The sequence below is a fragment of the Rhodamnia argentea genome, chromosome 10 (genome assembly GCF_020921035.1).
Source record: "Rhodamnia argentea isolate NSW1041297 chromosome 10, ASM2092103v1, whole genome shotgun sequence".
Classification (NCBI taxonomy): domain Eukaryota; kingdom Viridiplantae; phylum Streptophyta; class Magnoliopsida; order Myrtales; family Myrtaceae; genus Rhodamnia; species Rhodamnia argentea.
In genome coordinates this window covers 24,778,479-24,850,567 of record NC_063159.1, presented here as the reverse complement: position 1 = coordinate 24,850,567, position 72,089 = coordinate 24,778,479, and the positions used below count along the sequence as shown (strand labels likewise).

The window sequence follows — 72,089 nt, the reverse complement described above, 5'->3', positions numbered from 1 at the left end:
ATCAATCAACATCAACTAAAGATTACTTTTATTTAATTATCTTGTTAACCCCGGTAAAATACATATACACAAACCCTACCTCCGGGCCACTTTCTACAGTTCTCACAAAAATATCAATTCAGGATTGGGGTTAACACTACTTCATTCTACTCAAACAGAAGCCACGCTCACTTCTAGCTTTCTACAACTAAGGCCCGAAAAATGGTTAATAACAATATGGTGAAATATAAAATCTTCTTGAGTCAACGCCTAAGTCCGAGTATGAGACTGACTCGCTCAAAGCATCCTAAACATGCAGAATAATATCGATGATAGATCTATAGCGTGCGACTCTCGCCACGCTTTAGCTATCACATAACCAAGTACAATATCACAATGAATCATCAATTACATGCAAATTTACCCCGCCTTGGGCCACACGACGAACAATTCATATCATAACAGCCGACAATATATAAATCAAGACACTCAACCGGAACACTCATCATAGTCTCATACACAATGTATCACATATGTTTCGATTATTAGAGGCTATTAGGCCCAGCGCATATGACTGGTGTGCCTTAACACTAGGACTGGCAGTGTCTAATACTATGATCGATAGTATCTACTGGCATAACCAGGCTTCGTCCCTTACTTCCGGCGACGGCGTCTAATAGTCCATAAGATTCATATGATCGGCACGACACAGAACTACCAAGAATCCCCGTAGGGGCTTCGGTCCTTCACAAGCTGCGATCGGCGTCTAATAAGTCATGTTATTCCGTACGACCGGCACGACATGAACTTTACTAGAAAATTGTACGACCGGCACGGTATAATCTCATCATATGACTATACAAGCACACCATACAATCAAGCCAGTTCTTGTCTTTCCATTTAGTCAAATGCACTCACAAACAATCGTGTTCAAAACTTGGCTCCGGGCCATTTGTATGCTTAAATTTCAATTCACACACGGTCACATATACACAGTTTATCCACCAAACTCTGTATCTATATACGTAATGATCAATCACATTAATCCGGACAAGCAACAATCATTATACAATCACCCAACAATAATGCAGTAATTATCCAATAATAATAATCGTACAGTAATAATTAATTAACAAATAATTATTTAACCAAGCCATATTTAACTAATCCGACTCAATTAATTTATCCAGATTTCCATTAATAATACCAAAATATCAGCTAGCTCGTTTCGGATAAATAATTTGATCACAAGTAATTAAATTATCTAGCCCCAACTAAATATTCTAATTAGTGAATAACGATAATAAAACTAATCCTTAAACGTAGTTAACGCCCTATTCATAGTTTAGGGTTAACTCATCACTTCCACGTTCGATGTTGGGTTAGGTTACGGCGAGGGTCCTCAATCTGGTTCGTGAGCTTGGGTTCAAGTCCGTGGTGACCGACGAAATCATGGGTTGAGTTCTCGGGTCGACGCACCATTATGGATTCGATCATCGGATTGACATGTCCTCGGGCCGAGTAACAAGCTCTCAGATTGAGTCGAGTTCACGTGCGGCTTCGGGTTGGTACAACGTCGAGTCGGGATCGCAGAGGTGATGGGGCAAGCCGTACGATAGCCGGACAGAAATGAGGGCTCGGGTTTGGTGGTGATCTTGCGACGAACGGCAAATGAACAGCTCGGTTTTGGGGTTACGGAGGCTGTGGTTTAGCGTCAAGGATATGGAGGGTCTCGAGATAGCTATATAGGAGGTGGTGGTGGCTATGGGTGGTCGGGCTAAGAACGTGGGGTTGCTGGACGGCGTCGAAATCGCTCGGCTTGTGATGAGAAGGCGTGGCGACGAACTGTGGCATAGCCGAGCGAGAGCAACGCCACGGGATGAAGGCGTTGGGGCTAGGCATGGCACGACAAAGCAGTGACGGCTAGTTGGGGGTCATGTTCGGCAGCAGTGATGAAGGTCGGGTGAGGGCTGGTCGTGCGAAGAAAAACAAAGAAGAAAAGAACAAAGAAGAAGGAAGATGAGGGAAGTAGTATAAGACAAAGAAGAAAGAAGAAAATGAAGGCTTGACGGGTTTTATCCGGTCGTACACGTGGGTTTGCAGAGAAGAAAGAAAGAATAGAAAAATGGAGGGGGATTTCGGTTAAAAATAAAAAGAGTGGGGCCCACAAAAGAATCAAAACTAATTAATCATTTTGTCTTATGCAAATAAACTAAGGACATTTTCGTAAATTGGCAAAATCGGTACCGATGGTCATTTGGCTCAATCGACCGATGCAAAAATGGTATTCTCCATTTACGATTCAAACAAGGCTAAATTTGTGTATGAAAAGTCTTGGCACTTCGAGTCAAAATTTGACGATTCAAACTCGAATTTTTTTTACAAACGTCCCGAAGCAATCAATCATCATCTTTTAAATCCTCAAAGTCCAAATTTATTTTCCACGTGGAATTTATAATTTTCTTACAGAGGTCGAAATTTCAAGACGTCACATCGGCTTAATCCCGTTGATTAATCATTTTTTAGATGAGCAAGTCAACAAGGAAAAACATCATGGAAAGTGAAGTTCATGGATGAGGGATGACGTTAGTGGATGAGGAGTAGATTACCTTCCTTTGTAAATCCTCCCATAGCCATTTGAACTTTTGTAAAGAACTGATTTAAAGATATATAAATGAATTCAGTATTTGGTAACCTCGTTGTTTGAAATATGTGTTATCCGGTTAGTGAAATCATGTAAGGCCGTACCCTTTGTATAGACGTGCCTGCCATTGGATGTTTTGTATTCCATGCATGTGTGCTCGTATGGTCACCTTGTCTGATTTTCTAATTTTTAAAGCTTTCGCATGCGCCGCTTACTCTAATTAAGGAAAGATTAATTAAAGAAAGAACGCGCAGATTTTGGAAAGCCTTCCCATCAAGATATGGTTGTATGAGACGCTACATTCTACTGTGGTATTAGAGGTCGTTTACTATTAATTTGAGCCTGCCGAGTACTAATTTGCTTATAAATTAAGCTGGTGGAAAACCAGGGTTATCACACCATGGCACCACCACCGTAGCATGTTCGCCACTCTTTACTGCCATTCTCGCCGGCAAGGTAATCTAAAAAGGGTTTATTCAATGAGAGTGAGCTTAAGCTCTGCAATTAAAGGTCTAACACGCCCATCCATCGGAATCATCAATCACGAGATAATCATGCCACATAATCAAGTTATAAGTCACAATAATCGCAACACTGAAGGTACTCAACTATTCATAATGAGCAAATCCAGGAGATGCTTAGATCAAACCATAAAAATACTTGGTGTTTCCATGCATGGCTACTCAAATCCATAAAACTTCACTACTAAAACCTTTGCAAACTAACCGTATTCGCCCCGAGGGCTCTCAGCCTCCATGCCAACTTTGCCAAACTTCATAATCATCGCTTGTCTTATAAGCTTAATCATAGAACTACTCACTTCAGAATCACCAGGAAACCATTCAAGCCGTAAATATCTACAAACAAGATACACAATTGCTCCATCCTCCCTATAGGGTTCATGGCCACTCTTCCATCTACACAGCCATCTTCATTCTTCACTAAATCAATGACACATTTGATAATCCGTTCCCAAATTGATTAATTCTCTCCTCAAAGACATCAACTGCGCCAATAGAAGTAACATGTAAGCCACTTCGACATACCGCATGTCCAAAATCGAACCTCATGTTTCTCGGCCATTTCTAGTCGTCAATCATTTTTGATGATTTGCCCATCATTCTCACTTACCCGATATTCAAGGATGTCAATTAGATCCGTAGGAACAACATGCAAAGCAATTAAAGTCCATAGGCAATAAAATCGAAGCATGCCCTTCCCACAAGGCAACCTCATTTCACAACACAATCTCGACGATCTGTCCATCTATACTCACAAACGTCTATTAAGCTATTAAAAGCAACATGCAAACCGAAACTAACAGTCCGAGAGTTAAATGGGTTAGAAATCTACTCACCTCAAATCCTTGCACGAGAACGATCCCAAGACCGCCAGCGCCCGCTCGAGTTCACGTTGCCTCATACGAGAGAGAGAGAGAGAGAGAGAGAGAGAGAGAGAGAGAGAGAGAGAGAGAGAGAGAGAGAGAAGCTTGAGTCGATAGGTGAGCAGGTGAGAATGAGGGCTCACGACCTAATGAGAGGAAAGAGAGGAGAGAGTTCTTGGGTCTCTTGAAAAAATGATAGAGTAGAGAGAAAATAGGCTTATGTAGTGCTAGGTGGGTGTGGCACATGGACACCATTTGTCCATCATGCAAGAAAAGGAGTGTACACTTGTCCAATTGCACTTGACACTTGTCCCACATGCATAATTCCACTTGTCCTTTGGTCCATTAGTATAATTCTCACTAGTTGTTCTAATTTTCCACATAATTAATTCTATGGGACTGAAAATAAATACTATACGCGCCTTGTCTTTTCATCAAATTATTTCACGTCATCAACCGAAGTCCCTTAATTTGCTATTCCGCTTATAATTCTAATTTGGCAAAACTCGGTCACTACAGATCTTCCTTTCTTAGGAAATTTCGTCCTCAAAATTTCAATCCTTATTCTTCTCTCACTAAACTCAAGTTGATATCTCATCAACTACAGGTAGCTTCATTACGCCTATGTGGCCCTAACTAGACAAATCGCTTTTGTCTCACCTTCACAACAATTCAAGTCTGCTCTAACAATTTGTCAATCCTCATGGCATCTCTCGGGATTCACAATGTCCAATCATTCAGCGTATCTCTCAATCATGTTATTTACAATGCCAATTTTACATGCCATGCTCATGGTTTTATTGGTTATGGCCTCAAAATTTCTACACCCAACTCACAACTTTGATGATTTGCTAACCGGCTAGCTCATGTGGATCACTTCGGGTGCACTCCTTGGATCTTTGGGATCACCATGTCCTCGTGCATTCTGTGATAGTCTCCGGACTTCTATAGATCACCACGTCCGCATGCATACATACATTCCTTGCACACAACCAGGATCATCTTCGAATAAATAGAGTGGAGGCATTCAATTGCTTTCACCAAATCCCACAAAGCATCCAAGAACGACCCCAGGACCGATATCCCGGTCGCTATTTATCCCGCTTATTTTCCTTCTATATTTTCAAAAAAAAATTTATTCATTTTCCTTATTTCTAATTTTCGAAAACTATGTCCGTATATCCGACCCTTATTTTTTTTTTCAAGTACTGTTAGTACATAATGCCTAAGACATCCTATAGCTGCAAATTTCCTTTAGGGTCCTTAATCGACTAACTTAAGAGCTACCCAACTTTAAGACACCTTGGTCTTCAAACTTTCTTCCTTATTTTTTGCTAACCTTTATTGTTAAACGTAGGGAATTGCCTATACTATTTAATTAGCAAACATAGCAGCTTCCAAGACAATTATAAAATACTATATTTTATATAAGCGGGTGTTCATCCCCAAGCCTTGATTACATGCTCCGAGCTTCCTTAATCTACCTTACATCTCAAAATATGGGAAAGCTGTTACACACCACATCAAATCTTGGACTTACAAATCATTACCTCCCAACCTATCTCATAAACAAAATTTGTTGGAGGCTATCCTACCACTTTTTGTATCTACTAATTTCGTCAATTCGTGTACTAGTATGGGAAGAAATCACCCTAGCTCTTAGTAGCTCAGCTTAAGGTGCGGCAGGGCAATTGCCTGGGTATCCAGGCTGGCCATGGAAGTCACGCAGAGGGCCTCTCCTCATCCCATACTCCAGTTGCTCTTGCCAGGAAACAAACACAATATTGATCTGTTCAGCCAAGCCTACATCGATCCACATAGTTGAGGTAATGTGGTCATAGGTAACTTCAGTGTCGACACAAATTACATTGTGGCAGCCGTGGGTCATGTGAGTTGGGAATCCAAATAGTCACTCTTGCAACAGGCTCATTTTCTTTTTACCTGAAAAATAGAATAGAATGAGCAAACATCCTAGTAAATTATTATTTCTAGGCCTAAAACAAGAATATTAAAATAATATTCAACTTAACGGTAAAAAATTCATTTTGACACAAAGCTATCTTGTGATCCATTTCATAAATACCATGCATCAACTATCATAAAACCTTCTCATAAAACACCATATAGAACGATGCATTTGCTTTTCTTTTCACTTTTGGGCATCCTCCCCTAAACCTCTAATCAAAACTTTCGGTACCGGCCAACGCCGCCATCGCACGTGAACGATGGCACGTCAAATTCGTGTCATCATTTAAGTAATGACGTCTACGCCACCATCTCAAGTAAAAAATTTTTGCGAATGATGGCAAATCCATCCGTTGCCGCGAACAACGGTCATTAGAGGTTTATACATTACGTCGTTACCCCCAAGCCCCTACACCATTTCTTTTCTTGCTAATGGCGGTACATTGAGTCTTTTAGCGACATCCACAACCTTGCAAGTGCATGATCCATTTATTATCTTTGGTATTATCCATCGTGCAAGAGTAAATTAATAAAACCAAGATCGAACGAGGAATAAATCGATGTCATTTGAGTTGACAAGTCAATGCGACGAAAACTCGAAGCCGATTCACCCATTCGGCCCGGTCAAACCTGTCCCCAAGCATGGGGTTCCTGCCCGACGTGAGTAGAATCGTGATCGCCGCCTCCGGAACTAGTTCGGAACAACCTAGTTCATACTCGGTTGAGCAGAATTGGTGCTGGTGGGTCGGACTAGTCGATTCCAAACCCAACTAGTACTGAGTTGGGCATGTCTCGGGGTTCGTTTGGCTCGACGACTTCCTTTTTTTTTTCCTTTGGTTGACTCCCACTCAATGTCTTTGACTAACCCCTCACAAAATAGGTCACAAAATGTGTAGTTAACGCCATGATACTCATGCAAAGCACACAAACCATACGAAATGCACACCAAATCAAGTAATATATGGATATTACCGTGTTAGATCTAGAAATATCATTTACCTTACACGGTTTTTTCTTTATCATTTATCTAATATAAAATGATGTCAGATGAAACTATTGGTTGAAATGGTGACAATGACGTGGCGTGCGGCGGACAGTGGACGGCGGACCGGCATGACAAGACTTGTTTTGTGATGTCGTAAGTTTTCAAGAACCCCTGGTGGCCCTTTATAATAGAATTTCTAGTTAAAGCTTGCACTTTACTTTTCCCCTCGTCAATACTTGGCAATTACTCTGGGTAGATCCTCTCTCTCTCTCTCTCGTGAGCTTTAAGAAGGGATCCTCCCTTCTTGAAAGTTCTCAAGACCTTTTTGTGAATTCGCATTTATTATACTTCTTAAATGTTTTAACTTTTACCATTTCCTTCTTGTATAAGACTTGTTATTAGCTACACATTTTTACTAGATTTTGGTTGAGCCACATCCCTCTAGAACTCTCCCTTAGTTTAGTTAAATGTAATCTAATCTTAATTAATTTAATCATTTGCTTAGTATCTTTTTATGTATTTATATAATCTTATCTTATTTTATTATACTTAGAAATTAATAACGGAGCTTGTCGACGAATGACGTTATGGGACAAGTGGCGGAATCATCCGCTATGGCTGAGCGATCAACTCCTTGAGTGGAGGTGATGGTGGGCACAACGGTTCACTGAGCACCGATGGGTAGACGATCGTTCGGCCCCCTTCTTGCCGTGCATTCCCCCATTCCAACAATTATTGACTCCAATGACAAAAAGGAAAGATAGAGGAATACTCTCATGACTCTTTGAAAAATGGAATAGTCACTTGTGTATGTAACTTAGCTCACGTGGAATCCTCCTTTTTCTCTAGACCTTATTATGGCTTGTGAGAAAGATGGGATGGTTTCAAGAGCTTCTTCAGAAGCTATCCTATCATGACAACCTTCCCTTGTCTTCACTTGCCATCTCTTTTCTTGAGAACATTCACGTGCAATTCCAAGGCCCTCATTCTCTTTGTGTCATCTCTTTTTCTTTATGTATTATGGTTACTTTTCCGGTGTTTAATTTTATTTTGATAACCTCTTTGGAAGCCTTTTTATAGAAGAGGAAGACGTGAGAATCCTCATTCATGTGAAACATCAAGAGCTCTGGTGACATCCTCTTTTGTCTTTATCTATTATGACTACTTTTTAATTTTCAAGGACATTGTAATGCTTTTTCTTTTGAAAGACCAAGTTTCCTATTATTTCTAATTTGTCTTATGGTTCCTTATTAGTTCTGATTAAATTTGCAAAAGCTAACTTCATAATGTTTCTTTTAGTTCATGGTTTTAAGATGAGATATTTAATCATAATCTTATAAATTTGTTTACAATACAACTTGTGCTAACAATCCTTTAGATTAGTTTTTAATTATATGAATATAAAACAATACAAAAATCGAACGTCCTCCATCGAGAACCGGCAGCCGCCTGTGGACGTTGCCAATCCGTGCCATTTCTTGGGAGCACAGCTATTGGCACCTCAAGTCGGCAGTTCAAGCGACACGCTCGGATCGACCGTTGACACCCGATTTTTAATATGTGGTTTTTAGTAAATTTTTCAAAAATCCCTAAAAATTCATAAAACATCAAAAAAATTGCAAAATCAATTTTGGGGACCTTGACCAAGCCTAGGGAACCATTTTTGAACAAAAAATAATTTTTAATATTTTTGCAATTTTTAATATTTTTTGAAAATAGAAAAATAATTTAAAATTAAAAAAATATCATTTGAGGTTAGAAAAATATGCAAAAAATACACAATATTTTTATTTTAATTCCCTTTTCATTTTAACCTCTTGAAATTTCAAAAAATTGATTCAGGACCCTGTGTCCCTTCATTGAACAAAGTTCTAAATCAAGCCGAAAATTACAATTTGAGTCATTTTATTTGTAATTTTTACATTTATAGAGTTTTGACATTCAACTTAATTACCTTGTATTGCAACTGAGTCCTTGAATGTTAAGAAATTGAGCAATTGCATGAATTGGACTTAATTGCATAAAAATCTTTCAATTTAGTCATTGGACCTTAATAAAAATGAAATTAATTAAAATCTAGGGACCGACATGCCAAGGTAAGACCTCTACCCTATATTTTTCAACTTGTCGAATCGATTAGTTGGCTAGATCGGCTTGAATTGGCCATTTAGGGATTGAATTACGTGTTTTTAATTGTCGGGTCAGGGGAGAAATTTGGAATTTTTATGCAATTCCTTGCAAACTTCAGGGGAACATTATTTTTTTAGATAATATCCGTGCCCCCGAGTTCGATTTTTTGGTTTAATTTGAAAAATTCTAAGGCTTAGACGGTCAATTTGGGAATTTTAATCCAGTTGGGCCTGTCGGGTCGAACAAGATCCGACCTAGTGACCCAACGACCCTTCTTCCCCAATTCCTCTTTCGCACGCATGTTCAAATGCACAGTTCACTGGCCAAATTTTCACGATGAAATTGACCATCTCCTAGCCATGATTGATGAAGTTTGAAGCTCTCATTGTCCCGTGTCAATCAAGCTTGATGCTAGGGCTAATGGTCGCTAGAGCTGTTTTGACAAGGTTGGTCAATACCACGGAAGTGTCAAAGTCAACATTATAGCACTCGAGTACCAAATTGAGCTTAATTCGTCCCAAATTGGGTTTGCCGGAGTACTAAACAAAGCCTCCCGTGCTTCCCATCTCCATCTGACCTTAAGCAACACAAGAATGTGTGGCTAGCACGTGTGAAGCCTCGCCGACTCAAGTCCTCTCGCGCGAAATTTTTTCGAATCTTGGGTATATAAGCCTCACGAGTTCTGGAAGTGAAGAGAGAGCCTCATTCCGTTCGCACACACTTAACAAACTAGAGAGAGTGAGAAAGCTAGAGAGAGGCTCTCGACGATCGCCATTGTCGAGAGTTTGAGCTTCGATCGTGAGGTCTTCGCTAGAGCAATTCAGACCAAATCAAGCCATGCAATCACTCTAGGAAGCTCACTAAAGTATCGGGGAAGCGATCGGACTAGCTCAATCAGCCCGACATCCTCCGAAAAGGTAGTTCTCTACTTCGAGCTTCTCACTATTTGTCACGCTCCGATCCCCGGGCTCGTAACAACCCTACAAAAATGCCTCAGGTCATAAAAGGATGATGTCCCAGGCACGTCATCGACTCATTATGTTTATCTTATTAATAAGTGCATACGAAACGTGTAACTCCCAAACAATTATAAAATACACAGGGATAGAAAAGTAGGAAATCACTCAAGACAATTCTTTTTATTTATTTACTGTTAACCCTAGGAAGAACGTATATATACAAGCTCTACCTCAGTACCACTTCCTACAACCCTAAAAAAAACCGGATTAGGGTTATGGGTTAACACTACTCCGTGCTACTCAAAAAGAATCTGCGAACACTTCCGGCTTCCAGCTAATGACCTGAAAAATTGTTAACAACAACGGGGTGAGATATAAAATCTCGGTGAGTCAATGCTTAAGTCCAAGTAGGACATTGACTCGCTCAAGGCATCCTAAGAATGTAATACAATAACAATGGTAGACTAAAAGAGTGCGATCCTTGCAACGCTTTACCAATCACGGAGTCAAATCCAAAATCAACAGTCCATCATCGGGCACATGCGAGCTTACCCCGCCTTGGGCCACACATTAAACAGTTCATATTTAACATGCAATCAAATGCATACAACCAAGGCACGTAACCGTAACACTCATCATAAATTGCATGCACAATGCACCGCACGTGTTCTAGTTATTAACGACCATTCTCGGTCTAGCAAAACCATGCTCTTCTGGCAGAACCAGGCACCGTTCCATTCCTTCGACAAGGGCAACCGACAAACCATGTGGTTCCAAGTACTCTCGGCATGGATTAACAATCAAGCATTCCTGTAGGGAGCGTCGGTCCATCACAAGCCGTGACCGGCATCAATAAGTCATGTGGTTCCAAGTACCCTCGGCACGAACTTACCGGGCTCGAACCCTCATACCCGGGGGTCGGCTTCGTCCTCACGTACCCGAGAAGACGGTATCCATTATGTGACCACACACGCACGACAGGCAACCGACCAATTTATATCTTTGCATTTAACCCAATGCACACTCACAAACAATCGTGCTCAAAACTTGGTTCCATGCCATTTTCATGCTTAAAATGTCAGTCCACACATGATCACATAAATACACATATTGTCCACCGGACTTTGCATATATATATATAGGATAATCAGTCATCAAATTCACATCAGCCATGATACTCAACAATCATCAGACAATCACCCAATAATAATAATTGAATAATTAATTAACAATTAAATAATTATCGCAGTCCTAATTAATTGATTTCATTACGATTAAACTAGCAATTAATAAATCTCGAATATAAATAATTAAATCTATCTTAGTTAATTAACCTAACTTTCGTTAATTAATCCATCTCAATCAATTAATTCATGCTTCGATTAATTGCCACCTTAATAATAAACTGACTCAACTTCGGACAAATAATGCAATTATAATTTAAATAAATATATCTAGCACTCGCTAATTATTCTAATTGCAGTCAACATCAATTATTCTAATTCTCGAACGCAGTTAACGCTCTAATCAAAGTTTAGGGGTTGACTCACTACTCCGATGTTCGATGTAGAGTCGGGCGCGAGGCGACAAAAACGACGACGCCGGTCGGGATTGGGGCTCGGGTTACTGTTTGGGCCGGGCCTCGAGTTTTGGGTCGGGTCACCGATTTTTGGGTCGGGTTTAGTTACTGTTTCGGGTCGGTTCAAATCGGGTGTGGTTCGGGTCAAGTCTCGCGAGCTACTGTTCACGGCGGGGGCTCGGGTGGCTGGCGTTGGGGGTTCCGGCGGCCGAGCGGCTTGGTTGGAGCTCGGGTTCGAGTCGCCGGTTGGGGTTTTGGAGACAATGGGATCGGTGGTAAAGCGCGGGTCGGCGGCCGACGGGCGGTGCAGAGGAGAGGGCAAATCTAGAGGTGAGGTGGTCGCGGGTTTGTCGAGGCTTGGGTGAGACGCGGCTAGTGGGATCATGGAGCGAGATGGCGGCGGCCTCGGCGACGGATCGGGACTAGCAGCGGCCGGATCCGGGTCGGATGGCGTCGAGCGCGGCTACGCAAGCCGCGTTGGCCCTCGATTTCGTCCGGTGCCGAGCCCGGCTGCGAGTGATGGGAACGAACGACCGGGCGAGGTGACGGCACGAAGGACGACCGGCCGGAGTGGTGCAACGGCGGACGAAGGTGGAGGCCGGGTGGTGGTGGTGGTATGGTTGGGCGTCGCTCGGTTGCAGGAAAAAAAAGAAAGAAAAAAGAGAAGTGAAGAAGAAAGAAGAAGATGAATGAAGAAGAAGCATAGTAGGGGGAGGGGGTTGTCGCAATCAACAAGAGGAGAGAGAGAGAGAGAGAGAGAGAGAGAGAGAGAGAGAGAGAGAGAGAGAGAGAGAGGATGGGATGGAGATGGGTGTTCACGTGGGGGGGGGAGCTGAAGATTGAAGAGTTGGGGGAGGGGGGGTTTCGGTCAAAGAAAGAAAAGAAAGGGGCCCACAAAAAAAAAATCAAACTCACATAAATAATCTTGTCTTATACTACTAAAAATCCGAGGGCAGATTGGTAATTTGGTAAAATGGGTATCGGTAGTCATTTGGCTCAATCGACCGAGGGCAAAATTAGAATTTTGGTATTTAGGGTTCGGACAAGACTTAATTTGCGCGTGAAGGGTTTTGACACTACGAGTCAATGTTTGACTAATCAAACTTGACTTTCTCTGACGGATGTCCCGAAACAACCAATTATCATCTCTTAAATCCTCAAAATCCAAATTTTATTTTCCACGTTGGAATTCATAATTTTTCTTACCGACACCAAATTTCTAGGACGTCACACTATTCATCAATGGCGAAGCTCGTCTCGGACCTTCATTCTTACAATTAGTCACGGCGTTTTACTCCTTGAACTACTCTAAGTACAATCCTGTTCTATTTTTACATTGATTTTACATAATATCTCACGTTTGAGCCTCGCAAACCTCTCCACCATTGACGAACTTGTCGAAGCTTGTCTAGCTTAAACTAGACCAAACCAGGTCAATCAGAACTATAGGTAAGTCTTCTAAACTTCATTTGAGTGTGATTTGTGAAGGAATTGCTCTAATTTGCCCTATTTCACATATTTGAGTCAGCCATGGCGAGCTTGATTTGAGCTAGTTTCGTGTCAATTCCTTTGATTATTTTGGCTGATTTTCATATATGTTGTTCGGGAAGTTTAGGCAAGTAGAATGGTAATGGTTTAATGTCATTTGGCCGAGGTTTCGCCATCGATCGATGCTGGAGAAACCTCGGCCATACATTTCATGGTCGGTCACTCGGAGAAGACGAAGGCGACGTGGCGGTGTTGGCCGGTCAGCATCCTAGGTGTCACCGTCATGGTGCCACGTGGCTTGATACGTGGCGCATGCGTCGGATTGGCCGTTGTAATTGAAAAGAATTAAAAAAAAAATGATTGGATGGCTAGAATAGAATTGGTGTTTCAATAGGAGCCGTCAGATTTGTAATTAGTTTTTTTTTAAATTTTGTTAAATGGTTGAAAAATTAGAAAAAATCGAAAAAAATAAAATGGAAACGACGTCGTTTTGCTTCCAACGGATTGTAGTGGGTCTAGGTTGGGTGCCCAATTTCTGTGGACCGGGTTGACCCAGTCCTAATAAGATTAAAAAATTAATAAAAAAATAATAAAAATTTGAAAAATCAATAAAAAAATAGAAAAAATAATAAAAAATTCTAAAAAAATTAGAAAAAAAAGGAAAATTTCCAAAAAAATCTAAAAGTCACAAAAAATGGGAAATGACCACATTCAACTAACTTGACCCCAATTTGTGATTTTTGGGTTCCTAAACCTCCAAAATGACCGTTTTACCCTTCTTGGCATTTAACCATCACATTTTCCGAACTTATCTCCTAAGTTTTAATTGGTCATTCTCTAAGCCCATAGGGCTATACTAGGCTTGCCATGTTGATCCGATTGATTGATTTGATGCGATTTATCCTCACATGTCATTGATTCCTTGATCTATGCACTTTAATTTTTTTTATTGTGATTGATAAGATAAAAAATCCCGTCTGCATGATATCCATAGATCGTTAGAACTTACCTCACCTTCTAAAGCATTTGCATGAATTCTTAGATTAGAAAAATACTTGACTTCGGTATCGAAAGGGAATTGATGACATTCTCGACGTAACCAAATCCCAAAACCTACTTCTCTGATTTTCTCAAAATCGATTGGTATCTCCCGACCAATCGATAGGGTTGCCCATCAAGTTTAGATAGTAGGAACACATTTATAGTTTTGTGACTTTACTAACAAAAGTGACATTGATTTTTATCTTAACATTTAATATTTGAGAATGACCTTTCTTTTTCTCATTTTCTTCTTGACTTTGCATTGACTTAGGAATATCAATTACTATATATTGACTTATTGAAAAATGACCTTATTTTAAATCTTTTCAGAAAACTAAATTGACTTACTATCGACTTTATTCTTATCTTTTAGAAAATTGACTTAGCATTGACTGAATTCAAGAGCAACTTCTTCTCATCCTATTTCTCTAATGAAAATTTCGAATAGCCCTTATAATTTAAAAACATGAATTTCCTTGATAAATTTTGAAATTGAATATCTAAAATTACAGGATAAATTTTCTAAAATTCCTTAAAGAATTTATCTGTAAACATTTATTTTACTCTCCAATTATTTATAATATAGGAAAATTCCGGATATCACGCATCCTGGGAATTTCTCATCCATGGCATCTTTTTCATTCATCCATTTGTTCACTATTCCAATGTAATACAATGTCAAAACTACTTTGGTTCAAACTCAAGAAAACATTTTGGATATCGAAAATAGCTTATCTTGAAAACATTTCACATTTTGAGAACTATTTCAATTTTGAAAAATTCAAGTTTCGAAAACATCTCAAACTTAGCCCAGCATCTACAACTACTTTTTCAAAGCATTACTTGGTTTCATTCCCGCCCCTGCCACCATTGTAAAAGTCTGTCAAAAGTCGCTCCTTGCTCGAGTAACTATGTCCGGGCGTTAGTTCCCGCCCTCATCAAATCGAGTCAATACAGGCCCACCAGCCTTAGTATGGTTCATCCCCACGATCAATATATTCACGAAGTAAGTCCCATTCGACAGGTCCCATACCGAGTCTTTCGATTTGTAAGTATCCCGTGCAGCTTGTTCCATATCAAGCTTTTCAATTTATCAAGTCCGATATAAAATATAGAAATGTTATGCTCATGCATGCACGTTTCTTAAAACTTGACAGCTTTAATTCAATAATCCCGTGCAATGCATATCTATCTTCATAACCATATTACAAACTACTCACTTTCCATAGCATCAGTTCTTATCTTAAATCGAGCATTTTAATATCACAAGCAACCATTACATCAAAGATCAATTGCCTATGATTTACACTAACATCTCTTTCTTGGCTACTGTCAACACCAAGTTAGGATCATTCATATCATAAAATTAAATTAGCCCGTCATCTAAAGTTAATAACTAAACCTCAAAACACAATCGCAAGGCCATGCCTAAACTCTACGATTCCCATTCATTTCCTTGTAAATGTCACATCATCAATCGGGGCCTTCCAATACAAGTTGATACCTAAAACTATCGTTGAATTCAATCCTATAGTTCTCACATGTCAATCACCTCATCGAAAGTCCATAGTCAACAATCCTCAATTAGATATATCAAATGAATCACCAAACTCAGCAATTCAAGCTTATAAAAAAGCTATCACCATTTCAACTTCTCATGCCTTGATGCTTGGGTACGCAATATCCCTACCAAAACGCCTCGGGTCATTAAGGATGATGTCCCAGGCACGTCATCGACCCATATATTTTATCTTTTTAATAAGCAAATGCGGAACATGCAACTCCCAAATGACAATTTAAACAATAGGGATAGGAAAGTAGGACAGCCAACAACAACAATCAACTCAACAAAAGACTATTTCATTTCCATTAGCAAATAATCTTTAACCCTATAGAGCTCTATATATACAACCCCATACTTCGGGGCGGCCCCCTAGGACTAGCAAAAAGATAGGTGGGTCGGGCAGGGGTTAAAGACATATCTACCACAAAAGACGGGTCACGTTATCCTCATCCACACATCTCTCAAAAAGGTCTCCACAACCATAGCAGCTCATAAAAAATACTTGGGTGTGGGCGCGTAGTTTAGGTCATCAAAGATCGGGTTGTACTCGGGGTCCACTACCTCTCCGTCGGGTGTATCGATGTCCATTGCGTCCTAGGTTTTAATCCTAGGGGTCGTGGTAGGTGGCCCCTCGAATCCACGAATCGGCCCATAGAGAACATCACTATGGTGAACGAACCAGGCTTTGAAGCGGTGGGGCACTAAGTGTTCCAACTTCTCCTCTACCTATATGATCGTTATACGATGTTCCCGGACTCGATCCGTCTCCAGGACTAGATGGTACTCGATATCACATGACCGGTCAAAGGAGACTCCGAATCAAACCGGACAAGTTTCTATTACCTTAATCCTAAAAGGTTCAACAATAACGGGATGAGAAATAAATCTCGGTAAGTCAACACCTAAAGCCTGGTTAGAGCGTTAATTCGCTCAGGGCGACCTAAAAGTGCAGCATAAGTCGATAACATATCAATAGCAAATAATCTACGCCACGCTCTAACTAATCACAAAAATAAGCATAACCCAGCAATATATCCACAATTACATGCAAGCTTACCACAACTTGATTCATGCATAATGCAATGCTCGACACGACTCAATATTCCAACTAAGACATATAACCAAAATACCCAAATAGCTTGCATGCATGGAAATCCACACGTATTTCGCTTATTAATGGCCATACGGCCTAGCACACTAGGCAATTGGTGCTCTACTGGTATAACTAGGCATTGTTCTATTACTTCGGCATTTAAGCGGTGTGATTCCGATTAAGATGGCACGGCATAATAGGCATTCTTGTAAGGAGCGTCGGTCCAAGGCAAGCTGCAAATGGTATCCGACCAACCTAGCGTCACAAATTGACAAGTTGTGTGATTCCGATTGACACGGCACAAACTTGTCAAGAAACCATCATATGACCACACGAGCATACCGGACAACCAGTCAATTCTTATCTTTTGTTTTTAGTCAAATGCTCATATGGTCGTGCTCAAAGACTTGGTCCAAAGCCATTTTCATGCTCGGATATATAATTTGATCTATACATGATCACATGAATGCATAACTTATCCACTAGACTTTGTATCCAATATAAGGTGATTAATTCTTGAATATATATAATATATATACACAACCAATGAATATAGCAGCCAACCAACAATCACCCATAAATTATTAGATATTAATAATTGATTAATAATAATTAATTATTCCGATTACGATTAATTAACTTGACCACAATTAATTAGTCCAATTACAATTAATTAAGTTTATCTCAATATTTACCCAACAATGACTAGTCTACTCGGCTTTAGCTAACTAACCCGCTTGCGATCAATCAACCACGCTTAGTTCATCAAATACGGTTTAACAACAACTAGCCACCGTCCACCTAACTAACTAATGCTAACTTAATTAATCGTGGTCATTTAACCTAACTAAAGTCATTAACTTAGTCGACTACGAGTTAGCTATCTAATCCGTAATTAATACTAATCAACTATCCCTAAACTTAATTAACGGCCTAACCAAGGGTTAGGGGTTAACTCACAACAACGATCCGAGACGACGACGGTGACGATGACGGCCCGATGACAATGGTTGGACCAAGGCTTGCGATATGGGAGCGACAACGACAATATGCGTTCGGGCTCGCACGGCTCGGATCTTGGTCGGGGGCTCGCGGTGGCGATTAGTCGAGGGTTAGTAACCAATGGTGGCGAGCTAGGGTTCTCGGTGCTAAGGGTGGTTGAAGGAGGCGGAGCATGGCGGTAACAAGCCGCGTTGGCTCGTAGGTCTCTCGGTCTCGACGGGTTGGTGGCACGACGGTGTGGCAATACCGAGCTCGATGGGCGGTGGCGCGATGAGGTGGTGGTGCAGGTAGTAGTCGGCTAAAGTGGGGGGTCGAGAGAGAGGGAGGTGGTCTTGGAGCTTGGGGGCTCGGGTCACGGCCACCGAGGGTTAGTGAGGGCACGGTGATGGGCGATCGGCGGCCGGCAGGCAAGATGATGGTCGGGTGACGAGCCGCTAGTAGTGGCGGCACAATGACGAAGTGCCGCGAGGCTTGCGACAAGGCTCTCGGCTGCTTGGGTTGGCTGGATGATGAGGAACTGCGAAGGTGGTGGTTGTCATGGCTAAGGTCGACCGGCGGGTGGGCGGCCGCCGTAGGTGGTGGCGGCGATAGACGGAGGTAGCGATGGGGTGGGCGGCCGGGGCAAAACAGCAAGGGGGAGGGGGGTTAGGGAGTGGTCGCCGGTTGGGGGGAGTGAGTGTGAGAGAGAAGAAAGTGAGTAGGAGAGAGAGAGAGAGAGAAAGTGAAAATAAGAGAAAAAGGATGATGGGAAGTGAGGTAATTGGTGGGTGGGGCATTTGACCGAGGGGCCCACCAATGATCAAGTCAAAGTTTGAATATTTTTATCCTATGGTGCATAAATTTAAGGGTATTTTAGTCATTTGGTATTTTAGGACTAGTTGGTCATTGGGCACAAACGATCGAGGGTATTTTATTAATTTCATGGCTAGGGTTCGGTCAAGACTAAGATTAGGCACGAAGAGTCTCGATGCTACTATGCGACTACTAAACTACCGAAGCTTAAACTATTCCGATCGATGTTCTAAGAATATCCAATTATTGTGTCTTAAATCCTCAAAAATTCAAATTTTTTTTCATGGTTGGAGTTCACGATTTAACTTTCATTGAATCCAGTTATCTTATAGGCGTCAAAATTCCGGGACATAACAACTCACCCCTCTTTAGGAAATTTCATCCCCGAAATTGCACTGCTGTAATAACCTTTCAAAAAGAAACGGATAACTACTCTTCATAACGTCTTCACTTTCCTAAATCGCTCCTAAATCATTTTACCCATGGTGTTACTAGACTACTTTGACCAAAAAATCGTTTTACTCCAGAGCACTTGCTTTTTCCTCTCGACAATCTTCACCGGGTGCTCTACGTACAATGCTCGGTCATCCAACTCAATCTCTTCAAACCTCAACACATGAGCGGGGTCAAGCTCATATTTCCTCAGCATCGACACGTGGAAAACGTTATGCACCTAAGCAAGTCTCGGTGGCAACACAAGGTGATGCGCTAGATTTCCAATCCATTCCAAAACCTCAAACAGCCCAACATACCTCGGGCTCAACTTTCCTTCTTACCAAAACGGGATGTCCCTTTCATGAGCGATACCTTCAAAAACAGTTGATTTGCCACTTGAAACTCCAAAGGCTTACGCCTTCCGTCGGTGTAACTTTTCTGGCGAGTATGAGCTGTTCTAAGCCTTTCTCTAATAACCTTAACAGCTTTTAACGACTGCTGTACCAACTCGAAACCATTGATCTTTCCTTTTCCCACTTGATCCCAACACACTAGTGTCCTACAAGGTCTACCATATAACATTTCGAAAGGTGCATCTTGATGCTTTGTTGATAACTGTTGTTGTAGGCAAACTCAACCAGATGCAGCTATTCTTCCCAACTGCCCTTGAAATCCAAAACAAAAGCTCGCAACATGTCTTCGAGCATCCGAATCGTCCTTTTAGATCGGCCATCTGTCTACGGATGATAGGCTATACTGAATCGCAGTTTCATTCCCAACACATTCTGCAGGTTTTTTCAAAATGTGGTAGTAAACTTGGGATCATGATTTGAAGTGATCGTCACTAGCACTCCATGAAGTAGTACTATGTGTCGCACATACAGTTCCGTATATATGTCTAAAGCAAAATCCTTCCTTACTGTAATAAAATGCGCTGACTTCTCGACAAACCCATCACAAAGTCCATCGTGATATGCTTCTACTTCCACTCCGGAATTTCTAACGGCAGTAGCAATCCCCCCGACTTACAGTGTTGCACCTTTACCCGACATTTCCTACGTGCTTGGCTATGTCCGTCTTTATACCACTTCACTAGTAGTGTTGCTTCAAATTCTGATACATGTTCGTACTACCTGGAGGAACACTATAACCTCTACGATGCGCTTCCAACAAAATTTCCTCTCATAGACCTTCGTCGATGGATACACATAAATGTCCTTGAAACTTTAGTATTCCATCCTCATCTACTTGAAAGTCAACCCTCCTCTTAGTTGAGCCCTCGTGAAGGATCATTTGAATGGCAAGGCCCGTCGATTGCAAACCTTAACCTTAACTTGCACTTATAGCTCTATCCTCGATGTAGCTATGAAACTCGACAGACAGCTTACCTATAACTTGAAATTCGAATCTCTCACTTATTCAAGAAGAAGCCATGCCTGGACTTGTAATTCAGCAATCACCGATTTTCTACTTAGCACATCTACAACGTTGTTGGCCATACTTGGATGGTACAGGATCTCACAATCATAATCCTTAAGTAGCTCCATCCAACGAAGCTGCCTCATGTTCAACTCCTTCCGAGAGAACAAATACTTCAAACTCGGCTTAAGTACACTACAAGTGCCAAAACTTGTGTACGGCACTCACTTCAGTGCTAAAACTTTCAAAACGATCACTTAAGTGCTAAAATTTTTGAAAAACGGTCACTTCGAAGCCAAAACTTTAAAAACGATCACTTCAAGTGCCAACTTTTTTTTAAAAATGATCATTTAAGTGCCAATTTTTTAAAAATGAAGATCACTTTAGTGTCAACTCTACCGAGCCACGTTAGCTCAAATATTAATAAAAAAAGCACGTGTCGGATTTTCGGTAAGCCACGTCAGCTGAAATTGAAGTTGGCACCGAAGTAATCGTTTTTTTAAAAAAGTTGGCACTTAAATGATCGTTTTGAAAGTTTTGGCACTAAAGTGAGCGCCGTACACAAGTTTTGGCACTTCTAGTGTTCTTTAGCCCTTCAAACTCTAATGATTGGTATACACCGAAACCTTTCTCCAACCGAGATAGTGCCTCCATATCATAAGGGTGAAAACCACCGCGGCTAGTTCCAAATCATGCATCGGGTAATTCAACTCATGGGGCCTTAATTGATGAGACGCATAAGCCACTACTCTTCCATGTTGCATCAGAACATAGCCCAAACTTCTCAGCAAAGCATCACTATAGATCTTGAAACCTCTAGGATCGGACGGTATTGTCAAAATAGGAGCCGTAGTTAGCTTGTACTTAAGCTCTTGAAAATTACGCTCACATTTGTCTGTCCACTCAAACCTCGTGTCCTTCTTCAACGGACGCATCAAAAGCGAGGCTATAGTAGAAAACCTTTCCACAAAACGTTTATAATAATCTATTAAGCCCGAGAAACTCCAGACTTACATCACTGTTGTCGGCGTTGGCCAATCTATGATTGCTTCAATCTTAGACGAGTTTCTAGCAATTGCTTCACCGTAAATTACATGGCCTAAGAATGGCACACGAGTTACCCAAAACTCAAACTTACCGAACTTTGCAAACAACCGATGCTTCCTAAGGGTTCTCAAAACAATCCTTAAATGCTGTTCATGATCTTCCAGACTCCTCCAATACACTAGAATATCATTTATGAACAAGATAGCAAACCGATCTAAGTACTCCTTAAACACCTTGTTCATCAAATTTATGAAAGCAAAAGGGGCATTTGTTAGACCAAACGGCATCACAGTAAACTTGCAATGTCCATAGTGTGTCCCAAATGCCGTTTTCGATATATTCTCCTTCTTAATCCTCAACCGATGATATCTCGTCCATAGATCGATCTTGGAAAATACCAAAGCTCCTTGTAGCTGGTCAAACAAACCGCCTATCCTCAGCAACGAGTACTTGTTCTTGATTGTCACTTGGTTAAGCTGCCTATAATCGATGCGCAACCGCAGTGATCTGTCTTTTTTCTTTACAAACAACATAGGTGCTTCCCATGGCAACGCACTGGGGCGGACAAATCCTTTATCCAAGAACTCTTGCATCTTCACTTTAAACTCCTTCAATTCTGACAGCGCTATCCTATATGACGCCTTAGAGATAGCCTCCGTCCCGGGGGCTAACTCAATCGCAAACTCTAATTCCCTTTAAGGCGGCGATCCTAGCAACTCATGTGGAAAGATATTGGGAAACTCACACACTACATAATATCATCCATCCTTAGTTCCTCAATTGACGTGTTAACTACGATCACCAAGTAGCCTTGACAGCTACTCACCAACAAACGAGTTGCTTCCGGAGACGAAAACAACAAAGTCGAGGTTCCTCCTCGACCTCCAACAAATTCAAAGCTAACTCCATCCAACGGGTTAAACTGGATCGCCTTACGGTAACAATTCATTATGGCCTCCAACCTAACAATCAGATTAAAATCAAACATCTCTAACACAATCAGATCTATTCTATCCTCACGACCACATATCACCAACTAACAGTTAGGACAACCTATCGTAGCCTCTACACTGTTCTTTAAAGGTGTAGAAATCCTAAAAACAGTTCCCAACGGTTTTGAACTCAACCCAATTACCTTAACAAATTGCTCAAGAACAAAAGAATGTATAGCTCCAGGGTCAAACAAAGCATAAGCAATATGATCATGCAAGAGGACCGTACCTATAACGGTCGGTGAATCCTTTGCCTCTTCATGGGTAACAACAAACACCCTTCATTGCGCTTGGAGCCGGTTCTAGTTATTCCGGTGCGTAACTCCTCTCGGCAGACCTCTCTGATGCGACAAAGGCTGCCCCAACATCCGCCTTTACGGACAATCCCTCACTTGGTGGCCATGCTGGCCACACCTAAAGCAGGCTCCACTACGAAACGGGTACGGGGCAAACCTATGCCTCCGACAATACAAACATCACATTTCTCTTCGGTTGAGCACCGGCTTACTAATAGCTCTTCTCCAGTTAGGTGGAATGGTGTACTTCCCTTCTAACATCGGCCTCTTCCCAAACCAACCGTCATTCCCGCTTGAGGGTGTGAACCGCGATTCAGATGTGGCAACCCTCTCCACCAAGTTTCGTTCTACCAACTAAGCTCTGACGTATAGTTCATTGTAGTCCTTCGATTCAACAAGCACCGGTGAGTCCTTAATCTCGGGCGTCAACCCATCCCTAAACCTTCTTACCCTATCAACAGGGCTTCCACCATTCTTGGGGCATACTTTGATAGCTCGGCAAAGTTGGCCTCGTACTAATCCACAATCAAATGATTCCGGTGCAAACATAGGAACTCTGCCGCCTTCTGTTTCCTTGTACAATCCGAGAAGTACTTGTTGTTAAAGGTTTCCACAAAAGTATCATACACCTAGACCATGCCCTCAAGAAAGATCCTACCTCGGGAGGCTTCCCACCAAGTGTTAGCATTCCCCCGTAGTTGGTAAGCAGCTAGTGTGACCTTATCTTCCTCTCGAACACCTTAGCGGGCGAAAGCCTTCTCCGGATCCTTAACCCACAAGGTGGTAGCCTTAGGATCTCCGACTCTTGAGAATTGAAGTGGCTTTAACTTTAGGAATTGCTCCACCAACTTATGTGCCTAACGTTCACCATTTCCGTTTCCATTTCCAACTAATGGGTCTTCTCACAGAGTAGTAGCCGTAGCGCTTTGATTCCTCACTCGCTGCCTAACCAAGTTTCCTAAGGCTTTTAGTGCCTACAGGATCCCATCCACTCTTAGGTCCTCTCGAGCTGCCCTTTCACGAGGCACCCTCCCACCACGGTTTCTCATTTTGCAAGCATCGTATGAAGTTCTACTCACCCCAAAGAAATACGTGATGAGAACACAACCTACAACCTAAAGCTTTAGTAACAATCACATGCGCAGGGTTTTCAATCCTACTAATTATCCCAAATCCCAATGCTCCTTATCACTCCAGGCTATGACCGGATGGATCAGCCTGACCTTACACCGATACTACCTTAGGCGGGGATATCACGCCCCACTCCTCGAGTACACAATATCCCTACCAAAACGCCTTAGGTCATTAAGGACGACATCATAAGCACGTTATTGACCCATACATTTTATCTTTTTAACAATCCTAAGCGGAACTTACAACTCCCAAACGACAATTTAAACAACAAGTATAGGAAAGCCGGATGACCAACAACAATAGTAAACTCAGCAAAAGACTATTTCATTTTCAGTAGCCGATAATCTTTAACACTACAGAGTTATACATATACAACCCCAAACTTTGGAGCGGCTCCTTAAGACCAGCAAAAAGATAGGTGGGTCGGCGCAGGGCTAAAGTCATATCTACAACAAAAGATGGGTTATGTCACCCTTGTCCACACATCTCTCAAAAAGGTCTCCATGACCACAGCAGTTCATCAAAAATACTTTGGCGTAGGTGCGCAGTTCGGGTTGTCAAAGATCAAGTTACACTCAGGGTCCACTACCTCCCCGTCGGGTGTATCAACGTCCATCGGATCTCGGGTTTCGATTCTAGGGGTCGCGATAGGCAGCCCCTCGAATCTACGGATCGGTTCAAAGAGAGCATCACCATGGCGAACAAACCAGGCTTTAAAGCGATAGGACACTAAGTGCTCCAACCCCTCCTCTACCCATATGGTCGTCACATGATGTTTCCAAAGCCGATCCGTCTTCGGGACTAGATGGTACTCAATATCAAATGACCGGTCAAAAGGGACTCCGAATCGAGCCGGACGAGTCTCTATTACCTTAATCCCGAAAATGGTTAATAATAACGGGGAGAGAAATGAATCTCGGTGAGTCAACACTTAGGCTTGATTAGGGCGTTGATTCACTCAGGGCGACCTAAAAGTACAGTATAAGTCAATAATAGATCAATAGCGGGAGATCTATGCTACGCTCTAACTAATTAGAGGAATAGGCATAACCTAGCAATATATCCACAATCACATGCAAGCTTACCATGCCTTAGTTCATGCATAATGCAATACTTGACACGGCTCAATAGTCATTCCAACTAATATGTACAACACAACACCTAAACAACTTGCATGCACGAAAACCCACACGTATTTCGATTATTAATGGTTATACGGCTTGGTACACTAGGCAGTTGGTGCTCTACTGGCATGACCAGGCATCGTTCCATTACTTAGGCAACGGCGACTATTAGGCCATTTCATTCCGATCGACATGGCACGGCGTAACAAGCATTCCTATAAGGAGCGTCGATCCATCACAAGCTGCAATCGGCATCCAACCAACCCGGCGCCACGGAATAACGTGCATCAAACAAGCCGTGTGATTCTGATCGATACAAGATGAACTTGTCAAGAAACCATCATATAACTACATGAGCACACCAGACAACCAATCAATTCTTATCTATTGCCGGGCAATTATCGGTCTACTCGGCTTCAACTAACTAATCCAATTGTGATCAATCAACCATAGTCAGTTCATCAAATACAATCTAATAGTAACCAGCCACCGTCCACATAACTAACCAACGCTAACTTAATTGATCGTGGTCATTTAACTTAACCAAAGCCATTAACTTAGTCCAATCACGGTTAGCTATCTAATTCGTAATTAACACTAATCAACTATCCTTAAACATAATTAACGGCCTAACCAAGGGCTACGGGTTAACTCACAATAGTGGTTAGAGACGACAAAGGGATCGATGAAACTCGAGGTGTGGGGGCAATAATAGCGACACCATTTTGGGCCTACACGACTTGGGTTTCCGCTGGAGGCTCGCTGCGACGGCTGGCCGTGAGTCGGAAACTAATAACGGTGGGCTGGGGTTCTCGGGGTTGAGGGTGGCTCGTGTGTCTTTCGGTCTCGGCGGGTTAGTGGCGCGATGGTTGAGTAGTGGCAAGCTCGACGAGCGACGGTGCGACGAGGTGGTGGTGCAAGTGGTGGTTCGCCGAGATGGGGAGTCGAGAGGGAGGGAGTGGTCATGAGGTTTAGGGGCTCGGGTCATAGCCATTAAGGGGTGGTGAAGGCGCCACGACGGGAAATCGACGGCCGGCAGGCTACACGACGGCTCTGTGATGAGCGATCGGTAGTGGCGACTCAAGAACGAAGGGTCACAGGGCTCTCGGTTGCTTGAGCTCGCGAGACAAGGATGAAAAGGGAAGGCCGCGACTCACACAATGGAGGTCGACTAGCGGGCGGCCGACGACCGCAGGTGACAACGGCGATAGATAGAGGTAGCAAGCGGGTGGATGATCGAGGCAAAACAGCAAGGGGAAGGGGGAGTGAGAGGGTGGTCGCCGGTTAAGGAGGAGAGTGAATGACAGAGAGAAAGAAAGTGAGTGGGAGAGAGAGAGTGAAATGTAAGAGGGAGAGGATAATGGAAAGTGAGGTGATTGGTGAGTGGGGGATTTAACTAGGGGGCCCACCAATGGTCAAGTCAAAGTTTGAATATTTTTATCTTGTAGTGCATAATTCAGGAGCATTTTGGTCATTTGGTATTTTAGGATTGGTTGGTCATTTGGCACAAATGACTAAGGGTATTTGGGTAATTTTGCGGCTAGAGTTCGATCGGGGCTAAGCTCGGAAGCGAAGGGTCTCGGTACTACTATGCGATGACTAAACTACCAGAGCTTAAGCTACTCTGACCAACGTTCCAAGAATATCCAATTATTGTCTCTTAAATCCTCAAAAATCTAAATTTATTTTCCGGACTAGAATTCATAATTTAACTTTCATTAAATCCAGTTACCTTACAGGCATCAAAATTTCGGGACGTCACATAACTTGCCATCCAATTCACATGTTGATCACGATACTTTGTCCATAATAAGACAACAATCATAGAAGGTTGTGAGGAATGACCAGCAATTGCAACGGATTTGCCTTTCCTTTTCTTGGAGAATCGAGATGTAAGGCCAAGGCCTCGATCATCTTACTCTAATACCAACTTGTGAGGGACCGCCTTAATCCTCTAATAAATCTCGTTCTGTTTTAATAATTTAGTACGTATAATAAGGCATAGGCGGAAAACTAAAAGAAAACACAAGTGCATGTAAAAATAGACTGTTGCCATGACGCCTAAGGGTATAGCTTAATTCATAGGGTTTCCTACCCTATATAGCACTCATTAAATAACATATATATACCACGCATCGTCAAAAACATCGGATTTCATATAATAGATAGATAATCGGTTAATTACATGTTTCTTATTCAATACTCTAGGAGGAATACAAAAGAAAAACTACTCCATATTACTATCCGCCTTCTCCATGGACGAGCTCCAATGCCATCATCCTTGTCCATTACTTCTCAAATGGGAAACGTACCTAGAAAAAAGTGAATTTAACAAGAATGAGCCGGAGCTTAGCACTTAGAACATCTAGCCTTGCGACTAAACTAACCGATTCATCATTTATTCAAGCAAAATCAAACAATCCACATACGCCATAGAAATCACAATGAGGACAACAACAAAATGCCCAATCCCCTTTTTGGTGCTCTTGCCCAAACCATATCATCCCTTCGCAATTCTCGTTGTTTCCTTGAACGTCCTACAATTTCTGTTTGCTAGGGACCATTACACTTAAGTCTCAGCCTTGAACTTAACATGCTAGCACCAAAGTGTATGATTCCTTTGTCGGGCTCCTTGATAGTCCGCCCCCCATTTATACCACCACTTCCAATTCATTCCATTCCTATGATAATTGCAATGATCAGCCCTCAAATACACATTACCCACAAATTGTAGTACTAAGCATTCAACAATTAAGCTCACAAACAGTGCAAGAATATCACAAATACCCCTTATAGTTTCATGGCCAAGTACCTACTCCTAGTTCCAAGTCCTATTCACTTCAAACCAACAATAGTCCGGATGATCAACTCCCATATCTCAAGTATCCATGGCCCTAGGGCGCAACATCGAGTGGTGGATCATTCGTCTAAAGGCGTTTTCCCTTCCATGCAAGTCAATTTCACAAACACCATACCTATTTTCAAAACTATACAAATTGCCAAAATGATTATCGGACGGGCTAGTAGTTGGGATAGAGGTAGCACTTGCATGGGATTACCGTATGAAGAAAACGAGCTCGATTTGTTGAAGAAATGAGCTCGAATGATGCCTTTTTCCTTGGTGGGTCGAGCGGCAAGGAGGGAAAAAGGAAGAGCGAGGTTGGCAACAAGATGGGGCTGAGCAAGGCCGAGGGACATCCAAGGATCACCAACCTCGAGCTATAAGGTCACCGGTGTCATTGGGAGGAGGAGAGGGCTCGATGGATTTCACAAAGGAGAAGAAAAGAGAGAGAGAGAGAGAGAGCTTAGGGGGGTATTGTTCCATGAAGAGGGGTGAGGGAATGAGAGGAGAGACAGAAAGAGTGCACTTTTACGGGGCTAAGGCCGGTTGGGGTCTTGGGTCAAAGGGTTTCACGCCTAATTATGATATTGCACATTATAGTCCACCGCACTAAAATATTAAACCCCAAATCGCAATCTCGCATAATCCATTTCATACCCATCATCGACTAGTCCGCTTGATAAATTAATTGGTGGAAATTTAGGTCGTCACATGAGAAACCTATTTAGAACTAGTAATAGGTTTAGTAGAATCAACATCAATTCTAACAAGCTTTCCCCGTATGTCCTTTCACTTATCTATTTTTCATTCTCATGTAACCAATTAAAGTCTAATGAACACCTTGAAATCGATAACTACGTTAGAGATTAGAAATCAACAACTAAAATAATTTTAGTAATTAATATTTATTTTTTAAAAGAATCGGCAACTTCTTAAAACTGGTAACTCTCTGTAATCGGCATTTTTTTTTATTTAAAATCAACAATTTTTCATGAGGAAAATCGGCAACTTCGACACTCGACTAGCTCAAATATTTAGCACCCATATTAACAATAAAGCTATTTTTTTTTTTTACCTTTTTAGATTCTTTTTATTCAACATATTACCAATTCTCTTGGAGAACAATCAAATATCCCATTTTACAAGGAAGCACAAATCAAAACACAACAAATCAGTATGATAACTTCACTCACCAATTATTAGTCTCTCATATTTACCATCAAATTCAACTAAAATTAGTAGACAATGAACAACCAAGTCTAAATCATTAAGTAGAACATTCTACCTTAGAGCTTAGAATTTTCACTTACGATCAAATTCAAACTAATTAACAAACAACAAACATCAAAATCAAGAGTAATAAGTAGATAAACCTAACTTAGCACCTCGAGTTTTCACTTACCTCGAAAAATACCTAAAACAAAATCATGGCTTTAATTTCTTTCAAAGCAAAATAGAAAATTAGCAATTCTTATCTTTAAGATGAGGTAAGTGAAAATCAACAATTCTTGTCTTTAAAACGAGGAAACCCATTTTTTAAAAGTAGTGAAAACCAATGAATTGAGATAGAAACTTTAATAGCATGGATGTGGGACTAAACATGGCCACGGGCCGATTTGGGCCCCTAATCGGCACAGAACCGGCCCGTGGAATAACCGAAACCGGCCGGTTGATCGAGACCGATGGTTCTGAACTGGAACCTATTTCGGGCCTGTTCCAAACCGCAAAAAGAGGGGGGGGAAGAGCTAACGGCTTTTTCCCACCCCAACGGCCCAATGCATTGCAACGGCCCTTATACCCCCTCCCCTTTTTTTTCTTCTTAAATTTTTTATAAATATCATTCCCCTCTTTCATTTTTTCTCATAATTTCTCTCAATTCTATTAAATTCTTTTAAATTCTCTCAATCTCGGCTCAATTCTGTCAATTTTATGAATCGGCTTTTCGCTCAATTCTCTAAAACAATGGCAAGTGGAAGTGGAACTGATGATAGGAAAAAAAGCCTATTGCCGATGGAGATGGGGGAATTCGATTATCTTTAACCTCATGATCAATATGATCTTCGTGAGTTTACATATTAGGTAGACGCTGATGATAATATCAACTATATTCCCAACATCGAGCACATCCCAACTCAAGAAAGTCTTCATCCTCCTACCGGCGTAGAAGAAACGTCGATAGCAAAGGAATCGGAACGGTAGGCCGAGGAGAGTACATCCAGCTTATGGCAACACTTCGATAAGGTACATGTAGGTGGAGACAAGTACAAGATAAACAGTAAATATTGTATGAAATCATACAATTTTAATAAAGGAGACAGCTATGAAACATATCGTCGGTATCTCAAGCAAAAACATGTAACGCAAGTGGGGATCAACACCAAGCAACAACAAATTTTTAGGTACGCCAATCCTAACACTTCTCATTTATTTCGTTACAGTGATAAACCTTATAAAGAAACATTAACTCAATATGTTGTCATTGAACATTTACCGTTTACTACTGGTGAAAAATTTTGTTTGAATTTTTTGATAAACACCGCATGTACTCCGCAAGCAAAACCTGTTTTGAGAACTACTCTTAAAAGTGAACTTTTTAGGGTTTACAAAAAACAAAAAAAGCTTTGCAAAACTTTTTTATAGATTTCAATGGACGTGTGCATATAGGTAGCGACATTTGGAGTGATTCTTGGCAAATTCATTCTTATATGAGTATCGCATGTCATTGGATAGGTGACGTTTGGAACATTCAAAAAATAGGACTTGCATTTCGAATGTTTGATGAAAGGCATACCACCGATAATATTTATAGAATAATTAGGCAAGTTTTAAAAGAATATAATTTGATTAATAAAGTTTTTTCGGCTGGTTTTGATAATGTCGCGTCAAACACCGCTTCCATTCCATAGTTAAATTTTTTTTGTAAACCCTGTTTTGGCGAATAATTTTTTCACATTATATGTGCTTGCCACGTTTTAAATTTGTGTTCAAGATGGTTTACGAACTCTTGATACTTTTCTCACCCCAATAAAGAGAGCAATTAAATTTTTATGGAGTCGTCCCCAAGTTATGAAAGAATGGGGCAAATTTTATAAATCACATGGATAAAAACCAAAAAGATTTTCAAAAGATGTTCCGACTCGTTGGAATTCTACCTACGAGTTACTTCATTAATCTTTTGCTTATAAAGATTTATTATGTACGTTTATTTCGAATAATGTTTTCGAAATTAATTTACTCCCACAAGATTGGGTTGTTTAAAAAAAAAATTAGATTTTTTAAAAGTTTTTAATGGTGCAACTTATACTTTATCTGGTATTTATTGTCTTACTACGCATTTATTTTTAATAGAGTGTGTTAAAATTGCTGGTGTTTTTTGTAAATATAAAAAAGATGCTCATTTAGCTCTGATTATTATAGCAATGAAAGCAAAATGGCTACATTATTATGCATGCATTCCTATTGTTTATTTGGTTGCTATTATTTTTTATCCACATACTAAATTAGATGGTTTGTATGATTATTTGAATGATTATTATTATGATTGTTTACATTTGAATGAAACAGCAAATATTAAAACTATATAAGTATATATTAAAGACGTTATAATAGCATTATATAATGAATTTTGTAGTAGATATGGTTTAGATAATAGTGGATCTTCTCAACCTAGTGCCTCATAAAGGGAGGAGAGTGGTAGACTTATTAGATGGTATAATCTGCTCATTAGTAGGCAAAAAAGATAAAAGGGAGCAACATGTAATATTTCCGAATTAAAAAATTGTTTAACCATTGCTTTTGAGTTTCGTGATTCCGAACATAGCACAGATTTCAAAATTCTAGAGTGGTAGAAGACTCATTCAACCCAATTGCCAATCATCGCTCTTATCATAAGATAGATGTTAGCTACCCTTTCTTCAACAGTTGCAATAGAACAAGCATTTAGCCTTGGAGAATTAATTTTGAACGACCGTCGTTCAAGATTAAATCTGGATCTTGTGGAGGCTTAAGTTTATATCGATGATTGGATAAATGCTAAATTTTGACAACAAGAGTTAGATCGAAACGACGAATTTTTGAATGATTATAGTGAAGATACCACCGCCACGGGTACCGCAATGGATAGCGACGATTGACGATGAGGTAAGTTGGGGTTATCAGAGATAAAAGATCTACATAGGCTTTGATTGTTCTATCTCCAAGAAGAAATGTAAGCACTTAATAATAATTCATTTAGTTCAAGTCCCTTCCTTCTTTCTTTTCTTTTTTCCCAAATTTGATTACAATGTACAATTTAATTATAATTTATAATTGATAGTTTATTATTTTTTATTTCATAATTTATTATTTTAAATTAAATTTAAAATTCAGAACCGAAACCAGCCCTTAAACCGGTTCAGAATCGGCGATTCGCAAGTGAAACCCGGACCGCCCCTTCAAGGGTCTGTTCTAGTTCAAGCATGACCATGAACTAGAATCGGCGGCTCATGGCCCGTGGCCCTATCTATGTAGGACCATTGCTTTTACTCGCAAAAATTGAAAACAAAAGTTGAAGAAAAGTTGGAAGATAGTCGATGAAGTTAATGGAGTGGGGACTTCTATCTTGAAAGTTCCCCCCATTTAATTATGCGGCCATAACAAGAATAAAAGGATGAGATTGATTAACCAAGAGTCGGGGAATAAATGTCATTACGCAAAATCATTAGGTCTAAAGAGTAGAAGGTTGTTCTGATAGGAATTGTTCAAGTGGCTCCTAAATAAGTAGCTAGGGTACAAGTGGCTCAATAAGGTTAGCCACAAGAAGATAATTTGAGAGGGCTTATTCTCCTTTGACCAAGTAAGGGAATGAATCGTCAAATGCATTAATGGAGTGAGGTTTAAAAAAATGATGTAAGGGGTGTCATCATGGCTAAGCATGATGCCACTAATAGTATGTGGTATAATTTTAAAAGGGCAAAAGGACACATCAAATGTCAATATTTGTGTATAACGCTCACTTTGTTATCAATATATTTTTTTTAATCACTTAAGTGTCAACATCTTTTAAAAAATGATTATTTAAGTGCTAACTCCGGCTACAACTCCAAGAAGGTCACCGTAATTGGCACTAAAGTGATTGTTTTTCTCCGATTTGGCACTAAGGTGATCTAGCACTAAAATCATCATTTTTTGGATCACTTAAGTGCCAATTTCATTTAAAAATGATTATTTAAGTGCCAACTCTGGTGAGGTCGCCGAAATTTCTCGTTATTGGTACTAAAGAGATCATTTTTTCTCCGATTTAGTACTTAAGTGATCTCAAAATAAATATTGGTATTAAAGTGAACGAAGTACACAAATAACGGCACTTGGGTTGTCCTTATGCCATTTTAAAAGAGACAAATGGCTTAATCATATGGCTCCAAAGTAAATGTTTGATAAATTACCCAAAATAACAAGTAAATCAATACGTAAATGATGAAATCAATGTTCATTATAGACATAGATAAGTTAGGAAAATATTTTATAACCGTCAAAACATTTAGCAAAATTACTGAACTTGAGAAAATATTCAACTCAGTAAATTTCCGATACATAATGCGATCGATACGTAATCTCGGAACGTATTAGTCTCTGTTAACAACAAACGTGCCATTACGTGTTTCACCACCACTCTAGAAAATCAAGTCATCAACAATTACTCTGTAACTTAAGTCGAAAGGGTCCAGTTATCGAAACCGACGGACACAAAAATTACAATTCGGTGTCGGTTAAAACCGCATAAGTCACTTAACTAGAATTACCATCTTTGACAAATTTTCACATATTATTTATTAACGTAGGAATTTTCCTGAAGTCACATATGCTAGGGTCCTCAAAGGCTGAGCACGAGTCAACAAAGGCTGAGCTCGGGATCCTTGTGTCTATGCTCGAAACCCCTAAACTCGAGCTCGAATCCATCAAGGTCGATGCTTGGGACCCTAGTGTGTGTACTTGGATCCCTCGAGACCATGCCAAGTGCCCTTGCTTGGGTCCTATCACAAGCCCGAGTCTAGAAAGGTCGAGCTTGGGTCTATCGACACTTACCCGAGACCTAGTGCCCATGCTTGGATCCCTTCCGCCCAAGCCCAAGTCCCAGGACCCCGATGCCCATGCTCAAATCCAATGAGGCTAGACTTGAGACTCTGGTACCTAGGCCTAAGTCTCTATCTCCCAAGCCCGAGCTTAGGTTCATCAAGGCCAAGCTTGGGACTCCAATATCGATGCATGAATCTTCCATACACGAGTCTCCATCCATCAAGGCTGAAGCCTAGGATCTAGTACTCGTGCTTAAGTTCATTGAGGTTGTGGACACCAAAATTTTGACTAATCTTTTTTTAGTCGTTTATGCATGAAAATCAGAACTAATTTTAGTTCTAAACAAAAATAATAAAATCATCTTTCATGCATAGCATATTTAATTTTTAGCATTCATGCATTGCATTAACATTTGTTTGCGCGGCAGTGCGAGTTTGAGCTTAATTTGACAATCGACTAGACTAGAGCATAATCAATCAATTTTCGGCTATAATGGGAGAAGGAGTGCCGAATTTTCAAGAGTAGGTTGGATCAAATTTTGAATTTAATGCAGCCCATCTTGCCCAATTAAATTCGAAAGGGCCCTAATTAATTGACTAATTATTTAAATAATGCTTGATTTGAGCTTAAATTTGAGTAATTGAGCCCATACCATAAGAATTTTCGACGGCCCATAATTATACCCCTAATGGCCGAAAATTTGAGGGAATGCTAGTGGATTGAGACTCTATTCAGATTTTTTTAATCCAATGGTTTAAACTCAATCCTAGCCTAACTAGGATTCCTAATCTAATGGCCAAGATTCAATCCTAGTTCCACTAGGTTTAGAACACTTAAGCTCTTTATAAATAGAACTTTAAGCCTTGAACAAAGAGGAGGACGTTCAGAATTTTTGAAAAAGTAGAGAGCAAGAAAGAGAGTGAGTCACGGTTGAGAGTTTCCCGCCCACCATCTGCCATGAGTGGCCCTATGCCGTTCCACTGTGTATCACCTTCCTTGCCCCACCCGATTGGCGCCTCGTACCACGACAATCCTCACACTTTGCTCTATCGCTAGCCGCCGATGGTGCGACCATCAGACACCCGAAGCCACCCATGCAAGCCCCTGAAGCTGCTACCTTGCCGGTTGTGTTCCAGCTTACCTAGTTCACTGTGGAGGTACTGTCCAACTTGTTTTTCATCGCGAACCAGCTGAAATCTCACTCGACGAATCAAGGTAACACTCACATACTTTAGGGTTAATTCAAACATGTCTTGAGATGTTTTACTTGTTTTTCATATGGTGTTTGGTCTGAAAATACCTCATTTTTGCATGCTCTATGATCACTAACTATGCAGATTTTTTGCAGGAGCATGGAGGTGAGTATTTTGCTTCATTTGATTGCTGTTTTGCATTAATTACATGCCGTTATGCTTGCTGAATTTTGGGGTTTAACACTGAATTTTTCGAAAGAAGTTCAAGGAACAATTTTCGCTTATTAAAACCTTAATTTTAAGCAAGATATCGAAAATTGGGATTTAATTGGAATTGTTGGATATATTTTCAGAATAATAAAAGAACTAAATCTAAATTAAGAAAATCTTTTTCCTAATAGGCAACGTCTACGTTAAGTTGGATAATCTTATCCGTCGCCATTTGGGTACGACTCTCCAGCTTAGTAAAGATGGGAAGTTAACTAATCTGATCTAGATCCGATTTGCTATCTTCAAAAAGCTGATTTTAGATTTAGGAATATCCTTTTTTCGAAAATTGTGAGAGGAAAATGTTTGATTTTCTTTGATGTGCTTTGATTTGCTATCTTGAACTTGCTTATTGATACTATGTCTTGCTTATTCCTAAAAAAATTAGTAAGATATAGTTTCCTAGAAATTATATCTAATTAAATCTTTAGGGAGATAAAGTTATCTCATTAAGTTCAATTTGGAATCAAAATCAAGAAAAATCAATTCAAACATGTCTATCTTTTTCAAAAAAATTGCATCTAAAGAACTGAAAAAATCTCAAACAAAATTTGGCATATCCTTATGCATTGGTTCGAATAATCATGTCTACATATCTTGCATATCCACTTCAATTTTTCAAGTATCACTTATCTCACCTTCTATTTAAAAAAAAAAAATACATCACATTGCATATCTCATGTTGTGTATTGCATTATCTTTTATTTCTTGCATTCCAATTTTTCAAGTAAACTAAATCAAGCTTGAGTTGCCAAACCTAGGATTTTCATGGAATTAAGGTATCGAAAGGGCATTAGATTTAATTAATTAATGTAATCAAGTCCTCCAATCCTTAATCTCCGGTTCGTAGGAATAAAATAGTTCTACTGCTATTTTATTTAGGTTTCTAACCAACCTACCAAAAATGGTTAATGGTGACTCCGAATTCTAAATCATTCTAATTAACTAAAGTTGTGATTTGATAGCACTTGAGAGAGTCCGTATTAGGTTAGTCATTAAAATTAACCCGATAATCCATTAGCCTGATTTTTTAGGTTGCGACGGAGGCTAGGCTGGGACCATGGTGGCGATGTCTCGATCCCTAATGAACAAGCTTGAGTCCATCAACATCGTGCCTAGCCTTGATGGACGGAGCTCGGTCGCCAAGGACATGAGCCTAGTCATTGGAGACCTAGACATGGGTATTGGCTTCCTCGGGCCATCATTGATGGATTAAGACTCGAATGTCGGGGACTCGAGCCCGAGCGCCGAGGATCCGTGCCATCGAGATCTACGCTCATAATTTGTGGACCCTAGCTCGGATGTTAGGGATCCGAGCATGGTCACCGGGGCCTTGTGCCTAGCTTTTGTGGGCCCAAGCTATAGTGCCAAGAATTTGAGCATGGGGCACCGGGTTCTTGATTTCGGCTTCTGTGGATGCGAGATCGGTGCTTGCTCTCTTACTCAAGACCTATGAGGCCTTGCTCGGGGTCGCGATCCATCATGACTAAACCCCAAGATCCTAGTGCCCATACTTGGTCTCACAACCGCCTATGCACAAGTCATTAGAGCCCGAATAGCATATGAGTATTTACCTTTTCGAATAACGAAAAATATTTTCCAATTTTTTTTTGGATTTCAGCTAAAAACAAAAAAAAAATTAACTTTTTTCGAAAAATGATTTCTTGAAAAACATGTCTCAGAAATTTAATATTTTTTTTTTTGGGAAAGAAACGAAATCTTTCAATTTTTTTACTTTACCTCCATAAACTATCACCTCTTACGAGTTAAAAACCTAAAGTTTTTAAAATTTGCCACCAGAACTTTCGATTTCTTACTGATTAAATCCTGAACTTTCAATCCATGTATTTTCTTCTTTTAAAATTTTAAGTTATTTTATCACTTTCACTCACTCACAGGCCTTCTAGTTCCAACATGCAAGAAGCTCAGAGGCCTCGATGTGGACTTTAACGGAGGTCGTAAAAGTCGAAGACCTCCGAGGTTGGTGATGGTCGTAATAGCATGCCGACATGTCGAAGCTCGTGGGGATGAAGAGAGATAAAGATAAAGGTAGGTTTTAGGGTGGGTTTGTTTGAGGAGAAAACTTCATGATAAAGAAAAATACTTTCGAAAAATTACTTTTCAGAAAAATGGATAGTTTTTCTTTATTCTGTGATATTTGACTGAAAACCTTTTTTGGTGGTTAGATCTCATATGAAAAAATGATTTTCATCTTCTAAATTTATCTCAAGACAAAAGAAAATTTGAAATTTTAAGTTTTTTATGTTATTATATTATATTATATTTATTTTTCCTTCTTGTTCCGCCGGTCCCCGGGCTTTGATGACTATCGGCGATTGGGTCGAGCCTCGCCGAGTCCCAACAAGGTTGGCGAGGCTCGACCTCTCTCGAGGCTAGCAAGCTCAAGCTCTCCCAAAATATAGCGAGGCTTGAGCTCGTGTGGTTGGTGGCCGACCATCGTTGAGTCTCAATGATCGGCGGAGCCAAAAGGAAAAAGAAAAGTTAGACAATAATATTAAGAATATTAAACAATTTGAGATGAGCAATTGCAAAAAATATTTTCACCACTTTAGATTTAGGAATTCACTTTCATAATTTTATGCATAAATTTTTCTTCGGGTAAAGTCATTTTCGGCGAACAAAATGAGTAAAAATCCTCTTTTCATATTGAATTTCTTCTATTCCCTTCTTCGTTTTTAGCCTCTCGAACAGAATCACACTGCTCCCTAGAGTTATGGCCATATTATGTAACATAGTCAAAATGAAGGCCATTGAGTCTTAGTATTAAACCATCATAATCTTTAAAGATATATCAATGATAATGTCAAAACTGGGTTTTGCTTATTCAAATAGACGCACCCTTAATTTTCCATGAATGTCAAACTTTGTCCAATGAAGCAGTCACGTTCGCTAGAATTGGCCAGATTTCATGATTAGAAAATTTTTACAAATGGAGGACCCTACAAGACAACGTAAATCGAATTATAACCAAATTTCATGATTATAACTAACCAGATTTCGATTATAAAAAAAAAATAAAAACCATACGACAGAAGTTCAAACCGACCATAAAAACCTAGCCTGGCGGGTGGTTGAGACCCACCACCACGGTGGCTTTGTCTCTGGACGCGGTGGCGCCAAGCCAACGTCGTCCTAGCCCAACACCATGTGATTGATTAACTAAGCACGTTTCGATTAATTAACACAATTCACTTATCTATTTATTCGTTGTTTAATTTTTAAAAAGTGCCTTTGATTTATTAATTGCTTTTAGCACTCGTTCTGAGTTATTAATTTATTCACTTATTTGTTTAATCTTTATTTTAATTTTCAAAAGGGGAATCTCAACGGCAAGCGCAACAGGAAAAGGAGAGAGAAAGAGAGATGTCACCGTTTTCGTTGAGCCTTCGCCTCTTGTTCGGCTCTGCTTTTCTCCGAGCCCGATCTCTCCCCACCACCACCACGACCTCCTCCTCCTTCTCTCCACCATCACGAAGAGATGATGTTGCGACATTTAAATCATGATTGACCACGTCCTCCTCATCATTATCCGATGGAATCCGAAATGTACGAAGGTATGATTCTCATTATGTTCATCCTCATGTGCGATCGGTGGATCAGTCGATGATTATTTGAATTTCTCTGCCTGTTTCGTTCGGATGTCGGATCAAGTTCCGTCGATCGCGACTAGGTGACGTGGCTAGATCTATGAAACGAGGATATTAGTTATGTATTCGTGGTTGTGTTTTTCGTTCATGGCAAAATGTGGTCGATCATTGTCTCTCTCTTTTGGATCTCTTGCTTGAGTTCTGTTCGGCATTTGGGAATCTGACATATCGCAGACTATACGCAAGCTCATTTTCCAATTGAGGCTTGAGATTTACCGTTCTTTCCTCCTAACAGGGAGCGAGCTGAGAATGGCACTTAATGACAGAGCCATTTGCTTCAAAACGTTCCGTTTTCTCAGTTAAATTGGATTTCAACTTTATCGGCCATAGTTGAGTAATACCAATTAATTGCTTTAGCTAGTCATACTCTCTAACAATATGTAAATTATCTTCCTGATGATTGTGGCTGATGTGTGAAGAATTGGAGAGGGACTTGGAGAAGGGGTTGGTTTCAAGGCTCAACCTTAAACCCCTCTCCCTCCCCGAAACTTCGCCTATACCACGGTCTCCTTCAGCTTCGGCGACAGCAACACCAACCCTGGTCTTATCCAATTCCGGGAAAGCGCTAGTTGTCTCGAATTCTGGAAAGGCTCTGGTTTTGTCCAACTCTGGGAAGCGGATTGATCTGGCTGGTAAAAAGAAGTATGTGAAGCAGGTGACTGGTCGCCACAATGACACCGAGCTGCACTTGGCTGCACAGCGGGATGATTTGGATGCCGTCAAGCATATTTTGGGTGAAATTGATGCCCAGATGATGGGAACACTCAGTGGGGCAGATTTCGATGCTGAAGTGGCACAGATAAGGTCTGCAGTGGTCAATGAGGTCAATGAGTTGGGAGAGACCGCACTTTTTGCTGCAGCTGAGAAGGGGCACCTGGCTATAGTAAAGGAGCTGCTGCAATACTCAACTAAGGAGGGGATTGGTATGAAAAATGCATCTGGTTTTGATCCGCTGCATATTGCTGCTATTAAAGGTCACCAAGGTAATCTTTGAATTTCGTACTTAACAATCATCTCCCTCTGGGAGAGCCTTTTGTGGTAAATGAGTCATGCTTGTCTGTGACATCTTCCATCATACAAAACATAACATCAAGTAAACCTGGCATATCATGGACAGTTTGTGGCAATACCTTGCTATGCTTTTCGAGCGTTTTGAGTATTTGATAACTTGATTCATGGAGATTGCACTGATCCAATGATGAATAAAGAAAGCTTTTATTGACCAAAAAAAACATAGAGAAAGCTTTTGATTTCTGAGACACTGTTCCCCCTATAGCACCACTTGTCTTGTTAACATGAGCATCATATAGCTGTAAGGTGGAATGTTCCCTTGTGCTATAGAAGGAAAAGTGTGAAGTCCATTGTTTATGAGCAAATATGTGGAATTGGAGTGTGGAGCTTTTATGGGGAATCGATAAAGTACACAGTCCATGGAAATGCCGCTCAATGAAGAGAATAAAGCCTGACTATTCCAGTGCACTAAATGGATTCTGTAGGCTGCAATTCCTTGTTAATGGAAATGAAGATTTATATCTGTGTGAAGTGCTCTATTTTGCAAAATACTACTATCTGAATGTTTGGTGAAGAAAGTGCTTTTGTGTTTATTACCAAACTTTCTGCTCCTTAAAAAAGCAAAGTTAGTAGATCAAGAACCCTAATCTATCGTGTCCACTTTATGAAGCAATTGTCCATCTGCTATTGGAATATGACCCCCGGTTGAGCAAGACAATTGGTCCATCAAATGCGACCCCCCTTGTATCTGCAGCTGCGAGAGGGCATATAGCAGTAGTTAATGAACTGCTGTCTAAAGACTGTAGTTTGCTAGAGATTTCCAAATCAAACGGCAAGAATGCATTGCACTTGTCAGCCCGCCAGGGGCATGTTGACATTGTAAATGCGTTACTTGACAAGGATCCACAGCTGGCAAGAAGAACTGATAAGAAAGGACAAACTGCACTGCACATGGCTGTAAAAGGGGTCAGCTGTGAAGTGGTGAAGTTGCTTCTTGAGGCAGATGCAGCTATAGTGATGCTTCCAGATAGATTTGGAAATACAGCTTTACATGTTGCCACCCGGAAAAAGCGAGCTCAGGTAATGATTGACTAATTGGTATTACCAAAATCTGGTTTTACATTCATTGTCTGCATCTTGTATTGCCTCGTCATGTTATTATCAGCAGTAGACCATATAAATTCAAAGATAGCTAAAGACTTGCTCAACTTGCAAGGTAGTCTTTTCTTGGAAGAAATTTGGTTTTAGATTGGCCTAAACTTGATCAAATTGCTGTAATTGCATGTGTTTTGGAGTTTCAACCTTCAGTTCCCAACTTTAAGAAATATGTTAAATAGACATTGTGGGGATGCTTCCTACTAGCTTAAGCATTTGGGGAAAACGGTTGACTCATATGGTATCAAGAGTCGAATCTTGACAATATCTTGTTATTGTGCTAGTTGATGTGATTACATTCACATTCTATCTTCCACATGTAAAGTGCAGCTTACATTCGTGGGAGAGTGTTAATAGATATGATAGATGTATTATGGTGAGCCCATTTCTGAACAGCTAAGCTTTGAGGAAAACTGTCAATTCACTCTCAGGATTTGCCCATTTATTTCTTTCTTTGTGTACTTTCAGATTTTGTCTTCTTTTGGTGATTGTTGATACTTTAAGAAAAAGTACATTGTTATAATACTTATTGCAGATTGTACATGAGCTGCTTTGCCTCCCTGATACAAATGTAAATGCGTTAACCAGAGACCATAAAACGGCCCTAGATATAGCCGAGGGTCTCCCCCTCTCGGAGGAGAGTTCAGAGATAAAAGAATGCTTAAGTAGATTTGGTGGTATCAGAGCCAACGAACTGAATCAACCACGAGATGAGCTCAGAAGAACTGTTAGAGAGATCAAGAAAGATGTTCATACACAGCTTGAACAGACACGCAAGACTAACAAGAATGTGGATGGAATTGCAAAGGAGCTTCGAAAGCTTCATCGGGTGGGAATCAACAATGCAACCAACTCAGTCACCGTGGTTGCTGTCCTCTTTGCAACAGTTGCTTTTGCAGCAATTTTCACTGTTCCTGGTGGTGATGATGACAGTGGGATGGCTGTTGTAGTCAGTACTCTATCATTTAAGGTTTTCTTCATCTCGAATGCTGTTGCTCTCTTCACTTCTTTGGCGGTTGTGGTAGTACAGATCACTCTTGTCAGAGGAGAGACAAAATCTGAGAGGAAGGTTGTCCACGTTATCAACAAATTGATGTGGTTAGCCTCTGTATGCACTACCGTGGCGTTTATATCCTCGTCATACATTGTCGTTGGTCGACATAATAAGTGGGCTGCTATTCTTGTGACAATTATAGGTGGAATAACAATGGCTGGAGTTCTTGGTACAATGACATACTTCGTGTTGAAACATAAACGAATCCGATCAGTGAGAAAGAAAGAGAAGTATTCACGAAGTGGAACACGGTCGGACCATCATTCAGAAACTGATTCAGAAGTAAAGCCCATATATGCTATCTGATGTCAGTCTCTGAAACCAAAGCTGGAGCCATCTTTTATAAGGATCAAGAGTTTTTCACTGTAAATATAGCATGAGGATGACAAAATGCGACCAGAAAAACAATGGCTTTCTTATCAAGCACAAGGGTCTTCATCTCCGGTATTTCACTTCTTTTTGATTGGTTGAAGGCACCAGATGAGTAAGTGCTACGTTCGTTTCTAGACATGCTTCCACTCACAGTATATTTTGGTTTCCCCGAGTGTAATCATGTTCTCAACTAACAACTATGAAGAGCTTCCCGTTAGTGACTGGAATGCAAAGACAAATATGTTATTAATATACAAAGAGTCCAATATATGATTCATAATTATGTTAAAGTACCCATTCACCCACTTTCTGGCCTTTCCTGTGTTTTTCTAAAGAACGAATCATCCTCAGATATTTTTCATTTTTTCTCATTTTCTTTACCTGTGGTAATTCTAGACTTTGATACGTTTTGCATAGGCATATTTGCATGTCTATTAACTAACCAAGAATCTGGATATTAGCTTCTACCGCATCAGAGTCCTGCCTACACATCTAGTTTAGATGTTCATTTTTCCAGCCAGACTAGGAGAACACTTCTTTAGAACTATGTTTATGATATTATTTGTGATCTACCGCATCTGACAACAATATTTTAGACCATCACATAACGCGAGTTGAAGTCTACTCAAGGAGAGTTTCTATGGACAATTGTGTCAACGACCTCAATGTTTTCCTCTTTCTTCCCCATCATGTAAATATCATGGTTCTTTCTGCCTGAAGAACAAGTTAACTAAGGACCAACTCAAAGTCTTAAACCACTTGCCTTACTCATCTAATCCATTTTTCACAACTATGGCTTCCTACAAGGACTCTCTCTGGCACTGTTTTCCCAAATACTAGATGGGGTTCTCATTTATAGTAAAAATCACGAGGCTTCACTTAACTTGTTGATCAAGCAAATCCTAGTGCGTAGCTGATGATTGTGTTACTAAGCATATGGCTTTCTGGATGTAAATGATGATATCAATGGAGATTGAAGGTAACCAACTCTATGTTACATGCCTGCCTGAGATGATGATAACAATGAGAGTCCAGGTTTTCCTCTAGCAGGGTACAAACTTGACTGACTACTTCTATTGCAGGTCACCTACTTCCTCTTATGCACGTGCAAAGCTCACATAAGATTTTTGAACATACTTAATGATGTCTTTCCTGGGAGGTGTAGTAATTACAGTTGATTAACTTTCTAGGGGGTAATGAATGTCCAGATTTTTAATTGTTTCAGGAAATTGTCTCCTTATGATTTCAATTGAGAAGTTTTAGTGAAAATTCACTTGGCCTCTCTTGATATGGTTTGGATTGCTATTGAGCTCGGCCGCACAACATGGGGCCTTTGTGTTTAAAGTCCAATCTCATCGCAAAATTTTGATCTCTGGAATGCTGATTTCCTAAAATGCACACTTTTAGAAAATCTGTAATTCCAGATTGGAGCTTATGGCATATTAAATCTACATTATATTTGCCTTAGGCTGATATTATTGGCATATTCAGCAACTACTGTTTGCCAAATAATCGTACCTATAAGTAGTAAATATAAGTGGAATCTGGATTCAGCAGTTGCAGATTTCAACAACATATTACACAATGTGCAGAGAGAAACTTTTCTGGTGACATGCAACAGAAAATGGCTTCACTGGCTCTTTCCTGTTGATTCATCAATGCTGCGAGGTAGAGCCCAGAACCCACTGCACACAGGTGGAGAGAGGGAGAGGGAGAGGGAGAGGGAGAGAGAGAATTTACTGAAACAGTAAAATACAGGAAATATTTTCTTTGATCAGCTTTCTCTTGGCTTTTACTTTACAGAGGTGTCACGTTGGCACCAGAATAAAGTGTATGGATATGACAATTTACTTGCAGAAATTCTTTTTTTTCCCCAGTATATCTTCGTGGAAAAAATTATCGTTGATGCCATGAATGAATCTTTTCCTGACATTGTCACATGCTCTAGTTTCTGACCGGTCCCCAGCAGTGCCACCTGTGTAATGTTTCACTGTACAAGGTTGTGCAGATCCTTTTTCTTGATATCGATAATGTGAGAAATCGTTCTTCTATCGTCTTTATCTGAGTTTCTGAAGACTGGTTGGTTGCCATGCTGCAACTGGAGAAGTGAACTGGTTTCTATTCTCTCTCTCTCCAGGCATGCATTAGTCTTTCTTTCCCAAATAACTGCCTAACTGTCCCCATGTACTAATGGGCTCGTATTAGTCGAGCTACGGTTTGGTTATTCAAACATTCAGCTCTAAACCCCACGAGCTGCAAACCGCTCCTCTCATACAGATGGCGGGAGTGACTGCCAAGTTACTTCGGAAAGAAGTGATTCGATAAATGAGATCCACCGCGTCGGTTCCAGAAATTTGGACCACTTAGCCAACCTCAAGTTTTACTTGCTTTTTTCTTCCCCAAACTATTACTATCGATATCGATATTGACGATGGGTCATGTATTGCCCAGATTAAACTGTGTTCCGTATAATTTTCCCTTTTAAAATCCTTGCCAATGTCTTCTACCTGATTTTATTTCCCGAAAAAGGGAATCAGGTGCATTCTGACCCCTTTAGTAGCCACACACCCGCAGACTTTTCTGGCCAACTTTATACTTCTGCACAGAGAAGCAGCAACAGAATATAATGGAACTGATGATGTTCATCATTTTCATGCAATCTCTTTCTTCGCTTTGGTCCGGCAAAGAATTTTAACTGTGCTTGGAAGATACCACGTCCTTTTACGACCTTTGGACATCAGCTCAAGCAGTGGACTAAGAGAATCTAGTTCAGTTCTTCACAGAGAGAAAAAGGATGACGCACGCATCTGTGCTGAACGTACTATTAGGCTTTACTTTTGCCAAAACAAAAGCTTCGACAGCCTTTTCGTGTCCGCCTTTTTTTTTTTTTTTTTCCTTGTTAAGGGGATGTTGTGGATCAATTTTCGCGTACCATACTACTCCACGCGTCCGGTCCCAACAATTGAAGAAATTTTCTTTTTTGGCGACGTATCGATTGGAAATGAACTACAGTCTATCGCTTCTTTTTCTGCATCTTTTCCAGTTTCATGTTTTCTCTACTCTCTCTCCTTTTTTTTTCTTTTCATGACACTCATGTCTTCTTGTTGCCTTGATGTGAATAATGGATATTCAACAAGTTTGATCATCATGGAAGTATGGACTTCTTCCCTTTAAACACCATTTTAAACTTATTTGACAAATGAATTAAGACAACCACAGCTTCTTCTATCCCCATGATCCAAAACTTGTTGGGGATTCAGATGTATTTGAGTTTCATCCCCATATCCAACATTCTTAATACTGAATCGGCTCATATTTCAGATAGCACATACGTGTGTTTCCACTTTATCAAATTGCGACATAATCACTTTGTTGTATGCTGCGATGCCTCCGTACATCGGGCGAAGGTGAAATTTTTAAGTATGCTTTTAAGAAAAAAAATCATGTGGGATCGACGAATATGGTGAACCATCTGGACTTGATACTTGCCCACTGTTCAAAGTGAGAGTTTTACATTGACTACTGAAGCTATAGAGCTGTTGAAATTCAACTCAAACAGGAAACACTCACTGTTGGATCAATTATCACACAGTCATGACCCCCAACTTCTCTCTTGAGGGGTTCTTCCCGAGAGACTAAACAAACGTGTGTTGAGATTGCTTGCAGTGAGCAATCGCTCCCTCGACCCAACTGTCCAGCTCCAAATTCGCGCTGCTGCTCCTTTTCAGCAGCTGAAACTCATTCACCCCATTCAAATTAAACGAAAAAGACGACGACGAAGAGGAAGAAGAAGAAGAAGAAGAGGAGGTAGAAGAGGAAGTGCACTTGGTCCCAGGATGCTGTTGAAGCGCCCCCGAAAACGACTTCCTATGGACGGTACCATGGCTCTCCGCATACTCCCCATCGATGTCCTTCATGATGGCAGATGCTAATTTCATCTTGAAACCATCATTAACGCAGTCCTCTCCGAAGGGGTTGCTTTTCTTCTTCTTCTTCTTCTTGTTCTCTACTCTCATGTACTTGCTGCAGAATTCTCTCTCTCTGCAGAGGTTCTCTGCCTCTGCATTGCATGCAACCACTGAGGCTTTAGCACAAGACTCATCTGAGCACCCAGACTTGCTGAACAGGGACCTGAGGAATGCCCTGGAAGAGGTTCTGATCCTTTGGCAGAGCGAGGACTGCTTGATCTGCTTCAGCTTCTTGGACCAATTACGAGAGTTGTGCTTCTTTGGGTGGTCATGATTGACGAATCCTCTGACCTCATTGGACCACTCAAAGAAGAAGCTATCATCAACATCTGACGGGTTCAGCTCACAGCTGACCCTGCAAGACTCGGCAGGGGAGATGTTGCAGGAGCCGAATGGGGTGCTTGTTCTTGTTGGAGGAGCTGAGGCTGATGAAGGACAAATGGGGAATTTCTCCTCAGACGGGTCTTGGACTTGGATGAGGGTTTGGACCATTTGGAGCCTGGGAGGGAGGTGGAGAGGGAGGAGCTTGCCCTTGTAGAAGAGCTCATCAGCTGGGCAAGCCGTAGATGAGAACATTTGGAACTCAAAGTCTCTGGTTTGGTGTGGAGGTGAAGGAGCAGTGATGGTGTAGGAGAATGAGTTTGGGTTGATTGAGGAAGATGAAGTGCTCGTCACCATGTTGACGTCCATGTCTATGTAGTCTTCTTCACCTTCTTCCTCGAAACCATGTGCATGGCTACATGATGACTGTTCTTGATCTCTGGCCATTTTCTTTTGACCAAATCAATCTCTCTCTCTCTCTCTCTCTCTCTAGACCTTGGTTTGGTGAGGGCGATGAATATGGGGAGATGAGCTTATTGGTGTGGGAGGAGGGGAGAGAGCGGGCATCATTTAAAGTGAGGATGGTGCCAATCTAGAAAAGGCAAAATTTTAGTGGGGGAAAAGAGAAATTAAAAACATTGGGTTCTAGGAAAATTGTCAGAGTTTCTTACTTAAAATATTGAATGCTTCCAAGAAGAAAACTACAAAGTTTTGAATTCCATTGACAGTTGTACTTACACAGACCGTGAAGGGAGACGAGCCACTGCCTGACCTGCTGATCCATCTTGCTTGTTCTCCTCCCCCCCTCCACCCATGAATTGATACATGTAAAAGTAAAAAGAAAAATGAAGAACAAAAGGATCTTTGAAAGCTGGGTTAGAGGGCGAAGTCCTTATTGAAAACGTCAGCGCTTTACCAGTAGAACAAGGCCTTTTACTGACTAGCTTCTTTCTTTCTTATGAAATTTCGAAGATTGATCATGCTTGTAAAATTCGCAGACTAGCACCTCCACATCACCTAAAAAGTCAAAAGGGAAGGCATATCACGTTAGAATTTTCAGATTCAGAGATTACATCAGATGCGGGCTCAGTTTCTTTTCCTGCTTCAGGATATTCCGAGACTTGATTGAACCAAATAGAATTATAGAAATATTGAAGAAGACAAAAAAACGTCTGTGGGCCAGCCGGCCGTGGATGTTTTCTCGGTGAGGATCATCGCCGACGTAGATGTAAGTCGGTCTATTTTATTGTTCGGGTTTCTAGTTTTCATAAATTTAAAAAAAAACAAAACAAGACAAAAACGCGCACACACATACACCACTGCTTGTCATGCCTTTTGCTGGTGGTTCAAACGGGTTCCGTAGTTAGCGATTTTAGCGTGTTAACCAGCGTTGTCATGGGCAGGCTAGAGAGACAAGAAAAAGAGAGGGATTTGGTGAGGAGAGACAAAGGATAAATATGAGAGAATCACTTCTTCCAAATGAGCCAAACAGTGGAATTCTTTCATAAAGTTCAGGGCTTTTTTCCAAATTACGCGAAAAAAATACCAAAATAGGTTTAAAAAAAACATATTTACCGGTTTAGTGTCCGTTCGGTGGTTTTAGTGCCGACCGGGTCCCACTCGGCAGTTGGGTTGTTGAGCGGGTCCAAGAGCCCCTCACCGCCACCCACATTAAGCGGGTCCAAGAAGACCCCTTGCCCCGCCCAGACGACGCCGAGCAGAAGCTCGGCCTTTTTCAAAAAAAAAAAATCATAGCTTTTTTTTACGTTTTTAATAACAATTATTTTATTTATAATTTTTTTCTTTTGAAACTTATTTTTATAAAATAATTATCAATAATTAATTAAGATATCTAATTTATAAATAATTTTGTATTTATGTAATTAATTAAGAATATTCATAAAATAAAAGTGCTGAGATATATGAAAAACATGTAATTTTCATAATAGATAACAATCGTTAACCACAATTACATCTACTGACGATGTTGTCTTCCTACATAACCTCATGTTCCGCAATCAGATTCTTTTCGGTGCTCGATAGGTCTAGTATTGTACCGACGAGGACGAGGATCCGGCTGAGGAGGACGTGTAGATGACAAAGACATATCTCGTAAAAATATGCCATGTCCAGACGATACATATCTTATTGTAGGAAAGCCTGGATAAAAAGGAGAGAAATCGGATTCATACGAAGCGGGAGAAGGAGTTGGAGTCTGCGGCGGTGGATTGTTAGGAAATGCAAAAGTAGATCCCTTGGGAAATGGGGCGGCAAACCGGGTGAATCCCGCATCGAAACCCGTCCGGCCTAACCAAGAGCGAAATCGGGAGCGAAATCTGTTATATAATACTCCAAGGTGTAAGGGACGACATCGCCAACTACATAAGCTCAAGGAGTCCTCTAGGTCGGCCGAACAGGCTCGGGTGGGTTGTCATCGTGAGGGCCAACGGGTGTTGCTATAGTTACTGATTGGGGTAATAGCATCATTGTTAGCCGCATATCCTCATTCCGGGTGTGTAACATTGCCCTAACTATCCTCCCCACATCCGCCCAAGCTTGACGAGATGGACGTGAATTTGTTATATGTAAGATTTGTTCGACGCCATCACCCCGGTAATGATATCACAAGTAACAAAAGTTATTAAATGTTAATAACTTGTGTTACTAAAATATAATTAATGAATTAAATTGAAAGTATTTGCACAACCTGTTGAATCCATTGCAGCTCCCGTAATAGAAATCCACTTCCGTGTATGTCTACGGAATCACTCCATATATTCTGAATGAAAGTGAAGTTCCTCAATTGCGGGATCAACATGGATTATATATTCGGTACGTCTGTCCCACACAACAATCCATCGTCCTTGCTTAGCTGTCCAATCCTTCCCAGGTGGCCTATTATCAATATCATGCAATGCTTTGTGATCACCATGAGGATTAGGTATTGGCTGCTGCATACCAAACCGGCTAAGTACTTGGTTTGGATAATGCCACTCAACCGTCCAGAAACATATGAGTAGGACACGAGCCCTCCAAATATCTTGTCCCTGTGAACAGTGATACAGAAGAGTCTCTAGAGTGTCGCCAGCGTAGGACTCTCAAGTAATCTGTTATCGTAATAAAACATATCAAAGTAAATGAAAAATTAATTTAAAAGCTAACATTATATTAAACTCACTCGTTGTTATCATTACTTACATCTTCGGATGTCAATCTATCAAGTTGGTAGCGCAGATGTACCAACATATGTGTGGGGACCTCCATTGTGTTTCGACCTTGACTCCAACCGCATAAACAAAAAACATTCAATTTTCATATATTATACGCACCGGAAAGAATTAATGACACACGAACTAAAAATGCAATAGATCACATATCGATTGCCGAAAGATGCATGTACTAAAGGAATATCAATCGTCGGGGATGGGGAGACACATATGAAACGCTCTCACGCCCAAATCTGCAATACATATAGGGCACCACCCATTTGCTTCGCTTCGGGGTCGGTTGCACGGCATAGCTTTCGATACAACCACGCAAGTATTGCTGAACCCCAACCGTATTGCGTAGAGATGTTGAGGTTCGCCAAGAATGGAAGAAACAGCAAACTAACTTGGGCACTTGATTTGTCCGAGAAAATAGATTCTCCTAGCATACGGAGAATGAATGCCCTAGCATGCTGCACTATGGTGACGTCATCGGCTTCTGCTGGAAGATCTTCAAAGCATTGTCTCAATTAGCTTAAACTTATATGCGTGCCACGTAATTGGGCTGGGTGAGCATCAAGTAGGTCATCACAGACAGTGGCCCAATTCACATTAGTGAGGCCAAGAATCGCACGTACATCTTTGGGAAGCCCCGTAAGCACCGTAATATCCTGCGGCGTAATCGTACATTCACCTTCCGGCATATGGAAGATGGGGGTCTCGGGCCTCCACCGCTCAACCAATGCAGTAATCAAATGCCAATTAAGCTATACAAATCCCATCATATAAACGCCGTAAAATCCCAAAGCTTGTAGATACGGGACTATGCGCGGATCAAGTTTACCTATGTATAGCATCGCTCGCCGACATCTAAGGGCTTCAATCGGATGTATCCGCAAAATGTGACTTGAACAATTTGTTACAATTTTGATAATGTTGTTATAAAGGATCGATCAACTGCTAAATTTTTCAGTTACCTTAGCATCCCATATAACCTAAGGTCTATGTCGGGCTTGCCCGATAAATGATAAACCATCATCTAAGCCCGACTGAATGTAAGTACTATGTGCTATATCTACACAATTGTGATATTACAACATTACAAAAAAATCATATATGTAATGTAAAAATTTAGAAAAAAAAAAATGAACTTCATAAATATCAATTCAATAATGATATTATAACATTACAAAAAATTCATCAAACTAATTTATATAATTAACATAATTGTGATCTACTTTCGGGCTGATTTGTATACACAAGTTTTCCCGTTGTGCACCGATTTTCCACAGTGTGTGCAATGATTTCGCGAAGTGCTACTGCTTGGCCTTCTCTAGTCTATCTTATTCCGTATCCGTGATGTACGAGACCTTCCTTTCTTCCGAATACGACTCGTGTCCGGCACCAATGGCAATTCGTCGGGTTCAAGTTGGTAATCAAGATGCCCCAACGGATGAAATATGTACTGATAGCACTAAAAGATTTTATTTAACGTATATCATTCATCTATATACGATCCGTAATCAATGCCATATGTTTGACATGCTGCAATTACGTGTGAACATAGGGTTTTCAACCCTTAAAATTTCCCACATGTGTACGTTCACAAGTTTAGGCGTACTATGTGTTTGTGGCCCCCTGAACCCCTAGATCTACCACGTCCAATTTGCACTTCGAAAACCTCGCTATCAGAGTTGAAACATGTCACTGTATGCCTATTTGCTTTTTGATTGTTGTGCTCGAGCGTGGCACCCGCAAATTGCGTATATTTTCACTCATTGTCTTTATACACCTTATACATCCTTCTTCTTGTATCAAAATAGTGTACCAACCGGTAGAATATCTTGTCCACCATGACTGTTATTGGCGGACCACAAAAACCCTTCAACATCCCATTGACCGATTCAACTAAATTTGTCGTCACCGATCCATATCTCCTCCCTTCATCATAAGCTTTTGTCCATTTTCTCTTGGAATCCGATCGTACCATGCAACCGTAGCTGGATCAAACCCCCTAATTTGGCTCACGATTTGATCGAACTTCTGCCGTTGGTTTGCGTAAGTCGTACATTACAACAATAATTAATACTTCGCACTCAAATTTTTGATCATGTATTTTCCTGAAATTTACAAATTAGAGAATTTACCTGTCATCTCAACAAGTCTTTTGCCTTGAGTTATTTTGAATTATTTATTGTAGTTATTGATAACATGCCGAATGCAATATCTATAGTGGCCATGTGGAGGATGCCACCGTGCTGTCTCCATTGCTCGTTGAATCTCGATATGTCTGTCTAATATTACACAAATATCATCTCTCCTAGTGACATATCTCCGCAATGCATTCATAAGCCAAGTCCAATTGTCAACATTTTCCCGATGGACTACGATAAATGCCAACGGGAAACTATGATTGTAGCTATCAAGTGAGGCCGCACAAAGAAGCGTTCCTTGGTATTTTTCGTACAAAAATGTACCATCAACAAATATCACAAGGTGACAACTTGCAAAGCCTTCAATCGTTTACTTGAAAGTTCAAAACATCCTATTGAAAACCGTGCAGCCCTGATCTAGGTTGATGTGATCATCGATCACAAAATGCGAACCTGGATGTCGACTCTCCATTTCGATCATCCACGTCCTCAACCTACGGTATGACTCATCCTAACCTCCAAATTATCTAGCAATCGTCATTTGTTTGGCCTTTCGGGTTTTACAGTAAGTAGGTTCGAAGTGCAGCTTGTCTTGAATCTCCACCAGCAGTCGCTTGATTTTGATACCTAGTTGGGCGACGACCATTGCTTCTATCTGGCTGCAGTGGTACTTTTGGTCAAGGTGCCAATGATCCCGTGACATTTGCGAAGAACTGCATGTATGTGGCCCATTGTACTTATTTATTTTTCAAAACATGCCACCCGATTTAGCAATCGTATGGAGCCTCCAACCACGTAGTCCATTCAGATTGCCACACTTTATCACATATGATGTTTTCTTTGTCAAACAACCGTGAAAATTTTGATTTCTCCTAAGGGAGTACTCTTTCACACTAATTGCACTGCAGTCCCATGATGGAAGCAACATGCCAACATCAAATAACATACGGCTCGGCTTAGCTCTTATATCGTATTGCATCATATCAAAATCGATCTTTAAATAAGGCGGTGGATGTACTAACGGTAAAATGGGATTACTGCACCGGCTATTGTGGTAAACCTCCATATTGTCACATCCGACATCTTTTTCATCACAGTCATCGGTGTCCATCCAAGGATCATCTTCTTCTTCATCATCATCATCATCATCGAACTACACATACCGATTATGCATACCATCATCATCTTCACCAACATTCGAACGTTCCTCGCCTAAATCATTTCTTATTTGGTGTTTAGCTACCATTGCATAAAATTATAAAAATCCCATAGCATCGTCCCATAATGTCATATGTAACACAATTACATGTTACAACTAGATATCTATACACAACTAGTTGAATATACTAGTTTCCTATTATATTCAATGTGCTTTTAATCGAAACACGTAACTCATCAAATGTCGAAATGTTTACAGTTCCGAACATGGTAGATTGTTCACCTTTGTAATCAATTCCATATTCAGTTCGTACTATTGTACCTCCCCAGTATATAATGGCAAAAGATGTAGACAACATTCTGCTAAATAAATAAATTAGAAATTATTTCGCACCTACAATTTGGTAAATATTGTCCCCGTATACGTTAACAAATTAACATTACCACTATCAATATATCAAATGAAATAAATGTCTTACTATAGCCCTAAGGGCTTAGAGAATGTGTGATCAAAATACCTTGAATTGTCCATGGCTAGTTGATTGTGGGCATTTCTTTTTTTTTTTTTTGGAATTTTTTATAATTTTTCTAAGAGAAAATTTGCCAGAAGGGAAAAATTGTCATTTTGTTTTAAAAGTAGTCGGCCAAAATACCCAAAATCGTCCATGGCTAATTGCCCGTAGTCATTTCCTATTTTTTGGGATTTTTTAAAATTTTTTGGGAGACAATTTGCCAGAAGGGAAAAATCGTCATTTTCTTGAAGTCGTCGCCAAGATACCCCTGAATCGTCCGTGGCCATTTGCTTGAAGCCATTTCCTATTTTTTGGGATTTTTTAAATTTTTTTGGGAGATAGTTTGCTATAAGGGAAAAATCGTCATTTTTTTAAATTCGTCCGCCAAAATACCCTAAATCGTCCATGGCCGGTTGATTGTAGCCATTTCCTATTTTTTTGAAATTTTTTACAATTTTCTTGAGAGACAATTTGCCAAAAGGGCAAAATCGTCATTTTTTTATACTCAAAATCGCCAAATGGCCAGCTGATTGTGACCATTTTCTATTTTTTAGGATTTTTTACAATTTTTTTAAGAGACAATTTGCAGAAGGGTAAAATCGTCACTTTTTTAAAGTCATCGACAAAAATACCCTGAATCGTCCATGAGCAGTTGATTGTTGTCATTTCCTATTTTTTGGGAATTTTTTACAATTTTCTTGAGAGATAATTTGCTAAAAGGAAAAAACTAGTCATTTCTAAAGTCGTTGCCCAAAATATCCAAAATCGTCCATGGCCGCTTGCTTGTGGTCAATTCCTATTTTGTGGGATTTTTACAAGTTTTTTGTTAGACAATTTTCCATAAGGACAAATTCGTTATTTTTTTAAAGTTGTAAGCCAAAATACCCAAAATTGTCCATGGCCGATTGATTGTGGCCATTTCCTATTTTTTGGGAATTTTTACAATTTTCTTGAGAGACAATTTTCCGGAAGGGCAAAACTGTCATTTTTTTTAAAGCCGTCGGCCAAAATATCCTAAATCTTTTATGGCCAGTTGATTATGGCCATTTCCTTTTTTTTGGAATTTTTTACAATTTTGTTGAGAGACAATTTGCTAGAAGGGCAAAATCGTCATTTTTTTAAAGTCGTCGGCCAAAATACCCAAAATCATCCATGGCCAATCGATTGTGGCCATTTCCTATTTCTTGAGTTTTTTACAATTTTTTTGGGAGACAATTTGCTAGAAGGGAAAAATTGTCATTTTTTTTAAAGTCGTCGACTAAAATACCCAAAATCGTCTATGACCGATTGATTGTAGCAATTTCCTAATTTTTAAGATTTTTACAATTTTTTTGAGAGCCAATTTGCCAAAAGGGCAAAATCGTCATTTTTTTAAAGTCGCCCACTAAAATACCCAAAATTGTCCATGACCGATCGATTGTAGCCATTTCCTAATTTTTGGGATTTTTACAATTTTTTTTAGAGACAATTTGCCAAAAGGACAAAATCGTCATTTTTTTTTAAGTGGCTGGCCAAAATACCCAAAATAGTTTATGACCAGTTGATTGTGGTCATTTCCTATTTTTTCGAATTTTTTAATATTTTTGCTTCATTTTTTTGAAAGTTTCTATGATTTTTCCATATTTTTAATCAATTTTCAATTTTCTAATTTTCTAATATTCAAATTTTGAAATTATTAAAAACATATTTTTCAGACCGGGTCAAAGCCCGCCCCCACTTCTCGGGCCATCTGATCACCTTTTTTTTTTTTTTCAAAAATTCATTTTACACTCCTAAATTTCTTTTTCATATTTTGAAAATCGTCAAAATGAATATGGACATAGTGGCAAAAATGAGTTGTAAAAAATTTATTTTTACGAGATTAGGGTAATTTTTTTTATTTATGTAAATTCGTAAACATTATAATTGTTGAGGGTACAAGTAATAATCAAATAAATGAAACAATACTTAGGAAATTGCAAAAAATAACTATAACGAAATTTATCTCAAACTATTGAGGGTAAGCACGCACCGAATGAAGAGTTCAAACTATCAAGATAAAGCACCGAGGAAAGAGGCCGGTTTTGCTTTTGTCTCAACTTTTGCAAAATAGAAAAGTCCCAATTTAATTTAAACATGATAAAAATATTAGCAATAAAAAAAAAACACTAACAACCTATAATAACATCAATAAAGACATCCGAGGGGAGGGGGATCTCCTTCAATGAACAAATGAGGCCGATGAACAAGAAGAGCGAGAAAAACTGAACGATAATGATGAAAGGACATCCGAGAGAGAGGGCATTTTGAGGCGAGATGAGGGAGAATTATCTAAGAAAAACTTCGTGAGCTATGTGAAGGAGAGTGCAAGAGCAGATAGGGCTTTGAGCATGCGAGAAGAGGGAGGGCTTTGAGAGTGCCGGAAGAGGGAGAGCTTTTACTTTTGAAGAGCTTCTAAGCGGAGAGGAGAGCTTCTACGGAGATGAGAGTTTTCGCAGAGAGGAGGGCTTTTGAGCACAGAGCCGAAGGCTCAGTAATGCTCGTGAAGGTGCTGCAGCGCCTTTGCAAGCGCCCATACCAATGTCTAATTAAAGGCGCCGGTATGCCTTGAAATGGGTAGCACACCCCCCCCCCCAAAGGCAACAGAGTAGCGGACAGCTCTGCTGCCTTTACTTGGCCTTTTCTTGCTCGGCAGCTTGAGTGCCGAGCGAGCCGAGCGAGCCCTTACTCGGCGTTTTAAATGCCGAGCGGGACCCGATCGATACTATGACCGCCGAGCAGACCCCAAAATAGTAAATATATGTTTTTTAAACCTATTTTGGTAAAAAAAATTCGTATAATTTAGAAAAAAGCCCGAAAGTTCATATACCTGCTCGAACTAGATATAGGTACATGAGGATTTATGATATCGAGTAATGGCACATGGATTACTGATTTCATTTCAAAGAAAAATAAAATTACAGGGCCTGGGTTTGTGTTTTAAAGTAGATTTAATATGCATTCAACAAGTCAGAACGTTTGAAAAAAAAAGGGTTGGAAATCCTCATTCCTTTCGCATTTCTCTTGTCTAGAATCCTATTGCATTATTTCTTGGTGAAATTATTAGTGCTGCATCTCGAATTATGCAAATCGGTGGTCACCAGCTAGTAGCCGTTCGGTTTCTAGGATCTTCTTGAAATCCTAGGTTCGGATAATTTACGAGATGCGAATATGGTCATAAAATTGAACAGCGGACTAAAGTCGCCGCCAATTGGTTTAGATCCACGGGTTCGCTTACACTTGGGACGAGTTAGCATCTCACGGTGCCCATTTAATACTATGGCCCTTCCAATTTAAGATTCAAAAAAATCTGCCGGAGCAGTTGTTCGACGCCGTTATGGGTTAACGAGCCCGTTTTCTCAGGTGTAGAAGCACGACTTCTTTTTTTTCTTTAATTTTTTTTTTCTTTTGGCCAGGACAAGAACTTTTCATTGAAATAACTCAAGAAGGAAAGCCTAGGGGATGGGCATCAGTACATAATAGCTCCCAAAAAGCAAGGGGAGGGGAAGAAACCCAGTTTAAAAATGAGGTGTTTTTCTTATGGTTCTTAGGGCCTGCATGATAATAATTCTGATTCTAAAAAATGATTCCGATTAAAATTATTTTTTCTGATTCTATTCACGAGATGAGTTTTAGTGTGATTGATGGCATGGGAATGTGTACATGTAAATAGAGCCCCCACCAATCTTTGAGGAAGGTAGATTGAGTGCCTTATCGTACGGGCGAGAGAAATAGTTCGATTTTACGCAACCCGAGAAATCTAGGTCCATGGACTTGGTTATGTTGGTGTTTCCACCAACGCTCTTTCGACAGCGAAGTTAATTGTTTTCTAAATGTGTTTCATGCAAATTTTTAATTCATTTTTAAACCTATGAGGTAAGCCAATGCTAAGTGCTCATGCGGGTTGTTTTTGTCTTTTTCCAAATTTTCTAAAACTAGAGTAAGTCTAAAGCACTTAAACCTAGGTAAATCACAACTAATGAAATCAAGCACACAATCAAGGAATTATGCCATTGATAAATAGTATCATAAAACCCTAATGAAGCCTTAAGGGCATAAAGAAATGTGGTTTGAGTTTAATTTCAAAGGTATTTATGATTTTCCCAAAAAAGAATAAAATCTATGAAATCTAGGGAATCTAGGCTCAAGTTTATGAAAATAAGGCCAAACTATCCTAATCTAAGCTTTTTCTATTTTTAGGGATTTTTTGAAAATTTTTTGATTTTTTAGAAAATTTTTCAATTTTTTTTTTATTTTATATATTTTTCTTTGAAAATGAGACCTCGTTATGTTTTAGGTCGAGTGAAAAGTGATAAAAGAACTTAAAGAGAAAAGTGAGAAATGTGTTCTATTTTGTGATTTTCAAAAGTGATTTTTTCTCAAGAACAAACTTTTTTTTGTTCTTATTTTTGCTCCAAAACTGTTCCTGGGAATAGAATCAGAATCAGAATCAATTACGTTACCAAACATGATTCTCATTCTTTTTTGTTCTAGGAAACAAAATCAGAGAACCAAAATCATTATCATGTAGGCCTTTTAGCTACCTAGTCGACGACGGAATTTACTTCTCTAGGGCAATAAGACAATTGGTCATTTGGGTAATAACTCAGCAAAAAAAATTTGCACTTGAGGATTAGCATGTAGGCTTCATATGTGTGCTGGTGGTGTGACACCCCCAATCCGATCCCAACACCACACTCACGACGTAACATTCTTCATGTGCATTTAACTTATAGTCATTTGGAGCCGGAGCCGGAATTAGTTATTGCCGCGAGGCCTAGGTGTCAGAGGGTGAGGTTCCATGACATCCTAGGCATGTCAACCTCAACTCGTCCCGTATGTTATTATATATTTAATGAATTAATTCATGCGAAACAAAACTTTTAAATTCTCATCGATTAAATGACCGTAACAAAAAGGAAACACACAGCAAATATACATAACAAAGCATACTATTTTATGAACGTATTATTCATCTCGTTTACACTACTAATCTAATATATGCCTCTATTTACATATGACATTGGTTTAGGGGTAAGGCTAGGGCTATCTCCTCTAGTGGCGTGGATATTCGAGAAGTTGCCAACCAAAAATTGCCCCTCGTTCTTCATCAAAAACTTGCATTCCTCCGTTATCGCCTTACATGTTATACGGCCATCTACCACCGTTGAAGCTCGGTGGTCCATCAAATTCTCATATCCGACCTATGAGATCTTCACCAAGTACCAAGTACCACACCACGTATCGATGAGGTACCCAATGGTCTAATCCCTCCTCCACATATAAGGTTGTGAGATAGCAGCGGAAAGTAGTGTCGCTATGTTACGACATCCACGTGTGTAACTTCAATGGATATAACAAGGCCAAAACGAGGAAGTGGGATAGCGGGCATACCTACAAGTCTGAAAAATTAAAAGGATGAGAACAACTTTTTAGTAAGCAAACATCTAAACCTATGTTAGGAAGTTAGCTAATATTATACTTATGAGACATGCAATTGAAAAATAAATTGGCAAGAGAACTTCCTCATCCATTCGGCTATTTATGCAATTGTAAGCAAGCATACAATTCTCATCATTTCATATTCGTCCCATGCTTTTCACGAGCCCACTCATCCCTTCTTGACGAGGCATCTCGGCATGCACATTTTCGAGGCATCCCGTGGGGTAACTCAACCATGACTCAAGTAAAGGCTTCCGTCATTCCATTTGATTAGTCTCATACCAAATCTCTTGGTCGAGCTGCATTCGCTTGCCCATGAATGAGGCATATCATGTCATATACTATAGGCTTACTGCCATGAGCGGCAAAGCATAAAAAGAGTATGCGAGCTACAACTTTCTCATGCAAACACATAAGTTGACACTAGCTTTCACCCTAACAAAAGTTTAGAAATTCACTTACTTATCTTGTTGGCAAGAACTATTAAAAAAGGCAAGGGTCGGTGGTCGCGTGTGGTGGCCAGAAATGGGCGGCGGTGCATGTGTGGTATGGGCGACCGGTTATGGTGGTGGCAACAAGGAGTTGTGTCGAGAGGGAGAATGGAGAGGGGAAGTGGAGTGTAGAATAGGTGGGGTCAAGAAGATCCTTAGCTTATTTATACTTTCATTTTCTAATTCATTTTCTAATTGTAGTTTCCACTTATCTTCATCTTGTTGTTATTAAATTGCCACAACATCTAATAGTTGATGAGGCAATTTATCATTGGTTCATGTGGCTTTCTATTAACTAATCCACTATCTATTCTAATGGAGCTATATTCCTAGGTGTGGACATTTGTCTAATTGAAAATGTGAGACTCTCCTCTTGTGCTACACGCCTATATGAAGTGTCCCTCTCTTGATTTTTTTTTTTGGTAAAGGTCCCTCTCTTGATGATCCCTAATTATTCCATTCTTATTTTCTAATGTCAATTAGGGTTTTCTAATGATCTTGATTAATTATAATTGAAATGAGGCTATTAGCATAAGGGTTGGTGTTTTTGGTGCCATTTATACTCAAGGGTCGGCTCAAATGGTTGTCAACAATTATAGTCAATTTGTAGTCAAGCTTGTGAGTGATAGGACTAATTTTCTAATTGATCCTTCTTCAGAAGTACTAGGTTAGTTCAAAACTATCACTAATAGCAATTTGGTCATTTTAAGGATAGGGTAATGATTAGTTGAAGATTCCGTAGTCTTTTTACAAAATCGTGTTTGACTGGTCAAAGATTATGGAAGATTTAACAATCATTATAGAAGATTTTATTTTGACTTTTTAAAGATTTGGTAATCATTATAGAAGATTTCTTTTTAACTATTCAAAGATTTTGTAATCATTACAGAGGATTCTGTTTTGACTTTTTAAAGATTCTGTAATCATTGGTATAATCTTTTTCGAAGCTCGTGTTAGTGAAGCGTAGAAAAATCTAGGTGCCACTTGTCATTGGATGGAAAAATGTTGTGCGGTTATTCGTATTGAGGATCGGATCGAGTTCCTTGACTTCCAATCATGGCCGATTCCCAACCAAGCCATGACGAAGGCATGGCCGGCATGCCACCAGGCACGGCCGAATGTGCCAAGTGACATGGCCGGGCGTGTGGTCCGGCGTGTCTGGGACGTATCCTATTGCCATCGGGGTTGAGCATTTTCACATCTAGCTCAGTTTAACATCAAAATCACCCAATCCTAAATCGAAAGATTTTTGAAAGTGATGGCACTCAAGTGAATGTTTTGAAAGTTATGGCACTCAAGTGAACACGGTACAAAAGTTATGACACTTGTACTGTACTTATCCCGACTTAAATATGCTAAAGTAACCTAAACATGCAAATTTATTCTAAAAATGCAATCATTATCCTAAACATGCAATTATCTTATTTAAGATGCAAATTATTCTAAAATGCAATCTAATCAACATGATTAAATTCTATAGAATTTTAAAACATACAATCACATCTGCCAACGATTTAAATTAAACAAGAATCCGCACAATATTAATTCAAATATGTGAATTAAAGATTGTGATAATCGAGAAAGATAATCCGACGTCTCTTGAATTAAAATTTCTAATTTATCCACAATCTAATAAAATCTAGATAATGAGGAAAAATATAACTTGACATCTTATGGTTTAAATTAGTAATTATCTGATTATATAGTATTGCTATATCTAGTAAAAATTTGCAAAAAATATGATTAGATATGCATATATTTAAATTAGGCAACAAGTATTGCTTATTGACTAGCCAAATTTGAACTTCAAGACTTGCGGATTAGGGCAGCTCGACCAACGGGGACTCCTCGACATATAGCGGTAACAACGGGCGGATCTGGCGAGGGCTCAAATGCGGCAATTTCGCAGCTAACCTTTGCGGAATGGGTTCGACACACGGTGGTGGCTTACCGGTGACAATAGAGAGCTCCGATAGAAGCAACATTAGCAGTATAGGGGCCACAAAACGGAACGGCAAAGGCGTCGGGGCTCTTAAGGGGTGCTCTTGGTGCCTCGCCTCCTTAGGGACAATGGTAAAGGGACTCCCGGATTAGCAGCAGCAGCCGAAGGTCACGGCGGACTCGCGGCCGAAGATCGGCGATGATGGCGGGGGTGATAGCGATGGCGACGGTGGTTCTTCTTGGCAGTCCATCGAGCACTTGGAGGGCGCGATTGCCTTAATGCCGATCTTTATCCCCCGATGAGCAGCGGCCATGCAAATGGCAAGGCAAAGACTGGGATTTACCAGGGAGGCTTGCTGGGGTTATCAGAAGCATTGGTGGGAGCCACAATTCGTTAGGGGGAGGTTGTACGAAAATAAAGTCGAATGCCCTACTTTTTGGCAAGTCAATAGGGAGCGGTCCGTAGGCATCTACAATAGTTATCGAGGGTCTTTGGAGCTTCAAGGATGGCAGCTATTGAGACAATGGCTTGGTGGTTGCATGACGGGAATGGCGGCGTTGATGGGAATCTCGACTATTGAAGTGTCTCCATGGAGTACTCTCTCTCTCTCTCTCTCTCTCTCTCTCTCTCTCTCTCTCTCTCTCTCTCTCTCTCTCTCTCTCTCTCTCATGTCCTTATGAATTTAGAGTGTTCACCCCCATAATTTTGAGACTTAAGGGCGCTTAAATAGCGTTTTTTTTAGGGTTTCACGCTATTTTTGGTTATTTGCAAACTAGTTTTAGATATTTGTAATTTGGTCCCTGGGCAAGTATTTCTTTTTAATTTAGTCCTTAAGTGGCCAACTAGCCCATTGAGTGGGCTTGGCCGGCTTGTGAGCTCGTCTGCTCTTTTCCGAGTTTAATTAGGCCTTTTTTCAATTAATTAAGCTTTAATTAAAGGCCTTTTAATTAATGATATTTAGCAGGCTGAATTATGGTTGAAATAAGCTGTAAGGCCTTGTAATTTTCGGCCAAACTCAATCCCTCTTGTCTTAGACAAATTTTCATTAAGCTCTAGCCTAGTCCATTTATCAATTTCAGGTTTGATTATGCCACCGATCTAATTAAATGCAGATGTAAATGCATATTAAAATTATTTAATTTAGATGCATATTATATTGAACGTTTTTGCTAGGGACTACGGTTAATCTCTATTTTTTGGTGCAATTTTTTCTAAATATTTTAGCCAAAATTTAGGTGTCAACAAGACTTATGTCTCATCAATTTTACAAAATTAATCAGAAATCAACTTTTTGATCAACAAAAATCAAAATTCATTCATTTCTGGTAAGTTTTTAGGATAGCTTCCTTCACAACATTTGATCTAAAGGTCGTAATGCATTCAAAATTGAAACTAATTTTGAAATTCTAAGCTGAAATCAAATTCCCTCACTTTTAGCCCCAATTAGGAGTTATGATTTCCTAAAGATTCTCTTTTTTTCCAACCCAGCCACCATCCATTATGAAGCTCTGCTTCTAAGGGGAAGGGAGTGATTCTTCCCTCTCTCTCTCTCTCTCTCTCTCTCTCTCTCTTCATCCTCAATAATTTTTCAAATCTTTTGATTGATTTAGTGGAGCACACTATCGAATTCCTTCGTGACAGTGTAGAGTTTTGTCTCGGTGAGTTCGAAAGATCAAAACGTGAGGGTGTTGGAAGAATTTGCTCTCTTCAGTTTTGTTAACTTGCTTTGGTTCTAGGTGCTCGCTCCCGAAAGTCGTGCATTCTACTAATTTACAAAACTCTTCTCTCTTGGTTTTAATGGTGGCTTTATCTGTGGTGATTTTGTTCAACTTGTATCTATTTTACAGCTTCTCTTGCCCGGTTTGAGTGCTCTTCTATCCCGATCTAGAATAGATCTCAATTTCACAAGGCGTTATTTGTATTCTTTCAACTTATTTGTGATGCTGTTATCTCTATACAATGATGGTGCTGGGGACACCAAATGTGACATCCCGAAATTTTTAACATCTATAAGAAAAATGATAAATTCCAGTGTGGAAAATAAATTTGGATTTTGAGAAATTAAGAGACGATGATTGGTTGTTCGGAGACGTCGGTAAGAAAAAAGTCAAGCGAGAATAGTCAAAGGTCGACTTGTAATACCAAATCCTAATCGTGAAAATCTCAAATTTGCCCTTAGTCGGTTGAGACAAATGACTACCGATACCTATTTTGTTAAATTATCAAATGCCCCTACACTTTATTTTTATTTTTATTTTTTTGGTAAATGTAAGTGTTGTATTAACTTTAACCAAACCCAGCTTTACAAAGGCGAAACCCAACACCAACAAGGGAGCTTGCATTCGTGGTGACACTAGACAATGTCACTAGGGGTGCAAGGGTGTCGTGGGTTCAAAAGCAAGGGTGGACACCCTAGAGCAGCAAAAAAGAAAGGCTAAACAGTCGGCCAAAATAAAAGGCAACCTAGGACGAACCTCCAATAAAAAAAATAGATGGATTGATGCCCCAACTAGCTTGCATCCTTCGATTTTGAGAGGTATCTTCAACATGTTCATATGTGAGTGCCTTATCTCTAACCACCTTCTCGAGGTGTTTCTTGATAGCTGGCAAAAATAGAGTTTGATTCCGAAAAAGGATGTGATTCCTTTCTTTCCATATGATGTGGTACAAGGCTCCAAAGGCGAAGCGGCCAATACTCTGGTGAAAGCTCCGGCCAGAAATGTGCTTCATGGCCCATTCTAAGTTATCCCGCCATGACCCATTATACCATGCAAGATTACACTTCGCTGCCCAAAACAGCGCAAGACTTCCGGTGGAGCGGCAACCAAAGAAAAGATGGTCGATCGAGTCCGGTATACATGAACAAAACGTACGGGTAGCATCTACAATTCTGCCATAGTTTAGTAGTAGTACTTGGGTTGGCAGCCTATTCCGTGTGATCAGCCATAGATGAAAAGCATGACGAAGCGCAAGGGCACGGTCCCGGATAAAGGATTGCCAAGGCACGGTTTGCCCTCTAGGGCGTATGTTCTCCCAAGCCGATGCAACGGAAAAAACTCCCGAGGGATGACCGATCCAAGTAAAGCGATCATTGCTCCGAGTAAGTGAGGGGAGAGGCTCCGACAAAGCTATAATAGTAGCCGAGACATAAGAGGGAGAGATGGCCAAAATAAGACATGAGTCTGCCACTGTAGCTAGTCGGGACATGCCCGATCGATAGATGTCAATATCTAGGAAGATTTTACTGAGTGGTCCTCTAGGGTGCCACGAGTCAAACTACAAGGATACATCGCGACCATTACCAACCCACCATTTAAAGGATTGGTGGAATTCCGCACGAAGGTGGAAAATCTTCTTCTACACCCATGAACAAAAAGTTGGCTGGTTGGTTATCTAGAAATTCCTATTCTTCAAAAAGGTTGAATGAATCCATTTGGACCATAGGGACTCCTTGTCGATAAATAGGATCCAAATATGCTTGAGCATGGCAGCCTTATTGCAATCCCACAACCTGCGAATGCCAAGGCCCCCTTCCTTTTTTGGGAGACAAACATCATCCCAAGAAACTTTCACCCCACCACTTCTAAGTCTCGAGCCTTTCCATAGGAATTGCCTAAGGATCCGCTCGATGCGGTCTAGGATCGATCTAGGTAAGATGAAAGCACTTGCCCAATATACGTGGATAGCATGAAGGACTGACCTTATAACTTGCAGCCGTCCAGCAAAAGAGAGACAACGTTGCATCCAAGACCGTGCTCGAGCCGAGATTGAGTTCACCAAGACATTACAATCCGCTTTGCCAAGTCTTGATGCAATGACAGGCACCCCCAAGTACCGGAAGGGCAAGGTGCCTTCATGAAAGCCAAGGATATCCATAATCCGATTCCAACCGTCGGTGGCCCACCCCCCCCCGAGAAGAAAGTCTCGCTCTTGTTCATGTTCGGTTTCAAGACCGACCAAGTAAAGAATCTATCAATTTTGGCTTTCAAAAGCATGATAGAAGCTACATTTGCTTCTGCAAAAAGAAGTACGTCATCGGCAAAGAAAAGGTGTGAGAGCCAAGTAGCCTTACAATGCCGGAAGAATTTGAACTCCGATCGTCGGGTTTGCATATTTAAGATGCCCGTGAATACCTCCATAATCAATATGAATATATACGGTGACATAGGATCACCTTGCCGAACACCTCTCCCACTACAGAAAAAGCCATGCAATTCCCCATTAATAGAGATATAAAACTTAGGAGTGCGAATGCATACTATAATGAGTCTTATAAACTCCCCGGGAAAGCCAAAAGCTCTGAAGGTTAGCTCCACGAAATCCCAATCCACTATATCATACACCTTTTGGAAATCAACTTTGACAGCGCATTTGGGTAGGTAGGGCTCATGATGAAAATCACAAAAAAGTTCCCGGGCTAATAGTATATTGTCACCGATACGACAACCTTTCACGAATGCATTATGTGGGAGGCTAATGAGGGTAGGCAAAATACTGGCCAACCGATTAGCTAAAATCTTCGTGATACATTTATAAATGGTATTACAACATGCAATGGGTCTATAATCATTCATAGCCAAAGCATTAGGAACCTTTGGTACAAGTGCTAAGATCGTAGTATTAATCTCACGAAGTAGCCTTCCCGACACAAAGAAATCCTTTATCACCATTATCACCGATGAACCCACAATATCCCATGTACTTTTAAAGAACTTAGCATTAAAACCATCTCGATCCAGGAGCCTTGCCGAGGCAAGTGAAAACATAGTATTACGAATCTCTAAATCAGACACGGGACGAGAAAGGAATGTTACCCGGTCATCATTGAGGAATCGCTCCATAACCAATTAGTGCTCTTGCACCGTAGGCCTAGCCGGAGGAGCCGTATGTGACAGCAAGCCTTCGAAGTAGGAAATAATATGCTGCTGCACTAGAGTCCGATCAATCACGAGAGTACCGGAGCCATCTGCTACAGAGAGTATTCTTCTCCGAAGGTTCCTCTTGTTAATCGAGAGGTGAAAGTATTTAGTGTTGAGGTCCCCCTCCTTGAGCCACTGCACCTAAGACTTTTGTTTATAAAACGACTCCTCTTGAAGACAGAGCTCGGAAAAGCCACATAGATGGTCTCTCTCCCGATCGCCCGGATATTGGTTGTGAGGATCCAACACCAAGGCATCCTGGACAGCCGTCAAGGCATTCCTAGCTTGAGAAGTCGAGCCGAAATGTCCGAGAAGGATTCCTTGTTGAGCTGTTTGAGTCGTCCCTTAAGCGCCTTCAACTTCTAACAAAGGGAGAACATAAGCGTGCCGTCAATTGTTGTGTCCCAAATCGAGCCACCAAGTATCAAGAATGATGAGTGAGTCATCCAAAAGTTGAAGAACTTAAATGGTCTTCTAGATCTTGTCGGAATCAAAATCTTTATAACCATTGGAGTATGGTCTGATACTTCGGGAGCCAAAAAGGTTGCCTCGTAGTAAGAGAACTCATTGCTCCACCGAGAATTCGCAAGGACTCTATCAATCTTCCTCTGCTTTCGATTATCCCCCGAGGAGGTAGCCCACGTGAATCTGTGCCCGACATATCTAAGATTCTCCAGGCCCGCTTGGGCAAGGCACTTGCCTGAATTTATCGAAGACGAGATCTAGTTGTCCGAACTCTCCAATCTATCCGTAGGGTTCCCGAATGGTGTTGAAGTTCCCAGTAACAAGCCAGGGTGAATCCACCGGAATCCCACTATTCTGGACCAAATCTATCCGTAGAGACCGCCTTAGTACAAAGGTATGCTCTGCATATATAATCGACAGGTAGTAGCTCTTATCAATAGCCAAAAGCGTTAGGCGTCCATGTATAGCATGTGAAGAGGAGAACGACAAGATAAAATTTGCATGCACCGGGTTCCATCCAACCCATATTCTCCCTCGATGAGAATAATCATAGTTTGCACACCACTCCCAACCCGGCAAGAGAGTAGCCGTAATGATAGGAAATAAGGTAACCGGTACCTTGGTCTCTAGGATGCCAATGTAACGTAGATCCTTAGACCTAACTAGATTCCGAATTTCAGCTCGTTTAAGGGGGTCAACAAGACCCCTAATATTCCAAACACCTATATACATATGTATAAAGAGGGATCAGAGTTTCCACTTTCGAGAGCTACCCCGCTTTTCTTCTTGGCGATGGCTTAGCTTTCTTCCCAATGCTAGGATCGCTATCCGAGATGATATCCTGGTGTGCGGCTATCGGTGGAGCCGGGCAAATCATTATTTACATTCCCGCAGATCTCTTCAGCCCATGAGGAATTTCCACTTGCTTATGAGTGCTTGTGGTGGTTGGGGGGGCATGATCCTCATCATCGCTACCCACATTACTGACCTCATCATCAAGAACATCCTCTAAGTCAGATGAGGTCGTTGAGACATCCCGAGGTGCTACCCTAGTCTTACGATTTATAGGGGCTAGAGCAGAGGAGATTGTTAGGGCCCCTACATTCTCGGTAGACTCCGCTACCTTCTCGGTTATGACAGGCACATTGGCAACATTCCTCGATTCGCCAGGCTTAATCGAGGATGATTGAGCTGCCTGGTCTAGTACCATAGGAATTGTGGGCGTCTCCACGCATTGTTTTGAGCCAGCAACCACTTCATTTCCTCTGGACCCTAGTTTGGTGTGTTGACGCCCCTGTTTTTTCCCAACTTCCTCCCATCCATCAAGGGACCGAGCGACTTGAGTTCTCATAGTGTCTAATGGGGTAGACAATGGCATAATAGAGTTGATGCCAATAACGCTCTTATGCCCGAAGGTGCCACAAGATGGGCATGGGTTAGGCTTTCACTCATATTCTACTTTCACGGAGTGAGCTTCACCATTAACGATCGCATCAACCGATTTGCACCGAAGCTGCTTTCCATTGATCTCTACACATACCCGAGCAGAGGATATCATCTTCACTTGCTCCGTTTGGTGATCCACATAAAGTGGTTTACCAATACAACTTGCCATAGTGCTAATTCCCGATACAGACCACACAAAATATGAGATGTTCCTCAACCTCACTTACACTGGGATGGATTCATGACTATCTTTCTTAAGTTTCATCGATGGAAACCACCGTTGCAAGATTAGTAGCACTCTGGCAACCGCCAGGGGGCCCCCTCCAACACCTTATGCCAAAATTCCATGTTCGGAATGTGAAATAAATAGAACCCATCAACATTAGCCATGACTTCCGACGGATGAGGACCCCATACATTTTTGATGTACGCTTCAATAAGCTTGAAAGGAAGCTTCTTCCCAACATAATACCCAACAAGGTACTCCAACCATTTTGGGTTAGTAGCTTCTAGAATCTCATCCGAAATATGCGTTACCCCTTTAGTACCAATAACGGACGAAGGGATAAAAGTGAGGTCGTACCCTTTCACGGCAGACTTAGCAACGGCTGCCCAGGAACGACTTGGGTGCCGATTTGCTTCCTTGGGGGCATGGTTGGATGGCTGTGGAGCCTTGAGGGAGCTCCTACTTCGGCTTCGCCCATGCTCACTAGTTTACGGATCTTGGGAGGCTCGACTCAATTCAGCTGGTTTTCCAACAGCATCTGCAACTTTTGTAGATTTACTTTTCTCGGATGGGTGCACCACACCATCTGCAAATATCGGATTGTCACTCACAGTGCGCTTGGGCATCGGGGGATTTCTACCATGGGACTGTCCACACCTACTTGCACGCGAGACTTGTGGACCTTGGCTTGACTCAAGACGAGTCGCAGCAGTATCATGAATGCCTGCAGACTTTCCTTCTAGAAGAACAGAAATTGCGGGTTGGTGCATAGCACCTTTGACAGACACCAACCGATCACCCTCACCTTGGTCGGAGGATACAAGAACCAACGAGATCTTAGCCTTTGCCGCAACAGAAGGCTTAGTCGGGAGAAAATCCTCCCGAATCATCAAACGGGTAACCATGAAAAAACCTACCGTAGATCCGACATAGAGGCTACAGCTTCGATCCAACTAAAGATTCTAATGGTTAGAAGGGAGAGGATGATAGGGTGACCTACGACACCAAAAATCAGCCGAAGCCGATTGCCGAATCACCGGGAAACACCGGAGACCGAAATTGTGAACAAGAGTAGTCGGGCAGAGGCTTAAGAGAAACCGATGAACAAGAACCCGCATGTGGAAAAAGTTTTAACCTAGACTTTATTTGTATAAAACAAAAGCATTTATTTTTTATTTGAAATGACGCCCCCTGTATCTACATCGTCTCATCCGCCCCTCCTCCCACGTGCTCTCTCTCTCTCGCCCGCAATGACTTTTCCCCCTCTTGTTTTTCTTCTTCCTTCTTCCTTTTTCTTTTTTTTTTCCTTCCGCTTCTTGGCCCCTCCACCCAACTACAGCCACCACCTGCACCACCACCCGACCACCTTTGTCTCCACCCTTCTGCCGTGACCCGTCGTGCCACTTGCCCGCTCACCAACGCGGGCTGCTCTCGCAATACTCTGCCCCGACGCCATGCCCAGCCTCCACCCCCAACCAACCGTCTACTTTCCTCGCCGCCCAGCGGAGCAACTGAAACCCACCGGCCGCGTGTGACCCAAGCTTACGAGCCCATGACTCGCCCCGGTTTGAGCCGGCCTCCACCCGCACGACCCTCCTTAATCTCTCCTTCCTCTGCTCCGTTCACTACCAGCCGCTACCGCCTTCACCCGAGACCGTTGTAGCCATGAACCATCGCTGAGCCACCGCTACCACTTCGTCCTCTCGGCCCTCATCGGCCGTGCCAGCCCCAACCCTAAACCTGAGCTCCGCCGCCGCAGCTCCATCCCACCTCAACTACCACCCTCTCTAGCCAGCTCAAACCGCCTTTTTCCGGGTCCCAGCGCCATGTCCAGCCGCTCGCCTAGCTACCGTAACACTTTACCCAAAGACCCAACCCGAACTAACCGTGCCGTTGCCGTGAGCCGCCGACCCATATCACGCCGCTTGTTATCATCAAGCTTGAATCCGATTCGTGCCAACGTCGTTCCGTGGGTCTCGATCCTCACCGTTGCCGCGCCCAACCGGACATCGACCGTCGGGGTTTGTGAGTTAACCCCTAAACTCTTATTAAGGCATTAATTATGTTTAAGATTTAGATTAAATATTGTTAATCGCTGGTTAGATTAATTAATATAGGTCGGGTTAGATTAGCGATCCTGGTTAGGTTAAATTAACCCTAGTTAGATTGTAGTAACCGTAGTTACTTTAATTTAATATCTATTACCCTATTTAACCACAGTTAAATTAGATTAATCATAGTTACTTAAATTAACTTAAGCAGTGTGGAACCGCTAGACTTGAGTAGATGGCTTAGGTCTCTAATTCCTTTGTGGAATTACGGTGACTCAAGTGTTGTGAAAATTATCGAAAATGAACAACCGAGGTAGAGGTTCCGGGGTAGCATCTAGTTCAAGAACATCAGTTAGAGAGAACCCACGAGTGGATGGAGTCCTTTAAGCTCTAGAGGAAATTGGAAACTTGATGGGTAGGCAGACTCGAGAACGAGCCGCCGCTATTGCCCAAGCCGCCGAGGCGGCGGCCGCCGATGCTATTGCTGCTCATGGAATAAATGTGAATTAAGGGAATGACAATGGAAATAGACAGATGCACCGATTAGTGGAACAGTTTTTGAAGTTAAAACCAGCTAGATTTAATGGAAAAGGAGATCCAGAGGTTGCTCTTCGTTGGATAGAGGACTTGAAGAAAGCGTTTAAGGTTCCGGGGTGCACGGAAGGGGAGAAAGTGACCCAGGCAATGTATCAACTTCAGGATACATGTAGTGATTGGTAGAAGGCCACCAAGGGAAGAGTTTTCCCTGAAGGTACTGTTTCGAACTGGACCATTTTCGCAGAAGTCTTCAATGGGAAGTATTTCTCTAAAATCGCTCAAGAGCAGAAGATGCTAGAATTTCAACAGCTCCGTCAGAATTAGATGACAATTGATCAATATGAAGTAGAATTTTCGAGACTCACAAAGTATGCACCAAGGACGGTGGGGAATCCTTTAGATAAAGCGAGAAGATTCCGGGATGGATTAAAGACGGAGCTTCGTAGTCGGTTGATCTTGTTGAACCCGAGGGACTACGATGAACTTTATGAACGAGTCGAGTAGTGGAACGAGATATGAAAGAGAGGGCTGCCGCTTCCGGATCACGGTTTATGCCAGTTAGGGAC

General features: G+C 40.8%; 2 protein-coding genes across 3 annotated transcripts; one reads left to right on the top strand and one right to left on the bottom strand.

Moving 5' to 3' along the window:
- Positions 1 to 38,829: 38,829 nt before the first annotated feature.
- Positions 38,830 to 43,038, top strand: LOC115735133 (ankyrin repeat-containing protein ITN1-like). 2 transcript variants are annotated; one of them, XM_030666240.2, is made up of 5 exons: positions 38,830 to 38,983; positions 39,496 to 40,059; positions 40,758 to 41,167; positions 41,778 to 42,340; positions 42,439 to 43,038. In XM_030666240.2, exons 1-5 carry the CDS (start codon positions 38,962 to 38,964, stop codon positions 42,494 to 42,496), a joined length of 1,617 nt encoding a protein of 538 aa, XP_030522100.1. In that variant the 5' UTR covers positions 38,830 to 38,961; the 3' UTR covers positions 42,497 to 43,038. The 2 variants fall into 2 exon arrangements, with proteins under 2 accessions (XP_030522100.1, XP_030522099.1); XM_030666239.2 differs by having other exon boundaries at positions 41,778 to 43,038.
- Positions 43,039 to 46,132: 3,094 nt separating this feature from the next.
- On the bottom strand, positions 46,133 to 47,702 carry LOC115735135 (probable membrane-associated kinase regulator 3). The gene has a single exon (XM_048271410.1). The coding sequence runs from the start codon at positions 47,402 to 47,404 to the stop codon at positions 46,304 to 46,306; it is 1,101 nt and encodes a 366-aa protein (XP_048127367.1). The 5' UTR covers positions 47,405 to 47,702; the 3' UTR covers positions 46,133 to 46,303.
- Between the last annotated feature and the right edge of the window lie 24,387 nt (positions 47,703 to 72,089).

Bases quoted from the DNA above. Each gene is read 5' to 3' on its own strand.
- LOC115735133 (XM_030666239.2), top strand. From the start codon at position 38,962: ATGGAATCCGAAATGTACGAAG. The intron at 38,984-39,495 runs GTATGATTCTCA...TGATGTGTGAAG, and splicing joins GGAATCCGAAATGTACGAAG to AATTGGAGAGGGACTTGGAG. The intron at 41,168-41,777 runs GTAATGATTGAC...TACTTATTGCAG, and splicing joins CCCGGAAAAAGCGAGCTCAG to ATTGTACATGAGCTGCTTTG.
- LOC115735135 (XM_048271410.1), bottom strand. From the start codon at position 47,404: ATGGCCAGAGATCAAGAACAGTCATCATGTAGCCATGCACATGGTTTC.